Source organism: Phragmites australis, chromosome 4, assembly GCF_958298935.1.
Source record: "Phragmites australis chromosome 4, lpPhrAust1.1, whole genome shotgun sequence".
NCBI classification, from domain to species: domain Eukaryota; kingdom Viridiplantae; phylum Streptophyta; class Magnoliopsida; order Poales; family Poaceae; genus Phragmites; species Phragmites australis.
The window spans coordinates 40977502-41047955 of record NC_084924.1 but is presented as its reverse complement, the minus strand read 5'-3'; the positions used below and the strand labels follow the sequence as shown (position 1 = coordinate 41047955).

At 42.5% G+C, this 70454-nt stretch overlaps 7 protein-coding genes across 12 annotated transcripts; 2 read left to right on the top strand and 5 right to left on the bottom strand.

The window, feature by feature from the left end:
• Nucleotides 1–10985: 10985 nt before the first annotated feature.
• On the top strand, nt 10986–17973 carry LOC133916542 (cell cycle checkpoint protein RAD17-like). 5 transcript variants are annotated; one of them, XM_062360239.1, is made up of 12 exons: nt 10986–11376; nt 12100–12160; nt 12869–12951; nt 13177–13224; nt 13905–13961; nt 14445–14544; nt 14764–15074; nt 15187–15556; nt 16249–16374; nt 16584–16746; nt 16824–16884; nt 17292–17973. In XM_062360239.1, exons 1-12 carry the CDS (start codon nt 11152–11154, stop codon nt 17520–17522), a joined length of 1836 nt encoding a protein of 611 aa, XP_062216223.1. In that variant the 5' UTR covers nt 10986–11151; the 3' UTR covers nt 17523–17973. The 5 variants fall into 5 exon arrangements, with proteins under 5 accessions (XP_062216223.1, XP_062216222.1, XP_062216221.1 ...); XM_062360238.1 differs by having other exon boundaries at nt 16581–16746; XM_062360237.1 differs by having other exon boundaries at nt 10987–11376; nt 16557–16746.
• LOC133916543 (small GTPase LIP1-like) lies at nt 17829–21967 on the top strand. Of its 2 annotated transcripts, none has more exons than XM_062360244.1 (7): nt 17829–17905; nt 19845–19936; nt 20022–20160; nt 20582–20886; nt 21062–21115; nt 21197–21324; nt 21483–21967. In XM_062360244.1, the coding sequence occupies exons 1-7, from the start codon at nt 17857–17859 to the stop codon at nt 21673–21675; spliced, it is 960 nt and encodes a 319-aa protein (XP_062216228.1). In that variant the 5' UTR covers nt 17829–17856; the 3' UTR covers nt 21676–21967. The 2 variants fall into 2 exon arrangements, with proteins under 2 accessions (XP_062216228.1, XP_062216227.1); XM_062360243.1 differs by lacking the exon at nt 17829–17905 and adding an exon at nt 18237–18671.
• Nucleotides 21968–28475: 6508 nt separating this feature from the next.
• On the bottom strand, nt 28476–30050 carry LOC133916541 (classical arabinogalactan protein 9-like). The gene has a single exon (XM_062360236.1). The coding sequence runs from the start codon at nt 29630–29632 to the stop codon at nt 28889–28891; it is 744 nt and encodes a 247-aa protein (XP_062216220.1). The 5' UTR covers nt 29633–30050; the 3' UTR covers nt 28476–28888.
• Nucleotides 30051–46891: 16841 nt separating this feature from the next.
• On the bottom strand, nt 46892–47926 carry LOC133914804 (uncharacterized). Its single transcript, XM_062357814.1, has one exon. The coding sequence runs from the start codon at nt 47924–47926 to the stop codon at nt 46892–46894; it is 1035 nt and encodes a 344-aa protein (XP_062213798.1).
• A 1906-nt stretch (nt 47927–49832) lies between these two features.
• On the bottom strand, nt 49833–53182 carry LOC133916540 (subtilisin-like protease SBT1.6). Its single transcript, XM_062360235.1, has one exon. It carries the CDS (start codon nt 52900–52902, stop codon nt 50566–50568), a length of 2337 nt encoding a protein of 778 aa, XP_062216219.1. The 5' UTR covers nt 52903–53182; the 3' UTR covers nt 49833–50565.
• Nucleotides 53183–57089: 3907 nt separating this feature from the next.
• LOC133916539 (actin-depolymerizing factor 5) lies at nt 57090–59603 on the bottom strand. Its single transcript, XM_062360234.1, has 3 exons — nt 59441–59603; nt 59082–59341; nt 57090–57639 (listed from the first exon to the last, which is right to left on the bottom strand). Exons 1-3 carry the CDS (start codon nt 59459–59461, stop codon nt 57489–57491), a joined length of 432 nt encoding a protein of 143 aa, XP_062216218.1. The 5' UTR covers nt 59462–59603; the 3' UTR covers nt 57090–57488.
• A 4169-nt stretch (nt 59604–63772) lies between these two features.
• Nucleotides 63773–68943, bottom strand: LOC133916538 (26S proteasome non-ATPase regulatory subunit 4 homolog). Its single transcript, XM_062360232.1, has 11 exons — nt 68786–68943; nt 68579–68692; nt 68355–68460; nt 67992–68106; nt 67699–67908; nt 67306–67615; nt 66059–66182; nt 65164–65261; nt 64999–65067; nt 64289–64362; nt 63773–63952 (listed from the first exon to the last, which is right to left on the bottom strand). The coding sequence occupies exons 1-10, from the start codon at nt 68795–68797 to the stop codon at nt 64312–64314; spliced, it is 1209 nt and encodes a 402-aa protein (XP_062216216.1). The 5' UTR covers nt 68798–68943; the 3' UTR covers nt 63773–63952; nt 64289–64311.
• Between the last annotated feature and the right edge of the window lie 1511 nt (nt 68944–70454).

The window sequence follows — 70454 nt, the reverse complement described above, 5'->3', positions numbered from 1 at the left end:
TAGTTTGAGTGTCAATGGTAGAAATGCTTAGTTGTGCTGTCAAGTCGGTCGGGTTAAATATTAATCTGAATAATGATACTATGCAACATGAACAGGTTTGGGTAGTTTTTGTAGCAACTTTGATCATAGGGATCTAGGCAGGTTGGTTTGATTGGTATGACTGTTGTGTGCGCATTGGGTGATGTGCAAGTATCTATTGTAGATCTTAAGGACTTGTTTGTGAAGCCTGTAACCCAGCATAACAGCGCAACCAAGAGACTTATATGGGTACAGCCTGCCGAATTAATTAGATGTCCTCCTTATTCTGTACGCACTAATGGACGGTTGAGTGGCACAGGAGGGGGCCTCTGCAGTGGATAGGATCCATGTTAGCTGTGAAACCTTAGTGAGTGCATATGGATTTGGATGCGCTTTGTAAAGGCCTTGCACTGAGACCTCGGCTCTACACCCCGGAAGTGTGCAGCAAAACGGGAATCACGACTCGTAGGTAAAGTGTGCAAACTCTGCAGAGTATAAAACTGATCGATCTATTGTGCTCACGGTCAAGAGCAGGCTTGGACTTCTTCATAATTAATGGGGACCTTGGATGGTTGGTTTTGGGTAGTCGGGTGGTGGAACCCCGATGAGTTGGTAGCTGGATATGGGATATCTGGTGAGTTTGGTAGTTAGATGAAATCCGATGAGCTTTCCTTTTAATGTTGGTGTCGTCACATATAGTAAATAGGGTTGCTATGTCTTTTGAGTCCTAGATTAGATTGGCATAGTTACAGTCAACCTGAGTCTCGACACACTTGCTGAGTACTCCATGTACTTACGTTTGATTTCTCCCAACCTCTTGATGCTGCTCAGAAGCAGGTGAGGATTTCGAGGATATCCTGGCCGATGGAGCTGAGTTCTAGATGAGAGAAGATGTCGACCTGAAGACCATGTCATAGGCTGTGCTCCCCCGGACAACGTCTGTGGATGGATAAAAGACCTGCTATCGTTGGAAATTACCATAGTGTTTTCTTTAAGAACTACGAGTCCATTTGTAATGAATTTTATCGTTATGTAATGACACTGTTATGTTATCACTTATGAAGTCACAACATATATGGAAACTTAATCCTGGCCTATATATGGAATACATCTAGTTTGTTTTCTTCAAAACCGGATGTGACACTCCCAGTAGTGAATTGCACGAGAACAACGGCAAAGGATGGGCATGTAGTAGCACAGCCTCCCTGACCGTCATCGTCACCACTATCTGTCTTTAAGCTGTTGTCATTAGACTCTTTGTAAGTTGGGTTCTTTGAGCTACTATTCGTGCTCTCATCACTTCGTACTTGTCTTTTGCCTTTACCCTTAATCTTTTTAGTCTTCTTTGAATGCGCATATTTGCTTCTTTCTCTTTTCCGTGTATGTGTCACCTACCACTTTAGCAACCCACTATGATAGTGTACGTTCCCCAGTTTGCCGTTGCAAATCATGTGGGTTCACTATGTCTATCAGCAGGTGAGTTGGCAGAGGTATGTCATTGTCTGTGTCCTCCTCATCAAGCTCTAGGGTAGCATTTGATCTACCGGTATCCATCTAGCCCCAGAGCAGATTGCTCTCCTCATTCAATGTGAACTCCATAAACTGCTGAAATGGATCATCATCAACAGTCGACCCGATGCCTGCATCCAAATTATTCTCCATTCTCAAGTTGTAGTTTACTATATACCAACTTATGAAGCTTCTTGTAGATTAATTGGTTGTGAACTTTCGTGTGGATAATTGCAAATGTACTCCAATTCCTCTCACACCTACTAGATGAAACGCACTAAGACACTAGGTGTCTGGAAAGCATCGTTTAATGTAGATGTAGACGAACTGAATATAGACCAGAATTGTGTTGTAGGTAGATAAAGAGATATAACGTTTAGAAAAGTAGATAAAGTGATGTAACAATTATATATGTCAATGTAATACGTACCAGGTGAAGTCTTATCGTCATATGCCATCTGTGAAGTGAGTTAACCAGCGAATGATCGAGACTTTGTCTGATACATTTCAACCTCATTAAGTGCTTCTGCGGTAGTATTAATATCGGTCATCCTCTTGAATGCCTCCCAAAGATATTTGAATAAAGTTGGACCTAAGACATACGTGTAGTGCATGTGGGGATGCAATGCGGCCGTTGCAAAGTTGATGATCAAAACATTAGTATTGTAAGAATGCAAGTGGTAAGAATGTATCACCAGCATTCACATAGGTCCCATACGTTAGATCATACATTCTGCGATCAACAACTGTCGTGTACATATCAAAGGTATATATATCATTATGATACATGGAATCATATTCCTGCTTGACAATGTTGTATCTCAGGTGTGTGGGGAACCGTCCAAACAATATTTTAATTAATTATTAAATAAATCATTTACTTAATCATGATTTCAATGGTTAATCAAAATACCACTCCGGTAGTTTCGACACATGTTTTGTGCCCAAGATTAGAACACATGTCTTCCTAACATATCACATCACAATAAAGCTTAATAAATAATGAGTAGTTTAATTATATTACAAGTTCTTAAGCATCCACAATTTCTTATAATTTACAGCAAAAGATAGTTATGAGGAGACTAAAACTAATCAACTCCTAGACAAAAGAGAATTATCCAACGGAAGGTAAAACTATAAATAACAGAAAGATGATATAGTCATATGCTCTTAGGATCCATCACAAAAGCATGACTACCGAGTAGTTGCCTACTCGTGCCCATCACCACTCTCAGCGGACATGAAATAGCCAAAGACCAGCTCCTCCTGGCCGGTAGCACCTTAAAGAACAGCGTGAGTACGAAGATACTCGCAAGACTTAATTCATATTGGATACTTATAGATAATCAGAATCCAAAAATTATGAATTGAGATGTTAGCAAGAATACGACCACATGGTTAAGTAATTTATATGCGAAGGCAAAATTTGACAGAAATATGTGTGAGCATCTAGACTTAACCAACACAACTATCTAACACATAACTATCAACTAAACATATATGTAAAAGTAACCATAGTAATAATATATGTAAAGAATCATCTTAACCCATCAACCACCTCAAACCAAACTCATAACTCTACGACTATTACAAATAGACAAAAGTATGCTTATAACTGAGAGCATGGCATTTTGAAATATTTTTACACCCTGTAGGAGGGTACAACTTTATCCATAAGACTCGAGGACCATACGGCTTGAGTGACCACACAGGTCCACCCAAGGGGGCACTCGTGCCAATCTTTCACAATAAGCCCTAACCATTTGAATCAGGCATTGCTCGGTGTGGAGACCACTTAGGTTCACTCCCAAAGCAACCTCAAGTGTCTCTTACAAGCCCGCCCGCTCACACCATCGATGTGCAAGCTCAAATGATTTTTGCTACAGAGGTATTCGACTTATCTTATCATTAGATTGACATGTGGTAGGTAAGTGCCAGAGCCAACTGCAACAACGATCGGTGTTTAAGCGACACAATCAGTCTATGATGTCCGGCTTCCTCCCCTGACCTACCCCGAGAACTCTACATCGGGACAAGAGAAACAACCATAACACCGCCCACATCTCGCCTCGTCCTCATTACTCAACCAAACAACACCATCAACCCAACATTGTTATCATGTGTGGCAGTAATTAAAACTTATAGCTAGCGAACAGGGTTGAACCACCACTCCACTTCTACCAAAGAATCTATGCATGGCTAAGCATTTCGGTTAATTTTTAAACTAGACTATTGTCGGAGGGTTAACTCCTGTCGCAGGGATCCTAAGGGACCCCTTTTTAGAGATTCGGCCGGGGGGATGATCCTGAATATGTTTGCCAAAGAAATAAATGGGTATGAATACGATGGCCGGTGGGGTGGAACGATCTAGTGTGGAATGAAGTAAATGCGCTGGTGTTTAGACAGGTTCGGGCCGCACGGAAGCGTAACACCCTACTCCTGTATGGATACTATAAATGCCCTCAGAATGTCCCTCAAGGATGTTGCTGGTTACAAGAATGTTTGTCTATCTTAGAGCCTGAGGCTCCTTGTTCTTCGGTCTGCGCGTGTCTGTTGGCTCTAGGTGCTCTCGATCTTTTCTTCTCTTCTCTGCTCAAAGCCTATTCTCAGTTTCTTCAACTTGCTCAGAGATTTCAAAGCTTCAAAAACTTATCTTTGTCCGTGCTGCCGGCTGCTTTAAATACCCGCCGGCAGTAGCATGCCCCAAACGGGAGGGGGGCACGAGTTCCAAGATACCATAAATGGAAATAGCGTCATCATAGCCTCTGTGCGAAGTGACCGGGGGTGGAAAATACGCCCCACGCCCGGTCATCCGTCACCATAAATGCACTGGCAACGGGCGCCATGGAGAGGGCCCACCGGGCAGCCGCAGAGCGGCCCGGCGTGCCCGCCCTGTCTTGTTCTCCTGCCATAGCAGCGCGGCAGACGGAACACCTCGGCCCTTACGACGTTATCCCGAGACGGGCCGGATGGCACGGGATGGGACCCGTGCATTTAATGACCCCACGCCCTTCTGCCAGAATGTGGTAGGAACTGACACCGAGCGTGGCAGGAGCAGTTAGGGGTGACAGGCCACGCGCGCTCTTTAAATGCGGCCTTGGGCCTTTGACTGGCTGACACCTCATCAGTGGGCCCCTCGGGGGCCACTGTCAGGGGGCTCTCTGAGTCGTCGGGGAACCGAGTGCTTGGGGGTCACTGTTCACCTCCCCGAGCACTCTCTCCCGAGAATGCCCTCTCTTGATCCTCGGGGGACCGAGTGCTCGGGGTACTGTTCACCTCCCCGAGCACTCTCTCCTGGGCACGCTTGTACGGATCCTCGGGGGACCAAGTGCTCGGGGGCCGCTGCACGCAGCCTCGAGCACTCTCTTCCGGAACTTTCTTTAGTGGGTCCTCAGGATACTTGGGTGTCCAGGGGGTCACTGCTCGCGGCCCCGGGCACACTTCTCCCGGTACTTAGTTTTCCTGATCGTCGGGGGACTTGGGTGCTCGGGGGCCACCGTATACCTCCTCGAGCACTTTCTTCCCGGCACTTAGACTTCGCAGATCATCGGGGAACTTGGGTGCTCGGGGACCACTGACTGTGGCCCCGAGCGCCCTCTCCCGGGACTTAATCTTTTTTATCTCGCGGAGGAGACTCCGCGAGATGGCGCCACGTGGCGGATTGCTGGCCTAACCTCGGGATTCGGGGACCCCCGATTCCTGATTCGCCGATAACTATCATCAAGTTAAACCCCTGTTACAAGGGTAGGGATCATCAATATATCAAGACAGGGGATGTAGTGCATCAATATAGGTTCTACCATATCAAGCCCGACGTCAACTCAACAACATGCATAACGTGCATAAAACATATGATATCATATTAGACACATATGATCCAATTTAATAGAAGAAATATGCTTAGATACTTATCTTGCTGCTCAGACAGCTGTCTGATTCTATCCACACAGAATTCACAGAACCCGTGTGGCTCGGTGTCACCTTCAACCACACCCGCGTCACACTTTGGATCCTCATTCACTAAAAAAGAATGCGTGCAATGATGAGTATGAATGGAGTGCAATAATGTATACTACTATATGCATAACAACAAGATAACGGTGCAAGACATGTGAAATAATAGCAAATTTTACGATTTAAATTACTTCGAAAAGTTAACATGAGGCCAGAGACTCCGGGTTGAACTCAGAACCTCTGGGTTCCAGAGTCTCTGGGTGAACCTTCGGGTGGGGGTCCTCGGGTATTTTTGGTTAGGATTATCCAGAACCTCTGGGTTGAACTCAGACCCTTTGGGTTCCAAAGTCTCTGGGTGAACCTCCGGGTGGGGCTCCTCGGGTATTTTTGGTTAGGATCACTCGGAACCTCCAGGTTGAACTCAGACCCTCCGGGTTTTGGAGTCTCCGGGTGAACCTCCGGGTTTTGGCAAAATACATGTTTTGCGATGTCTTTTCGACCGATTCAACTTGCATGTTAAATCTATCCTACATAAACATTCATATACATTATACAAAGGGTTCTAGACTCAACTTGCACTCTAAACCCTAACTATTTTTTAGCATAATTCATTGAGGTTTTAACTGAGCTACCCGGACTATCCAGTTATCCAAAGATGTTGCTTTGAGAAGGAAACCTCAGCCTCTCCAAACCAAAGGGAAATTTGTTTGAGATAGTTCATGGAGTCTAGAACTCACTCACCAACCTAGCAACACGATTCCTAGCACAAAACTAATCCGAATCCTCTCTTTTTCTCCAAAGCTCAAGAACTCGAGAACTTCACAAACTTAGCTCTAAACTCGAAATCGAACCACCAAAACACACATCCTTGCCATGGGAGCCTAAGAGACTCACCCAAGATACTTTACCGAGGTTGGTGATCATCGGTGGAAGGTGGAAAATCTCAGGAAGAGGAAGAATGCCGGTACGCCTCATGCTTCAATCAAGAACACCAAAAGATGTCAAAACCGGCTCGAATCCTTCAGGAAAACAAAAATGAATTGGATGGATGAGGAGCTTAGGAGCTAATGATCGTATTAGTAACACATGCATACCTCAATTTCTTCTCTTGAGGTAGGATTTTGGGGAGAATGAGAAAGTGCTTGAGAGAGGGAGGGGCTACTTTAGCTTCGCCGGTTGGAGAGGAGAGGGAGCTCGAGTGGGAATGAGGGAGGGGGAGAGAGAGAGAGAGAGAGAGAGAGAGAGAGAGAGAGAGAGAGAGAGAGAGAGAGGGAAGGTGGGCTGCTGCCTAAGAGAGTGAGGGGTGGTTGGCCCACCGGGTGAGGCCCACGTATTAGAGAATAAATCCATTTCAACTACGAATTCATTTCTTTCTCTCCCGAATTTCCTTCTCTCATCCAATTGGCTTAAAACCAAGCACTCTGATGCTCCGAAACAAAATTACTCAAAATTAAACCTAATGCTTATGAAGCATGATTAGGCTTAATATATGTAACTACGGCTTTGGGACGTGACAAGGAGCACCTCACACAATGTCGACATCTTGTCTTAATCAGCCAATCGGAGGAAGACATACAATGGCTGAATGGAATCAACAACTATTTTAAGGTTGTACCATCATGTTAAGCTGGATAGGCAAGTGTGCGTATATCTCCCAATGTTAGAAACAATGTAGCGAGACTGCTGCACCTCACTAGATGCCATCAATTGTATGAACCTATCCCTTCAACGTAGAAAGCTTTCAAGAAATAGATAGTTTGTGCCAAATCTTATAGCATCCACTTCACCAACTCTCCACCGGTCACGGTCTTCATCATTTCATGGAGCTTTGAATGATTATAAAATCATCACGATATAGACCTTGCACTTTAAATAACAATATTATGATCTCTAAATTCACCAATTGATTTCAGCATTAAATTTATCGTATGCGCCACACAAGGCTACAACACGATAGCGAGATACTCTCTTCTGAGAACCAGGTAGACCTTCTTATAGTTAGACCCGTTATTGGTCACGATCTGTACAATATTTTGTGCCCCCACATAATTCGCCACTGATCTTATCTCCTACATGAACGAATTAGCCAAATAAATATACAATAATTGCAATACTAAGTTACCAACTCAAGAAAACAATGTACCTTGTTTAAATACTTGGCATCTTGGTTGTACTAGTCGCATCTATGGACTTGTGAAAAAGCATGCGACCATTGCAATATAAAAGGAAATTCATAATACTCATGTGCGTTGATCTAGTTCAAGAATCACATATGATGGTCACATCATACTCTAGCCATTCTAGCTTTCACTTGTCAAATATTTTCTTCAAATTTCTTTCGTTCCCGTCCAAGCACTTACCATCTATATCCCGACTAGTTGGAGATGTGACACCCTCTCTTGTTATAGAATAGATGGTCATAAGTAAAAAAGAAGGATAACAATTAAATTTATTACAAACTTTATCACCCACCCCATTTCTATGTTTTTTTCACTTCAGTAACAGAGGCTTTTACTGCAGCAACATTATAATCCCTGACACTTGTTGGCTCCCTAGTTGAAGATGCCCTCCTAAGCATTCTCTTTAAAATATTGCCTCATCTGACACTTTCACTACCACCTCCATGCTCATAGGAATCATGTGCTCTCCTTATGAACTCTGCCTCGTCCCTAGACTGAACCATGACACGCTGCACCTGTTTCTCTTCCGTCTCCTTATTATCGCTTGTCAAATCTATGTGGACAATTGCCTCTTGCCTCCAAAGCCTCTCCGCAGACATTTCCTTCCTCTTATCTCTTATCCTATCAAGCTCACGCACGAAGTAATCACATACATCTGGAGGCACCATATTGCAACCTATAACATTCGATCCGCGCCTTGCCAAATGTTCTTTCAATCTTGTGGCACCACCACATTTTCTTTTCCTTCTTACAGTATATGCACCTAAACCTCGGGTGCAAGTAGTCCCCGTGCTGCCACACCATATCTATCGTGCTGCCACACCATATCTATATCCGCCATCGATTAATGCAAAACAACCTATATCATCCTATTAGCACTCCACAAATTTCAAGAGTGAGTAAATATTGAACAAAACTAAGTACTTAGGTGCTAACCAACGTTATCAGACACTAACCAACCATGACAACCTAAAAATGAACCCTAGCTGACACTAACCACTTAGAACCAACTCTAACCAAGCATAACACATACCAACCGATCGGTAAAACATATTAACCGAGTGCACATGACCTAAAACTGACTGCATCAGGACGAAAATTGAGTGCATCATACAATAAATCAGTCGGATTCGACTGCATTGACAACTAACCGCACTGACGACCTCCTACGAGCGCATACTGACCGCATTAAGCACAAAATAGCTAGGCTTTAGGCGCTTACTGGTTGAATTGCATCGAAATGTGGTCGAGCATCAGGCGCTCGCTTTTCCCTCTGCAAATCGCGAATACCGCTGCAATGCGCTCGGTTACCGACCTCTCTGCATTGCTTTTTGCACTTTCTCCACCGGATTTCCTTGGCTACGGGGCAGATCTGGCTAGGCTCGAGGAGATGGCGTTGTTTTTGCTCTGGGCGAAGTGAGGGTAACTCAGGGAAGACCTTATCCTGCTCTTGCCCTTATCCCATCGAGCTGGGATAAAATGGGCCGTTTGCACTGTGCATTCAGTCCGTTTCGGCCTTTTCTAATTTTCAGCCTTTTTCGAACTATCAATGTTTTGGCACATATTTTCTAATGCAAATGACATTTTTTGATTTTTTTTCATAGATAGTCTTAGAATTGTCTCTAGTTTTTATGGAATTTTTATTTTATTTTGTCAAAATCTAAATTGAAATTTTTAAATTTGAAATCAAAACCGTTCGATTTCTGAATGCGGACCACAACGAATTGGTCGAATAGCACAAATACCGAGTGATTTTCAATGAAATTTGGAACCCTGGGTGACATATGTTGATTCCTCTACATTGGTCTCTGTCATATACATGTGTTGTGAAGGAAGTTTTGATGGACCCGACTCAACTTGCAGAGCTCTGTCATCGATTTTACTTGCGAAATGGCTCTCATGGCCAAAACTAATACTCATTGGGTCATCATGCTGGCTGGCAGCGAGCACATTGTCGAGGATGATCTCTAACAATGAATTCGGAGTGTATCGGACGACGGGTGCGTTGATCGGCATTTCTTATGGTTGGATCAAATGGACGCAAGAACGCAACGATTTATCCAGTTTCATATTTCTCGTGGGATAATAGCCCTATGTACTGTGTATTTTATCATGGATTGGATGAACTTGTTACAGAATGTCCTCCTCCTCAGTCTCCTCTTACACCTTTATATAGCAGGGGAAAAGGAGAAAGTTACAAACGGACAGGGCCAAACTTTGTAGCTGGTCTATTCCCGATGACAGCATACCTACTCCTAGCTCATCATGACGGGGGGTATGCATGCCCGGCCTGCTCTGATCGTCCTGCAGGTCCTATCCCGTCCACTGAACGCTGTCATGCTCGCCGACAAGGTCATCCTGTAGTATTAAATGCTACGGGATGGGTCACTCCAACTCCACATCCACTCACGACCTTGATCGTCGAAAAGAGTTACCCGGGGAAAGAAAGAACACTTGAGTGGACATCATTAAATGTGATATGACTGGTTAGTTAAGTATTTGCCATGCGACCAGTAGATCAGGGGTTGGTCGATAGAGCCCCGTCCTAATCACGAGGTGAGGTTGTGGTCTTGAGGATATCCGTCTGTTGGTTGGCATTCGGCAGCGTGGCACTCGCCTGATGTGACGCCCCCTTACCTATTACACTAACACACATTGATATCGTAATCTAATATGGTATCTTTGTCGGATGATGCATCAAACTCTATAAAGTAAGGTTTATTCTCCGAAATCTCCTTCTTTATATTGACGGTTATCAAATATTGACGATTATTTGATAACGAGAGTTGCCCCAAGTTGATGCCACAATCATAGTAAAGTTTTTTTTTACCTATTAGACATGCAATCGCATGGGTGATTATCTTGACCATAGAACCATGGAGCTTGATGATCGAAATCCGTCGTCAAAGATCAAGAAACTTCTATCAATTTATTATATTAGGCTCTACATAGATATTGGGTATGAAGTTATCATAAAACACATCATTGAAGTAATTCATTGCTAAAGATTTCATGCGCTTTGTTGATAAAAAAACATATTTTGTCGTATCCCATGCATGAAAATGGGAGCGGAATTCAATAATGCATAAGTTAGCGCATTTAGCTAGAAGAAATATACACCCGTGCTTTCTGGTTGAGACAAGTGCCCACTTGTATTGCCTAACAAATTGAACTCCATTGTAATGTCTCCTACTTAATCAATAAAACTAACGTTTTCTAAAAGGCGTCTCACAATCTCCGTTGTACATTGCCCTCGTAGAAAATTTATGAAGTTCAACCCTGAACTAGACTCACTGCACTCATTCTGGATCCGAGGCCGCAGAGGATCCGGACCCCTCGTCGCTTCCTTCTCTTGGAAGCCGCCTCTCCAGTTTCCCTCCCCGGCTAGACCCTGCCAAAACCCACCCCGCGCGGGGGAGCAAAACGAACCCCAACCATCTCGCTCGTCGTGCGGATTCCCAAGCTCTAGCCCTCTCGCCCGCCGCCACCAATGGGGAAGCGTCCGCCGGTTGTCGTCCTCTCCTCTTCCTCTGGCGAAGACGACGGCGGGGGGCGCCGCGCGGGTAGCCGCGGTCCTTCGGCGCGGAGGCTAAGGACGCCGGCGCCGGCGCAGACTCAGGCAGCGAGCGGCTTGAGGAAAAAGCTGCGCCGCGAGAGCAGCGCGGGGAGAGGACGCCGCCGCGCCTCGGAACCTGCGCCGTCCGACTCCTTAAAGGTGATAAACCCGAATTTGAGTTCGATTTGGTGATTTGTTATTAGGAATGCTTTCTATTTTTACTCCTGAAACTGGATACCGAGCACTTAAATGGTTCTAAATTCGATAATTCGCACGGATGCAATACTTGCTTGTGATTAAGCCTCAGAATTCCTGGTTCTGGTTTCACATGGTGCATACTTGATTGGTCAATCTAGTCTGTCACCAAATATGGTTTAGGGCATGAAAGTTGTATATCATGTCATTAGTATTTTAGCTCAAAGGCTGACTTCAGTTTAATAACAAATGCATTGAATACCGTTTACATGTATGCTGGCCCCAAATCAATCCTCATTCCTCATTCACATTTTCATTTCAATGGCAATGGAACAATGGTTCTATTTTTAATATGTTATGGTTTCTGAAGCAATGTTTTCAACCGGAATAAGTGTAAGTGAGGAATGACCATTTCTGCATGGCGATTAAATGCTCCTTTCTGTGAGAAATTGGGACATGTATTATCTTTTATAACTAGTGATATAAGTCACAAGCTGATTCCGGCTTGGCTACAACTGGAAGTGAATTGTCAACTTGGTGCAAATAGGGTTAAAACATTCATCTAAATGAATTTCCTGTCTTACATTGTTCTTAGTGTTATGTTTTTGTCTACATCTAGTCTTTTCTAACTTGAGCTGAAGCTTGTGTGTAATTGATTACTGATGTTTTCCTCCCTTGTCTGAAAAGGCTGAATTTGATATGCTCTCTGAAGGTTTTTCAGAATGTCTTAATGACTTGGGCATGTCAGGTATATTTACTTCACTTGTTTTCTTGTATAGTTGTATTTGTTTAGAGTGTATTTTGATTTATATAACAGGACGAGGTTATGAACATAGATTTTTCTTTTGAAAAAATTCCAAACACTGCATACTCTAAGCATGCAATAAACATGATATGGATTTCTACTTGAGTGGGTTGCTGTTCAATATATTACTTTAGCAGTTCCGTGTTTAGTTGTTTTTTTGTTTCTACTGGTCTGGGAGTCTACATTGCATAATGTTCAAGTTACTCCATTGATCATATCACTGTGCTGTATTGCATGATTAAATTCCGAATACTGTTGTGAAACTAAGGATTGTAGTCTATGAGATATGGAACACAGAAGAGGCACCCAATGTACTGTAGTTAGTACTATACTACTATGGCTATACATGGGCATAAATGCGGCTCATGATTACTATAGATTTAAATAGTTTGCTTAGGACATCTTGGAGATGAGATGGTGTCTAGTAATCTAGTTGCTTTTTTGGGATGTATGGAACTACTGTTAAGTTTGGATCAGTTCTAGAGAATGTCAGTATGAAAGGTTTCTTGGATGGAAAGATGATCGCTATATTGACACAACTTTTGCAGTTTGATATTAATAAATTTGCAAAGTTGTGTAACATCAGTAAGCCACCTCTGTTAAATGATGACTGTTTCAATTTCCTCTGCTGATCGGTCTACTTCTAGGCAGGATCTATACGGGAAACAAAAGAGCTTTGGGTTGACAAGTACAAGCCCCGCTCATCGGCAGAGCTTGCCGTTCACAAAAAGAAGGTTGGTTCATTTGTTATGACCTTACAACTTCATACTGTACACCTTTTGATCCTTGGAATTAACTCATTCTTTGATGGGGTCTGCTCAGTCTGTCGTATTGCCTGTAGGAAATATTTTATTAAAAAATTGTCAATATATCAAGGTATTGATGTATTATTTCAGCCTCACATAAGCAGTGAATAATAATGCATTTCACGTAATATCTCACATAATCTATTCTTGTAGGTTGAAGATGTAAAGAAATGGTTGGAAGAAAAGCTGAATGCACCAAAGGTGATTGTTCTTTTAATTCAAACCAATTCAACACCGAGTTATAGTTAACTTATTGTAATAGGTTTGGATAATATGCAGATTCACTGAGATCATGTAGATAAGTTGTATTCTAAACCTTACTGAAATAGTGGAACCGGTTTGTGTTGTCAGCATATTCATTATCACAAACTAGATGGAGCTGTACTATTTTGTTGTCTTTCCCTTTTGATTACATGATAATTCAGAATGCAATGGATGGGGACTGGGGAGTCGATTCTTGTTAAGAACTCTCTACTAGAGTATAGGGGAATTCATGCTATTGTTCATGCCGCTCTAGACAATACAATTTGACCTGCATTGTGGATTGTAATAACGTTGCAGTCAGGTATCACCTCATATGCTAGAGTATCTCATGAAAGCGCATTAGTGATCAGGAACCTTTTCCTTAATATGTGAATGTTTGAATTGTTAGGAACCAAGCAAAGCTCTCAAGCTCTCTCATTGACAGAAGTTGCATGCATTGATAGAACTAATGTGAATTTTGAATCACACAAGTATTGACCAAATTTTATTACTGTTGTAGGCAGTTCAAATTTACCAAACATTGACTTGTGGGTGTTAGCTAGTTTTTCCTCTTCTAATTTGTAAATACTTCAATTTCATAATTGAGAAATACTAATAGTGCAAAGGCAATTTTGCAGCACACGGTTGGAGGATGGACCCTCGCCCTAACTGGGCAAACTGGTGTTGGAAAATCAGTATGTCCTTCCCTCATGGTTTCTTTGCTGAATATTTCATAGTTCGTACCCAAATGATGAAATTGAGTTTGTGCTATAAGGGGGTCAACATGATTAAGTTCAGTAATCAGTTGGCTGAGTATACCTGCTTGATCCCTAGTTGGCTAGATGTGATTTGGCGCATCATGAACCACAGTGTGGCTAGAATGTGTTGACAACTCTATATTAGCATCCACCTTGTTTTTGGTAAGAATTGAGAAACTTGAGGGCGGATGTTTTTTTTTTAATAATGACATTGCTCTATTTCTAATACTATCCTGCCTACTAGTATCTCACAGTTGAATCATTTGCTTTCTTCAACTATCTTTACTCCCAGTGCCTTCTTTTTGGGGGGTTGGGGTTATTCTATGTGGTAATTCTTGTTCCTTCTGTTTCTCTGTTGGCGAACTTAGTTGCTCTGTTGCTCTGGAGCTATCTGTAGCTAGTAACGATTTTTTTTTTCAGGCAACTGTGAAAGCAATTGCTTCAGACCTTGGAGCGGACTTATGTGAGTGGACAACTCCAGTACCAACACTGTGGGCTGAGCATGTGCATGCTAATTCAGGTAGCAGTTAATATGTGTTTGCTGTTTGAATATTCTTTCCTACTCTCTTATTTGTTGCAATTTAAATAACTGATGAAAGTATGTATGAACTCCAGATTCACGAACTTCTATCATACTCATCAATTGGTCCATAGTACTCTAGTACATTGTCAAAGCTTTCCAGTTGCAAGATCTCTTCAGTTAAATAATTTGTATTTTTTCTTCAATGTTTATCTGAAGGATTACGCTATATATCCAAGTTGGAAGAATTTGAAAACTTTGTAGAGAAGATAAGAAAATATTCACTGCTTTGTCCAACCAGCAACAGATCCCAAAGAAAGCTTATTATCATTCTGATTGATGACATCCCTGTAACAAGCGGGAATGTTGCTTTTGCAAGACTAGGAAAATGCCTGACTGGTCTGATTCAAACTACTCAAGTTCCAACTGTCATTTCACTTACCCACTATCACAAAAGTGAGAGTAATGATACTGCAATGTGGAATTCCGATGACCTTGAGTCCTTACTTCAAGGTGCTGGTGCTCATAAGGTACCTTACTTAATGTGGCATCAGGTGTTTGACAGATTTTATGATGCTGGCTAAAAATGTTTTTGAGACTTTGGTGCTTGTTTCTCATAGTGCACTACCAATGTTCTTGCAGATTGCTTTCAACCCGGTTACCACAAATTCAATCAAGAAAATTCTTATTAGAATATGCAAAGAAGAGCGCTGTGATGCATCTGAAGAATTAGTGCATCAAATAGCTATATCCAGTGGAGGTGATATCAGACATGCAATAATGTCTCTTCAATACTTTTGTCTTGATCCGAGAAGGCAAAATTCTGCATTGGCAACAAGTGGTACTCGTGCTGGTTCAAAGAGCCATGATTCTCTGGTTCCAGGGCAAGAGAGCCATGGCCTTAGCAGTGCACGACCCTCTCCATGTGGAAGAGATGAGACTCTTACACTATTTCATGCATTGGGGAAATTTCTGCACAATAAGAGGGAAACATATGGTGATGTTGATATTGGTATGTAAGAACTAAGAACTATCTCACCCTATCTACAATTCACTCCACAAAGTTCTTAATTTCCCAAGCATTTTTTTGTTGTCTTCATGTTGTGATAACACTATGCACACTCTTCCCTTCGAATTTTAAATAGTTAGTGTAATGTTTCCTGTGGATATATTTCTGGAACCTTTTTTTGCAGTTGACGTTTTGTGCATTGAGTTCCACTTGAATGCAGGAATGTCATGAGAAATAGTTCAATTTCCACAAGACTCGCGAGAAATCCCCGCGATCCAAACGGAACCTTATGTACTTCTATCCCTCTTTGGGATTCAAGTTGGGTTTGTTTGACTGCGATATCCAAATTCAGTAAATTCAACAATTTGCTTTCCATGTTCTGGTGTTTTTTGCACTAACAGGGCTGGAATTAGTGGTTATCTTTCATTAGATTCATTTGCTCTAATTCATTGTCTAATACTTAGATATCCATGATCTTGACTTTTCACATTTTCAATTAGTGCACTGTGATTACACAGCACTACAATTATATGCTGTAACTTTTATTCGGACTGACTAGTGACTGCTAATTTATTATTGGATTAATGATTGCAATATTGTGTTTCAAAGCATCCTTAAGAGGGTTGTTGTTCATCATTTACGTTTAATTGAGCTTTGTCTTTTCGTCCCTGAAACTTGTTATATTTTATCTGTAGACCTGGATCCATTTCCTCTTAAAGAAAAGCTAAGAAGAAATTCACTCAAAATGGATGTTCCAGAAAAGATTCTTTCACAAGCACATGGAAAAGTACGGACTGTTGCTGATTTTCTGTATGAAAATGGTAAATAATAAGTTTCTATCCATCATAAGGGGTACATAATACCATATACTTTATACTTCTTGAAGCTGGTGCTCCCTCAAGGGAATTGTGTACTCAGTAATTGATTGTTCACTCTCATTAGATGTTTAACATATAGTTGACATTAGTGGTTTAACGTATAGTTGACATATGATGTTTTACAGTTCTTGATTTCGTTGACAATGAAGCAGTTGATGATGCTTGGGCTGTGGTGTCATATTTGAGTGAGGCGGATTGTCTTCTTGCTGGTAGTCCAATTGCATCATACAGCTCAGAAAACATGGCACAACTCATTGCCGCTTCTGTTGCAGCACGAGGAGTTCTTTTTGGAAATGCTCATGTCGCACCCTCAAGGTATTTTGACTGTCAACATAATTTTATATAACAGAGCTAAGGATGTTTATCCATTTACTATGATTTGGCCTAAGCAGGTGGCATACAATCCGGAGCCCGAAGTTTTGGCAAATTGAGCAGACACTTCGATCTACTAAGGTAAATTTGATAATTGACACCATACAACATTTTATGCAATTACCTAAATGATGTATGGAAAATCAGTATGCTGTATTCTCACCCATTTCCTTGTACCATACTAGAACTTTTTCATGGTTCTCAGAACTTTTGTCTTCTGAATTAAAGGGAAATAAGCATTGTGGACATAAAATGTTACCTTTTTGTATCCTAGTGAAGTCAACTGAACGTCCGTACATAAATTCTTCTCGTCAGTATTCAGATGCACAAGCTTTAACATGTTTATTTAGTACAATGCTAATATGTGTTGATGGAAGTTCATAGTAATCTCTTTAGGTGTTGTGGGATCAGCGTGGTGCTTATATTCATCCTCTTTACTAGCTGCTATATGACGATCTGCTTTTCTCAATTTGTTGGGAAAAATGCAGGACCAGATTCTAAGAGAGAGATATGATTGTTCAAGGACGTGTAGTTCTTGCAACTTCTCTGACATAGTCACGGAATTTAGACCATTCGAGAGATGGATTGGTCCTCGTAATGATAGGCCTAGAAGCAGCTCCTTGCCCCACGGCGTAGAAAGTAGCTCTTACATGACTGATAGACTTGATGCAGATGGAAATAACTCTGAAGAAGATGACGATGTGATAGAAGACTGTTAAAAGCAACACTACGCATCCTGACACTAGATCCTGGGTAGCATTATCCTATGAGATGCCAACATATCGTTGGTGGACTGCACGGTACATACTATCATAGCTAACTCCAGAAGTGGCGCAGTTCTAATGCACTAAGTTTTGCAAGACTGCCATTTTGGCGTACCAACCCCAAATCAGAGGTCGAAAAGGCAGCTCCGAATCATTATCAGTGGCCGCACATCGTCAAGCAGCATGTTGAACCGATCAAGGGATTTTGTTTTCTGGTTGATCACAAGTGCGGCTGTTGAAGGCTGCAATGCAGTAGCATCGTTCTTGCCAAGTGTGAGGGCGGGTGCCAATGAATGTGCATTTGGACGAGCTGATTCATCATGTTCAGATCTACGATGGTAATGATCTACATAATCATTTATGATCCAACATGTAAAGCATCTGAATGCATTTCTACTTTACACCAGAGATCTTGCTAATGTGTTTTTGGCCCTAATTTTCCTTATCTATCGTGCAAACCTATCGAGTGCTGTCATGCTTGCTTCCATGTTCTCCAGCATGCACGGGGTTATGCTGATGAACCTAACCGCGGTGCGCGTTTGGCCGCATCGCAACTCATCGGGCTAATCTTTTTTTAATAGCAAAAAAAAAAACAAACTCGTTGAGCGATCCGACGAGCACAAAATCTCAGTTGACTAATTGACGGAATCACGTGCCGTTCCTTAGGATCTAAGCGCTCATAGGAGCATTTTATTGCTAGTCAATACAACTTGTAAAGAGCGTTCACCTTGCCTTCAAACAACAGAAAGGGCTAAAAACGGAGAAAGAGAGAGAGAGAGATCACATTTCCACCGACGCCATCCTGTCGCGGCCATCACCGGCCTCCAAGGTCGGTGCTCGCACTCTCGTCGCCTGAGACGCTTCCCTTCCAACCTCCTCCGGCCCGGTGCATCGAGCCGCGCCGTTGCGAAGCGAGCGGGTCTCGTCCGATTTCAGCGATCTAGCCTCCGGGAAATTTCGTCGTTGTCGTCGGGTTTGGGGCGGTGGAGGCAGCGACGATGTTTTGGAAGGACAGCGGCGGCCGGAGCAGCAGCGGCAGCGGCCGGGAGCAGAACGGCGTGGGCCCCTTCGGCCATGTGCGCGTCCTCATCGTCGGTGATTCAGGTCTGTTTTTTGCGGCTTGCTCTGAAACCTGATACTTTGCGAATGCTACGAGAATTAGGAACACAAATAGGCACTTATATTAGAGGTGATTTCGACCGATTGTGGTTTGTCCATTTGAAGTCTTCGAATGAAACGAGTTGTCATAAATTCAGAATGGTATAAACCTTGATCTGAAAACTTCAGAATGGTAGAACTCTACTTGAAGGTGTGGCTTTGGCGTTGGGGATTGGGCTTGGGATATAGGGGTAGGAGTATCAATAGAAGAGCATGAGACCAGCACAATGGAAATCATGCGAATGTGGATACATTTGTTCACCTTGTGGGGATTGGGAGTTTCCTAGATACTAGAACGGGAACCATCATCATAGAGTCACCGAAATAACCGGCTAACTTAACTAAATTCAGATATTCTATTGAGATAGATGTATTTAGGCTCGTAGTTGAGCATCCATACATTGAACCGGTAATCGCTGACCTGCCCAAATCCGGTTTTGATCATGGTTCCAGTATCTGAAACCCTGGTTGGAAATTTATTTCGGGCTTTCAGTGATCCAATCATTCATCAGGCAATCGCCTTAGCCTCTCAAAAAAAGTAAACACCTTTGCTGGTGATCTATTGTCATAAGTATTCTGAGACCGAACTCTTATTGGAGATATGCTCCCTTCGCCTGGAAGCTTGATCCTTGTGAACCTTTGGCAAAAATAACCATAACATTGACTCCTTTAGTTTCTCATAAGCATCTGTGCAACTATTAAATATCTGGATCTCAAAAAAGAAAATTAAATAGCTGGATCTCAAAAAAGAAAATTAAATAGCTGTAGTATCTCTGTTTGAGGATTGTGTTGCTTATCCCCCTCTTCATCATATCATGGACTAAAAAAAGAAGGAAATATTTCCTACGAAAAATTTGAAATAGCAGAGAGCAAATTGAGCCTTTTGAATTATTCTCCTGAATAAGTTCAATTCCATTCCCTATCCTTAGGAATATAGAACACATATTCCATGCAACCTATTATGAATTTTCTAATCTTATATCGTACATGCTGTACTTTGTTAGTACTGAGGATACAAGATGATGGTACGCCCACTACAATTGCATGTTTTTTAATTGTACACTGCTGGCTATAGTTCTTCAGTTGTATGCATTGTCCTCATTTTTTTTTTCTTCTCAGGTGTTGGGAAATCTTCATTGGTGCATCTCATTTTAAAAGGTTCTGCCATTGCTCAACCAGCCCAAACAGTAGGATGCACAGTGGGCATTAAAGTAGGTACCCATTTTCTGTGCTTTCCTCACTTGTAGATTTTGCTTTTTTTGTCTACTTACATTGTTTTACTGCTTACCATTTCAGCATATTACATATGGAAGTGCGGGCGGTTCGTCTAATAACATCAGCGATGCTGAAAGGAACTTCTTCGTTGAGCTTTGGGATGTCTCAGGACATGAACGTTACAAAGAATGTCGTTCGATTTTCTATACGCAAATTAATGGTACATGTTGTGTCTCTCTTTTTATTACCAACATATTACTCTCCATGTCATGCATCTTTGTAACCGTCACAGCTTGATTTTGGCAGTCCTTTTCTACTTGGGCATATGATAGATTTTAGTTCTCATTTGACTCTAGAAACTGTTCACAGTAGGCCTAATTATTATATTTTTCTACTGCTAATGCTTCAATCCACATAGGCTACTTGTAGAAACTCTTGATCTGCATCCAGTGGCATCTCTATATTATTTGCTGTCAGTGCTTTTCCTTGTTTCCACTTTTGTTCTAAATTTTCACCAACTTTAGTCATACCGGCTGTCTGGACCTCTTACTTTGAGAAACCTCTGCCCTTTTTAGTTATCGTGCTTCTTATCGATCAACATTGTAAACATGGAATTCACCATTTCCAAAATTATCCATCAGGTGTCATATTTGTTTATGACCTCTCTCAGAGGAAGACCAAGACAAATTTGAATAAATGGGCAGTTGAAGTTGCTGAAACTGGCACTTTTTCAGCTCCACTTGGATCTGGTGGACCAGGAGGACTTCCAGTGCCTTACCTGGTAATTGCTAATAAAGTGGATGTCGTTCCAAGAGATGGTACAAGAGTAAGCAGCGGGAATCTTGTTGATCTTGCTCGTCAATGGGCTGAGAAGCAGGGCCTTCTTCGATGTAGTGAAGAACTTCCACTCACAGAGAGCTTTCCTGGGAACTCTGGTCTCGTGTCGGTTAGATCTCTTACTAACATTCTCCTACTCTCATCTCATGTTACTTGCACTTCATTTTCTCTTACGGAACGAGATGCAGTACATGGTCTGGGTAGCAGCATTCTATTCGTTTTGTTTGTCTTTGCATTGTTACTTTTAGTTCTTTCTTGCATAATGACTTGGCCTTTAATTTCAGGCTGCCAAACAAGCAAGGTATGACAAGGAAGCCATGATCAAGTTTTTCCGCATGGTTCGTTTAGAAGAGTTCATTCGATTTATTTTCTTTACTCTATGTATTTCACATTTAACGCTGTTGAAATGCATCTTTCAGTTGATCAGAAGAAGATATTTTTCAAATGAGCCTCCTGCCCCAAGTCCCTGGTCTCATACTCCGAGAAAAGATACCATCCTTCCTGTAGAGACTCTTGGAGTTGACGTTGATAGCTTCCAAAGGAAAAGGTGAGCGTACCTGACGTGAAACTGACCAGCCTCAAAAAACAAAACACAAATGAACCAAAGAAAAGGGTGGGAGAGAAGGGGATAATTTGTTCATCTGAGCATAATTTTGCGGCATAGATTGCAAAGATGTAGCATCACTCATGCACAAAATTTTGCAGCTATGGTGATGAGGGCTTTATGTACAATGGAGTAACCCCACTGTCAGCACAGAGGAACCTCACACCGCCACCAACACTCAGTCCGCAGCAGCCGGTGTTTTCCTCAGATAACTACAGATATCACAGATTCTCCTCACCGTCGCTTCCAGACGTAAGCAGCAATAGAACAAGCCGAGAAGATATTGACGTGTGATACAGTGGAGCTCATGTGCCATTACCTGCATAATGTGGGAATCATATCATACGGTGCCCAGGAATTGAGTTCCTATCGGCATCTTGAGTTGTTTAAATGCATTTTCTTGCAGCATTTGGATGCTGCCAAGGTGAGATTCTTTTTTATTAGGCTAATCTTATCCGATCACTAACAAGTGATCCTTTTCTTTTTCTCACTTTCATCTGTATTTGATTTGGAACACATGTAACTGAGATGAGGACAGTACATAATGTGCCAATATACAAATAGAAGCATTTTTGGTAACTGGGTACGGTCCAGTTTAAGCGAGCTTAACTATGTTAGCGAAGCAATTCACAACTACTGAATCCGAAGCCTGATTGCCTGAACCCGTGGTGTCTTGCGAGGTCTGAGCATTGATGAGATCAACCCACTGATCATTGCTCGTCGGTGGCGGCGACCCCACCACGCAACTTTGGACTGGACAGGCGTGCAGCGTAACCATAAAACAAGCTGGCTCAGTTAAGGAAACAGTAAAAACTGCTGGCTTGGCTTAACTCGATAAGAGCTCGAGCTAACTCGTCAGGCTCGTGAGCCAACCATAATTTTTAATTCGTATTTTCGGCCATCTTATGGTATATCTAAATGTTTGGTTGTTTGCTACTCTTTGTTTCCATTCTTGACGGTGGTTAGTATCTCCTGAGCTGTAGTTTAAACTCATAGATCAATTATGCTAAACTTTACTACTTCATACACAAGGATATACATTTGCAAATATAAAAGCATACATACATACGGTAGATCATATCCTATAGAACAAATTGGATAAGTTAAGTGACTACAATGTCGACAAAGAAGGGGACGTAGGCACGAGCACAACATCCATCATCCATCGAGAGAGCGGGTGTGGGCATGCCACATGTAGCGATGACAATTGATGCTAAAACCCTATCCTACGGGTTGCGGTGGCAAGTGTGATTTAGGTGACTCGAGACTCAAGAGAGGGGATTGAGAGTTCGAGACGAGAGAAGATAAGCAATTAAGCTATTAGGTGGGCTCCAGGCCTTCCAAAAGTCTCAATTGAATTCTAGCAAAAAAATACTAGCATGTTAAGCCTCACAAGCAGCTTGCAACCACTATATGAAAACACAGACAAAGACAAAGGAGATATGAAAGTAATAACAGGTCGTAATATGACTCGATACTTATGATAATAAGGCATATTGAGACGGAAGAAGTTCCCCTGGGTATATTTCTTTTCCAAAGTAATGATGATGTGGCAAGCGGTGCCAACATGTCATAGCTGTGACAGTCACTTATTACTAGTCATAAGTGATATGTCATCTTAGGTCAGTCATAAGTGACAGATCAAATTGTGACCAGTTATTAATAACTAACTCATCAGTGATGGGTCATCCTAAAGAGTCTTTAGTGATGAGTCAAGTTATGACCCGTTACTAATGACTAATTTGATGAAATAGAGCAGGTGAAATTTTTTTAATTAATCAATCATTAGATATATTAGTCAATCAGTTTTCTATCACAACTTACTTTTTTTTCTTATATAGTAAATATGTATATAACATGAAGCTTTTTTATTTTTATTTTATTTTTATCTTATTTTTTCTCACCTCAGTAGCACTAGAATAAGAATCATTATATATTTCTGCTTAAGTTTGATGTCAGGGGTGACGGCTATGGACACAAACGTGTGTTCCGAAAATGGTACAGAAACTTCAGAGGACGAGAACTCAATCTTTCAAGCCATTTTTATCCTCGAAAAGCTCACCGAACGTAACAGAGTCGGGGAGAAACAAATGTAACTTTTTCTATAGATGTTCGCAGAGTCAAAAAAGTCGAAATTGGAGTCCGTTTACAAAAATTATGCCTATTTTACTAAATGTCACTTCGTATCACATATCAAATTATAATTCGGCAAAACAAAAATTCATAACATGTCATAACTGTGACTTATAACTTTACCTATGACTTATGACCTTTAGAAAAAAAATATTAAAAGGGTAAAATATTCAGCTTCCTTTAGAACGCACGTAAGGGTGTGGTAGAAAAGGGCAACACATGTGAGCAGATGTCACGAATTTGATTCCTATGAGGAACACAGAGTTTAAAAATAATGTGAAAAATAGCATGTGACATGCGGCGAGTGGTGATGGCGTCTGCGTTGGGATGACTCGGATAAAAAAATATTTTTTGAATTTTTTTCATGTCCGAAAAATAAGAAAAGTGTTCAGCAGTCGTAAGTGGCAGATCACAATTATGACTGTCATTTATGATATTTATTTGTGACAGATCAAATTATAACTCGTCATTTATGACATTTATTTGTGACCGATCAACTTGTTATCCGTCATCAATGATTTTATTCGTGACGAACTCTTATGTATCATTTATAACTTATTATCAGTGACGTATTTAAAGTGACATATATTAATCCATCATTTTTAATGATTATCACCTGTCATTTTTTACTTTTTTCGTATAGTGAATCTAGCTTGAGCCAACTCGTTACCTAAACAAACTAAATCGTGAGCTTGGCTTGTTAAAAATTATACCAAACTGAGCCACAGCTCGCCAGTTATAGTTTCTCGTGCAGCCCTAGGCCCAGGAAACATCTGCGCCACCTCGTTTACCCCGGCACGTCCCGTGACGCGAACGCGGCGGATCCAGTGATGCACAGCAGACATCTGCGCCTAATACATGCCACGACCCTACGTATGCGTGCCAGCGGCCGGGCGCATCAGAGGTGTTGCCGGCTGCCATGGTGTGCGTGCGCGTCGGCGTTGCGAACGTTCGCCCGGCCCCGCGCGCTTCAGGTTCACCCGTCGATCGTAGCGCCCGGAGGAGCGTCTGCTGCCGGTGCAAGCTGCAAACTTCGATGGGCACCGCAGCCCCGTCTCGAGGGACGAGGAGGGCGGTCGCCCGGCCGCGTGGCGCACCAGCAGCCCTGCTGGTTCGATCGGCGTACGTCTGCCGCAAGGCCAGGCGCGGGCACCCCACCAAGAAAGAACGAACTCAACAAGACCGTGGCCTTCTCCATGCTTGCGCGCGGAGAGTCTTGCAATACGATTATACGAGGCTCTCAGGGATTGGTAGCCGTGTTTGGCTCCTACGGCCTTGCTGCAGACCCTCAAACGTACGCGGTACACGTACGCACGGTGAACTGTGTAGTATCTTGCATACGACCTTCGTACTCACCAGTACTACACCCAAATGCCAAACCACTTTCACGGTTCGGCAAAAGGTTATGCTACTAAATCCCTGCGCTATGCAGCATCGGTTTGTTATGAGGTTAATGCGTGTATCTAACTCTTGAGATTGGGGGCTTTTGGTTAACTTGTAGACTTGTTTCTACCTTGTTTCAATGAGAAGGGGCAAAGCTCCTGCCATGCTTTCTGAAAAAAAAATGTGTGCATCTAATGCTGTACCATAAGAGATGATGTGCCGAGACTCGATCTTTTGTGTACGTGTTTATTACGGTAGTTGATTGATGGTGCACCTCAGAACATGGTGGCCTACATTAGGACACGGGTGTACACATCTGTACACCTATTTTTTTTTAAAAAAAAAATGACTACACATCATATGTAATAGATGTAGAGATGTAGTAGTTGTTAAAATTTTAGAATTACGTGTTGTATTACAACTCAATAGATAATCCATACTCTCTTGGCCTTTTCTTGTTAGTCACTGCTGCACTCCACCATCTTAAATACCAATTAGCTCCTGATGGCCTTAATTTTTTTTTTAGCTATGTACATCTATTGCTAAAATGTTAGGCTTGCCACTACCTCAGAACTTCTCAATTTTACTCAAATCCCGCAAAAATTAAATATCTTTTGAAATTCATGTGTTCTTGACAATTTCACCTTAAAGATGTGAAGTGGATATATATTCCCTTGACATACGATGCATAACAATTTTCTTAACAACGCCATTAACCTGGTATGTAGCTAACAATCTAGATTCATTGAATCTGGCAGCCTCGTGTGTCTTCGCCCCCTCCTCCCTCCTCCAATGCCTCCTCAACCGCACCATCTTGCCCCTATCGCCCTGTGTCACCGCCCTCGCAGCCACTGGCACTGTGGTTGTCTGCCTCCTCCCCCCCCCCTACCACCATCGGTGGCTGATGGTGACCCCACCATCGCCTCCTTGGGCCAGTCGCATCCTCCCCACCAGCCAATAACCACTTTGTTGTGACTCCCCAGCCCTTGCCCCGCCTACCACCCACCGAAAACTTTTGGCTAACAGAAATCAAGTAAGTTGGGGTCACCATAGAGACATTTCAATCACTAAGAGCTTAGATTAGCCAAAATACTTTGTAAATCTTCATGAGCACTTAGATTTCTTTATGTGTTTGCCTAGATGGCATTGGTGTCACTTGACACCACTCCTAACATGCTGGATCCGCCCCTACCCGTCGCCGTGATACCGCAGGGCTAGCCTCCCTCCTATTGCCTTGTACGGCTAACCATAAACAAAGCTGAGCTGAGCCTCTTCCCCCTAATCCCCCGAATTCTAACCCTTTCCCCCGAATCCTAACCTTAAACAAAAGCAGTTACACGTCGTATTCCCCAACGGTGGCTATTGTCCCTGTGGTGTTGTTGCTGGAACAAGCTAGCTAGCGACTAGACACTGAAAAGATTTTCCCTTTTCTTAAAATGTTTTGCTATTTAATTCGTAATTTATTTTGCATTTTGATAAGTAAAATAGTCGATTTTCTTGGCAATTGGATCATCTTTGAAAATGTTTGTGTGTCTGAACTTTTTTTTAACAGAGTCTGATTCTAAGCTTATTCCATTGATTTTTATTAGAAATGTGACCAAACTTTAACAATCAGAAGCTAAATTATATATAGATAATATCTTGTTGCGATATTTATTTCAGACTATTTGGTATTTGATATAAAAACAGGGAGGGCTATAGAATTTGGTAGGAAAAAAATGCTTCTTGAGTAGAGACTTGAGTCAACAGGATTTAAAAAAATGATGTTCAACCAATCTTTTTCCCACGTGAAGAGCTAATATGGCTCTCTAGATTATGATTTTTCCCATGCTCCTAGAGTTCATACAATGGTTCGCAATAGTATAGTATAGTATAGTATAGTATAGTCTCTCTCTATATATACACACACATATACCTATACCGGCCGGCCGAGCACTCTACAATTCCAAGGGACTAATATAATGTTCATCACACATGCGTTCCACTCCCAACTCCCAAGTACTCAAATCACATAATTAGCGCATAATAAATTTGACGAGGAAAATGGCCAGAATTATCAATATTAAGGAGATAGCAAAAAAACAAGAATCCAAAACTCCACCCCAATAATATACCAGAATTGCTGGTTTCACTCACATGTAATACACGGTATATCAGATCACAAGGAAACAATATTTCAACACTTCAATACTTTGTCAAGCAAACGCATTATATATATATATATATATATATATATATATATATATATATATATATATATATATATATATATATATACTAGTATGTACTTTCAGAGTACATACTTCATATTATGATATATCATATAAATAAGGGAAAACTGCAAAAAAAACCCCCAAAAGTCACTTGGATTTTGACTTTCCCCCCCAAAAGTTGTTTTGTTGCAAAAAGCCCCCCAAAAGTTTGACTTTGTTGCAAAAAACCCCCTAAAAATTCAAAAAAATAAAAAAATCATTAAAAAAATTCTAAAAAAAACTAGAGACAATTCTAAGACCTTCTGTGAAATTTGTTTTCAAAAATAATATCCTTTGCATCATATTTCATGGAGAGGAAGTTTGGAAAAAAAAGAAAAATGTGCAGCTCATTTATTAACTCATGTTATTTTAACTTTTTTATGTCTACCATTATTTTTCCTACACAAATAATTGTTTAAGTAAACTAATAAAAGTGGTTTCACTAATTTTGGGGGTGTTATGGATTAGTTATGAATTAATCTATCTGCAACCCATTTACTGAATCCTGCACGTTACGATAACTATTTCAAGATTTCATGTATTTTTACAAGATAGAGGATCATGTAAGAAGACTAAAAAATTTTGTTTCATGATTTTTGGATTAGTAAATAATTAACTATGCATTTAACTCGAATTAATAAATGAGTTGCACGTTTTTCTTTTTTTTCAAACTTACTCTCCATGAAATATGATGCAAAGGATATTATTTTTGAAAACAAATTTCACAAAAGGTCTTATAATTGTCTCTAGTTTTTTTTAGAATTTTTTGTGATTTGTTTTAAATTTTTTTGAATTTTTGGGGGTGTTTTTGCAACAAAATCAAACCTTTGAGGGGTTTTTTGCAACAAAACAACTTTTGGGGGGGAAAGTCAAAATCCAAGTGACTTTTGGGGGGGTTTTTGCATTTATCCCTATAAATAAACTGGATATACTCTTTTATCACTGTGAGTATACTTATATACTCATTCTAAGATGCTCCAACGTGAACTACATGAAAAAATTAAAAAGAAGCCCATCATTTTTAATAGATTTTGATAATACCTTTATATTTGTGCATAAAAATGTAATATACTAAAAAAAATGTGCAAACCACCTAAAAATATATACATACCACTTGGATGATCTTATATACTCACATGCTCTATATACATACTATTTATCACATGAGATATTGCCTATATTATGAGATACATATGTAGAAATATATACTCCCAGAAGTACTACTCTCTCTCTCTCTCTCTCTCTCTCTCTCTCTCTCTCTCTCTCTCTATATATATATATATATATATATATATATATATATATATATATATATATATATATATATATATATATATATATTGAAGTCGCACATAACACAATGTGCAGTAATTTCTTGATACAAGGTAATTCAAAAACCCATCACCCAATCTAGAAGAGGAAGCAATACTACGTACATAGTTACGTCGGTAGACATCACGTAAAACCCTAGATATCTACAACATGATCGACGACGTCTCTCACACACCTTGGCTGACATCGCCTTCCTCATCTCGCTTTTGAACAGTCAGGTCCAACGCCAACATCACAGTCACACTACGGACAACTCGACCGACCATAGCTCGAGCATCGCATCGTCTTTTTTCCCCAACATTTTTTTACTTTTGGAACGTATTTTCGCAGCCAAACAAATGATATTGGAGGGAAAATATTATAGAAACATACCAAGAACACCGAACACGGCAGGGAGCGGCCTTCTCCTACAGGCGGAGGAGGCCGCGGATACCGTCGGCAGTGGCGGCATCCGCGTCGCAGGACGGCGCTGCCGGCGCCACCACCCTGGTGGCAGCCGTGGCGGGCGTCAACTCTTTCACGACGAGGGAGAACCTGGGCAGCGGCAGGCTGCTGGGCGGCGGCGCGAGCGCGTGCAGCAGGTCCTGGACGAAGGTCCTGGTCACCACCTGCTCGAGGTCGTCCAGCGCATGCGCATCGGTCGCCGCCGGCGCCGGCGACAGAGGTGTCGCCCGCTCCAGCGGCTTCTTCTTCTGCACCCTGGGAGGCTCCGTCGACGGCGGCGGCCTTGACGGCCTCCTCCTCCTATCCCTCTGGCGCGGTGCAGGGGCTGTCCCTGATGGAACGGTGGTGGTTGCCGCTGCGCCCCTGCCGGCGCGTGGCTGTGGTGGAGCAGCTGGGAGGCAGGGGAAAGTGGCGTACTTGGTGGCGGTGGGAGGGAGCGGCAGGAGAGGCGGTTGGTTGGACGGCACGAGAGGAAGAGATGGCGACGAGTATATTGGATGCCTCGCGTACGGAAGTGCTGGAGCCGAGCTCCACGCGCTGCCTTTGTGCAGGTGATGATGGCTGTATGGCTGGCACGTAGGGAAGGAGCCGCTGTATGCGCCGCGCGGCGTCGCCGGTGGAGCGCCGAGACCCCGCTGGCAGCGGCCGACGGTCCTTGTCCTGAACTCAAAGCTTCCGGAGGATTGATCCAGGAAAACGTTTTCCATTTTGATGTAAGAGAAGGTTCTCTTAGGTCTGTAGTGTGCGCGCACTTTTTTATTTGCTCCAAGAAAGACAAGCTTTCGATCGATGAGAATGCTGAAGGGCAGAGGAAATCAAAGAGAGAAAGGGCCAGAACGTTAAAAGTAGAAAGAACTTGTATTATTTTTGCATGGAATTTACAAGAAGCTAGCAAGATCCTTGGGGAACAAAAAAAAAGGATGCTAGAATCGTTTGATGGATGTAGATCAAGATCAAGGGAAAAACAAGAACGGAAAAAAATCGAAGAGAAAGAAGCTATGCATATTTGTGAAGATCTTATCTTCCTCCTCTTGAAACAAAGAGGCGCACGCTATATCTATATATCTATGGCCATGCACTAAGCCCACCCTCAACTCCGGGCTACAGCTTGGAAGGAATCCTCTAATGCAGTGCCCCCTCTTTATGGAGAAGGTTGAGATGGGTTGGGTGCATGGGGTAGTGTTGGACAAAAAAAAAAGGAGATTTGACAATTGACCTCGAACTGCCGTCTTCGTTTTCTTCTCTACAGCTAATAGCAGGTTTGCACATGTCAATTATCTTCTAGGGTTAGTTGAGAGAATTGCATTTTATTATTGGTATAATTTTGCACATGTCACTTACTAAAATTTAAATTATCGACATGTTATTAGACCCTACACGTCAGTGACTAAGGTGATCTCACAAGTCATAGACACACTGACATATTAGAAATTTATGAATTTTACTAGTGGCATATAAGAAATTGCCCCTTTATTCTTTGCCACATGTGAGCATTATTATGAGAACACTGCCACTCAGGAGCAAAATATATGGACTTAATTTCTTGTAATATAGTAGCCTTTTTTCCCAACACTTCTAGTTTTTGCATATAGAGGTTTTTAGCTATTTAGTTCACCTCTAAGCAATTGTACATTCTAATAGATGCTTCTTGGCAATCTGAGATCAATCACAACATGGATGGACAGAAAGGTGACAAAATGATAAATGCCAATTTTCTCTTGCTCCATTTGTGAACAAAGCATTCAGCATCCTATACCTCCTCTCCTACCAAATAAACAATACTACAAGAGTCCTGAACAAAGTTTTTCACTGTTCATGTTCATACTATAAGATGAGCAATACTGGCAGGTTAGCAACAATTCCTAGGATTGTTTGATGAGACAGGGCATTACACAATAAAATAAGAATGCAAGTGAGGTGGTTTTGCAAAACAGATGCCGATAGCAACAGTTAGGATACGTTTGTTTCAGCTTGCAGATTGTGATCTAAAACAAACATGATAGATTACAAAAGTTAGATTATATAATTCAGCTTCTAAATTATAACAATTCAGCAATTCAGTTTTCACTATTTTTTACAAATCGTACCACCTAACTTTTCATAATTCACAACCTAAACTGTTTTCACACTAAACAGCCTGACTAGACAACGATGGCAGCCTCCGATCGAAAAAAAGACTAAAATAAGATAAAAAAAACAAAAGGCACGATATCTTTTCTGTTTCAGACAACAGCTAATGACAGTGGGTCCAGGAGCCTACACAAAAGCGTGGCTCCCACAGAACAGTGAGGCTCTGGCAATGCAAGGCCACAAAGATCTCCTCCCTGAGTTGGTTTAGGTTTTCGCTGTAGCGCGAATCTGGAGGACAGAGACCGACTGCGGGTAGGCCGGCAACCGCCAAACCAACGCCGGCCGCCGGATGCGGATTTTGGCAGGTGCGGCTAGACTGCATCCGGCCGTCCGTTTGGTTTACCGCTTTGATCCCCCGCACAAGGACACGCGGAAAGCGACGGCGCCTTGCTTTCCTCCTCCTTTTGCCGGGTCCGCCGGCGCCTTCTGTAGGCCTTTTTTCAAAGACTCACGTCAATAGCTAGCCACTTTCTCTGAACAAAGGCGCCACCGCCAAAGCTAACAAGGCTCGTGAATTGTTAGGGCACATCCAGTACGGTGAGTGATCAGCTGAGCTGATCAGTGCCTCATTTTCCTGCAATTTCTCAAGGTTAAGCGCAAACTCAGACAATTTATTAGACGCGCGCGAGCCTTTATCCTAATTGTTGGCTGCGTGTTAATCTTTTTCGAAAAGTAATGTGACTATCATTGTCATGAATATTAGAGCTATACAAGAAATACCGAACTATTTGGTACTTAGCATTATCCAGCTGTGTATAGTTGCATGAGTTCCACGGCAATTGAAAATGTATATTATTTATTTGAGTAAGCTAACGTCACCTAGAAAGGAAAATGCTTTGCGACTCGAGTAAAACATGCATTTAAATTATCCGGTGCATTTATAAGCTTTCATCCAAGTGATTTCAGCCATTAAATCTTGAGTTTGCTCAAGTTGTACTTGAATGTTCATAGTTGTAGCATGTTTGTTCAAGAGGACATATACAACACATATGCAGGTCAAACAAACTCAATGGGCGGCAGTCCTCGAAATCTCTTATGCCCAGTTGCCCATTCTTTTTCTGCTATAATGGCGAGATCAATCAAGCTAATTATCTTCCGAATACAGAAGCATGCCATCATTAGCGCCAAGCCTTTCCAAACATAGTTAATTTTCTGGAATCATCTCGAACCATAGCAACATGTATCAACCACTCCTATAAATACCATTTCTTCCATGATGTGTATAGCAAAAATGGCCCCATTAGATTATCATGCTACCTTTATTTTTAATTATGAATAATTATGGTGCAAATTCAATTTGCTAAATAATGGACATAAAGAGTTTAAAGCTAAATTTAAGTGCATTGAATCTCAAACTAAGGTCTCGTTCAAGCAATATATCTCTCTATTTAATTATAATTATATGGTAGATGCTTTCACTTCTTGTGATGATTCAATTACTTTATCTAGCTCACTACTTTGCAATGAGAAATGCATTTAGAATGTTTTTTAATAATCTTCTAACAACCTCATTCCACAAGAGAATGATGAGCTTAAGCAATAAGTGAACAAGCTCAAAAAGGACTTAGCAAGGAAAAAGGGCAAAAATTATGTCCAACCTCCTCAAGAAAAATATGCAATCATGATGAAGAAGCTTGCGGAAAGGTCCACTATGACATGCTTCAAATGCTATCAAGAAGGCCACAAATCTTTCCAATGCAAACAAATAAAGAAGGAGATCAAAGAGAAGAAGAAGATGATAAACCTCTCTAACAAGACCTTCAACCTCTACACCAAACTTAACTACAAGATCAAGACTAAGAACAATCACTACAAACTCAAAAATAAGGACAATAGTAAGGTGGTTTCACACTTAGTTGGAAGAAAGCATTGGAGGTGGAACCAATCTATTTGGGTGCTAAGAAAGTTATCACCAATATTAAGGGATCCAATTGGTTTGGGTTTCAAAGAAGACTTAAAGTTTGAAGCGGCTATGAGATTTGGAGACTTAGCTCACAAGATAAAGTGAAGGTTCAAGCAAAGAAAACAAGTATACAAGATGGATGTATTGATGAAGATCATGATCACCACATACCTAAATCCCCTTCGAAAGGTAAAAGAGGTAATGCAGCTAGATGCAAAATCTTTTAATTGTTGTAGCTCATTTGCCTTGTCTAAGATTGCATATGTTTATTTCAATCTATTGTAATACATAGTGTAGGTTTTCATATGGTAGGTTACATGTGTTTATCTCTAACCTATGAGCAACCTATATAGTTTATTAGTTGTAGGTTATTACATGATACTAGTTTTTACCATTAGTATTTTTCATGTGCTATGATCTAATCTATAGGATAAATCTCTATTGTTATTGATAACAAGTGCATATATATCTCACAAGTATTCAACACTTGTATGCACACATTTAAGAGGAGTATACTTTATATATTGTGATTTTGAGACTAATATGTGTTTCTAGTGACATGTTTTGTAGTCTCATAGAGCAATCAACACGTTTCCGAAGATATACAATGCTTAATTGCTTTAATTAGTATCATTGTCAAATATTTTTTTTTCATTTATGTTACTTTCATACATAATATAGCTTAAACTTCCTATCCTGATATATTATCTAGTTGTGTATATATTTCTTTCTCATCATATGTATACACACATATAGAGATAATTTAGACTATGTTATGTGAGTTTCATAAATTATGATACATGTGCTTTTATAGATTACAATTGATATCATTCTTTTATAGTAATATTCATATAATTGGTATCTTTTTATTGGATCATGATTTGTGAAACTCTCTCCCATGTGCTCTAATATTTTTCCTTGAGTTCAATATATGTTTATAGTTATTTTTGAAGATTGTTGATAAATGGGGAGAAGTTTGACGACTAAAGCAAGATGGAAGCAAGAAGAATAATACGAGGAGATTGTAACAATAAGCAAGATATCTAGGAATGCCGAAGTTGACAAAGGGAGAGAATAAAATATGCTAGGCACCTAGATTGATAAAAGAGAGATAGTGACGATGGAGAAAAAAAAGAGCCACAACAAAGGAGACTAAGTGGTAAGAACATGCATCCAAGCAATATAGTAAAACTTTGTTCTCGCTAATGATCTTTATATTATGTATCATTTATTATTTACCACTTGCTTTAGTTGTATTATTATCAATCATAAAAAAAAATGAGAAGATTGTAGCGAAAACGGCCCCATTAGACTATGATTGTGATTTTGATGATTAATGATAAGTCAATTAGACTAACATATTTATCTAAAATATGTGTTAGTAGATCTCATGGATGTAATACATGAAGAAAGCTATCGCAGCCGGGATAAAGTTGGACTGAACTAGAGAAGTCACAGGAAGATTTGTCTCACCGGATGGTCCGGTGCTCCGAGTGTTAAACTCATCGGAGTATATTTGTCAAATAGGAGAGAGACCTAAAGGCCTTACTGGAAGATCCGGTGTTTGAGCAGAGTGCTCACCGGAATAATTCGTTTAGAGAAGGTGTTGTGTTGAAGAATATGCCTCACCGTATAGTCTGGTGATCAGTGGGAGTTGCTCCGGAGCATTTTTAGAGAAAAGAAGAGAAGGATCAATCCACCGGATGGTTCGGTGTTGAGAAGGCTATGTAACATTGGAGTATTATTTTCAGAGAGTATTGTATTGGCTCGGTTGGCTGAAGATAACTCATCGGATAATCTGGTGATGGAGTGATATGCACTGGATAAATATATGGAACAATTTACGTAGAGAAGAAGGAAATGCTCGGATGGCTCAGGATAACTCACCGGATAGTATGGTGATGGGGATGAAGTATACACTGAAGTGTCCGGTGTTCACAGAGGTTTGAGTGGGGGTTCAACGGCTAGTTTGTGAGAGTATACTCACCGGATGATACGATGTTAGTACTATTATTCTCACCGGATCATCCGGTGTTAACAGCTTTTCAAAGTCGTTGGGTTAGCGGTTAGTGCGCGGGTTTGAGGCTATAAATATCTCTCCACTCAGTCATTTGAAGATATGGTGTGCTGCTGGAGTCTAAAGAAGTTCGTGTACACCTGAGAAGACATTCAAGCCACCAAAGTGCTTAAAGTGATCATTTAAAGCGATTAAGCACACCATTAGAGAGTGATTAGTGCTTATAGGTGTAGAGAGTGTTGCTAGTTGATTGCTGTCTAGCGAGTGGATCAAGGAGTGATCCAATCTTGTATCAAGTGGTACGCCGGCACCTTAGAGTCTTAGTGTCTCGTTGACAAGCTTGTTGACCATTTGACTTGGTGTGGAGCGATGGCAAGATGATTGTGCAGGGACGCGGAGACTCTTGGCTTGTTGACTCAAGCTCCGAAGTGATCACGTCGATAAAGAACCAGAAGAGTAGCTAGTGATGAGACATTGCCTTGGTGACTTGGTGGATTATCCGGATGGGGATCTTGTCTTTGTGATTTGGTGGCTCAAGAGCCGTGATCGGATGCCGACCGGAAGCATATCTTTTGTAAAGCTCTAACGTGACTAGAGGTAACATTCATGCCATTAATACCACGAAAAAAATCCCATATATCGAGTTTGCTTTCTTTACCTTATTTATGTTTCCACATTTATATTAATACAATTTACCTTCTTAGATATGTTGCAAGTGTTTTGATCGGTAGAGTAAACACACTAGATAAATTTAGAACATATTTAGATAAAAATTGATATATATTTATCTTATATTGGTTTTGGAATCAAAATAGTTCTAAATTCTCTAATTTATTTTTGTCTCAGGACCCGATCTCTTCAATGTGCACACTAGAGTGGTAGATGAACCCTTGAGCAAGATTGATAACAACCTTAATTATTCTGAGCTGGAGTAGCTAGTGATCGACGACAGGATGGACCCTTAAACAATAACATTTATGATCAGTAAATACGATAGCTAATTCTGACAACTGCTCTTAACAAATTAGGCAGAAGACAAAATGCGCATATGCTGACGACCAGTTATCACATACTCGCAGAAAACGCGACCGCAAATGTGAAAAAGTCACCGTGTTTAATAGATCGAAGGTGTTTTGGCACCAGAATGCCATTTGTGATCAGTAAATATCGGCCGGCCATAATCTGCAGGGAGAGGCTTGCCCACGGGTCACAGTTCGCAGTCTGACGCCGAGAGCCAGAAATTTTGCCGAGCGCTGCACCGCCGCGCGGCGGGGTTCCCTTTCAGGGAAGGAATGGTCGGCGCGCTACTTGTTCGGATCGCACAGACGCGTCAGCAGCGCACCGCTGCTTCCGGAGAAAGTTGTGCATCTGTCAATGAAATTCTGCGTTCCTCTTTTCTCTCTCGCCAATTCGCCATGCTGACGCGAGCATGGCCTCAGATCTTGTAGCCGTAAAACTTGTAGTTTTTTTTTTAATGCAGTCAACAATGCAGCTGTGACCGACCACTGATTTTTTTTTTAGAGCTGGGATCTTTGGTTTGCGCGCGTCAGCTATGTTGCATTTGTCAACAATTCCATGTTGGCGTTTACTACACCGGTACCACCTCTGCACCTCGTAGAATAGAATAGGATAACCGGGTCAGTGTCGGATCGGCGTTCTGTTGAGCGCCGACCATTGCATCGCGTCCACATCTTTCTCAAGTTGCGATACAAGGTAAGCAGCGCCCATTCACAGGAAAAAAGGACTCTGGACTGTCTGGAGACCATGGCGGCAGCTTTTTATGCCGCCCCGCTGCCCACCGTTCCGGCCTCTGCTGGTTCTCCGCTCCTGCCGTCCTGCGAAAGAGTGCCCCTTCTCTCGGTCGGCAGTTTTTATTCCATGGTTTGGCGGTCTCCTCATGGGCTCGTCACTCCCATGGAAAATGCTGTTGGTTAGACTCGGCGAATACTTTTTGTGGAAACTTCGCTGCTCAGAGCACTGAAAACGAAAACACGCAAGGCAAATCCCTTCTCTTACGTGCCTTGCCTTCGCAACATGGCGGCGGCCGGCGGAGACGCGAAGGCCAGCGGGTACGGCCTACGGGACGTAGCAAAACTCGCGCCGACTTGGCGGCTTGTTCGACCTGGATCATTCGGGAACCCATCGGCACGCCGGGCTTGTGCCCTTCGCGGCCTCGTCGGCTTTTCTCGTGTTTTTTTTATATTTTTTAACATAAATAATTAAACAAATAAATGTCTGAAGAAAACATTTATAAGAATAGATACCTACAGTTCCCTTATCAAACGATTATTACCATTTTATGAGAAGATGGTAAACTCCCATCCGTACGTAAATAGGCCTTACCCCAAATGAACAGTGTTCATATATCTTCTAACAACTGTTAGGGCAAAAATCTGGAAACAAATCACTACTATTCTTCTTATATGATAGAATAATTTTTAAAATTATTTTCATCCCTAGGTTATATGGTGAAAAAATGAGTTTATTTATAATACTCTATTTATATGTATTTTTATCATTTCATATAATATTCTTCTTTTAATACAATTTGAATTAAAAAATCGAACATATACAAAATGATAAAAAAAATCAACCTATTTTTATATGTTTGAATTTTGTTTGAATTAAAATTGAATACATGAAATGATAAAAATACATGCAAATAGAGCATTACAAAGGAATTCACTTTTTCACCATATAACTAGTGCTGAAAATAATTTTATAAATAGTCCATCACATAAGTAGAATATTAGTAAAAAAATTTCCAGATTTTTAGAAATTTATTCGAGGCACTAACAATTGTTAGAAGTTATAAAATTAGCTTTATTTTGGAGAATTTTAGTTTACACAAGTTTTTTAGTGAATTCAATTAAAATAGTTTGCACATGGATTATGAAACACGTAAAAAATTGTATGATTTTTAGAGAAAAAACTACTATTTTAAAGAAAGAAGATGAGAGTAGAGTTAGATATATGAACAGTACTCATGCTGAGTACTGTTCGAGGACCGTAAGGGTCATTTAGGTATGGGTGGAAACTTATTGTTCTCTATTTTTGCAAAAAAATTTATCAGCTGCCTATTATTTATGTTAGAAAATATATAAAAAAAACTCTGTTTTTCTCTCCTTCGCTGGTAAAAAAAGTGCGCCGGGCCGTCATGCGCACAGGGCTTTTGTGCGTGTGCCAAACTGGCAACGATGGGTTGAACCGGGAGATCAGAAGCAACGCGGGCCGAGGCCGTTAAGAAAAGCGTGTGGGGATTTTTTTATTTTTATATTTCGAAAATAATTTTTTTGCAAAACTAAGTCCATTTGAAAAAATTGTAAAAATATACTATTGCCGACCATTGAAGGGGCGATAGGTTTTAAAAAAATAAAGATGTCGTACTTGTCACGGGTGACATATTAAAAAATAAAATAACATTATGTTCTATTGCTCTCAAAATTTAAAACATTATTGAAATAATCATGAAAAATTTAAAAAACTCATTTGTAGAAGATACTATGATCTAACTCAAAAAAAACTTTCAAACAAAAATATACTCTATACAATGAGAAATAAAAAGATAGATTTCATTACACATAAATGAAATTTGTCTTTTTTTTCTCATTGTAAAAGTAATTATTTGAGTTGAATTTTTTTAATATAGATTATAGTATCCTCTACAACAACCTTTTTCGGATTTTTTATGACTATTTTGATAGTATTTTAAATTTTAAGAGCAATAGAATATAATATTTTTTATTTTTTAAACTATCACCTGTTGGAAGGACAACATATTTATTTTTTAAACCTTGTAATGGTCGTCCTATCTGTTGCCTTTCTAACAGACAATATGAGAAACCAAGTTAAAATATACCTTGGTTTTCTTACGATGAATGATTGATATTGTCATTTATTTGGTTTGATGATCTTCAGTTTTGTATGAGTTTTAATGTGATTTGAATTGATTTGAGATTTTATTTGAGTATAATGATTATGGACTAATTGTTTTTGGAGTTGGAGATATGTGTTTGCTTGTCTCATGATGTGTAGGTGATAGATGCAACTTAGCGATCGACGGCAGGATGATCGGGGACAAACAGAGTGCTTCGTGCCAGACGATCAAGGAGGCTTGGCGGAGTTAAGGGTGATCCTAACTGAACACGTGGAGGTCAAGTAAAGCATTGAAGACAAATGGAGACGGTGTGTTGACAAAGTCAAACGAAGGGGATGCTGGTGCAAGTGAAAAGGCGGCCTGAAGGATTGTGAGCGGGAGAGACTTACGGATAGTCAGGATCGCATAATGGAGTACACGTGTCGACATCGAAGTGCTTGCTTAAGGCTAAGCAAGGCGGTGAGTCACGCTTTGAGGAGCGTGCAGGTGGTTTCGCGGTTTGGCCTCAAAACCGTGGGAGGGCTGGAGGAGTATGTGGCACAATCACGAAGCTTGCATCGATGCAAAGGCGCCGTGGCTATCCGATGAATGGAGAAGAAAATAGACCAAAATATCTTCGATGGTAGGTAGAAGTGAACTACAAGAGAGGGGTATTTTGGGGAAAAGCTAAGAAATTTAAGCGCTAAATTTCCTAGGCTTATAAATAGAGGGGTAGAGCTAGAGAGAGTTTTGAACCAGCTACTTGAGCCCCCTTATGACACTCATTTAAGAGCCTTAGAGCTAGAGTTTTAGAGGAGAGAAGGATGAGTGCTTAGCCTATGTAATAGGTGAGAGTTTTGAGAGATAAATCTTTGTAATCCGCATAAAATAGGGCTGACCTCTTTGAGTAATTTAGTTTATATTTTTTGCATACGCTTGAATTCCCTTCATTCTAGTTTTCCTTTATTGGTTCCCTTGCAAGTTCGCAAATATTTTGGTTTTTGGTTTTGATTTTTGTTTTGATTTTTAGGCTAAAATTTCAGCACCTTTGAGATCATTCTTCTTGTTGCTAGAGGCATAAAAACTCACATACGAGTATATGCTCATAGGTCTTGAGTACCCTTGCCTCTAGATCATCAACTTGGAGAGTATCCTTGCCCGGAGATCTTTTTTTTAAGCTGCAGTTTTTCATCTTTGTAGGGTTATTTTTCTTGATGCTAGTGGCTTAAACACGCATATACTCATATATTTGAGCGGGTCTTGAGTCCCTTTAGAGAGGATAACCTTGTCCAGTGTCCATCTTTTTTAATTTCTTTGGAAGTTACGAGTTTTTATGCACAAAGACACATGAAATGGTCTTTAATGGAATATATGATTCATATTCCATCTGTGGAATCATGTTGCCATGTAACTAGTCTTATTTCTTTGTCTTTCTGATTCTTTTGCTTTCGTTTGAACGTTTTGATGTGCGTTGGGTGAGAAATAGAAAAAGATCATGTATTTCGAAAGAAATTTGTTGAGACGTCTATTCACCTCACTCTAGTCGTCGGTCTCATTCCTGCACAATAATAGCCTATTTTTACAAATTTTTTAAATAGGCATCTAGTTTTATAATTTTTTATTTTCAAAATATAAAAATAAAAGCACCGTGTGAGTGTTGCCCCTACTTTTTATTTTGCGCTTGGGGCTGCTATTGTAAGGGGCCCGCGTGGAGGGATATTGAAAAGACTATGCCCAAGGCTGGATATGTTGGAAGGCCTATAAGCATTTAGCCCAGGTTTGATAGTATTCGGCTTTCTTTTCGGATGGTCACTGACCTTTCATACTCCTGCGAAAAAACAACACTCATCTTTCGACTTCCATCCACCTGCTTCGTCTCGGAAAATCTATGGTCCACGATTCCTTGTGTCAAAAATAAAAGGACACGAGTGCTGGCTCGTAAGGGGGAAAGGAAAAGGGAATTGTCATCACATGCTGTAAGCTCTGGAAGAAGAGGTTATCATTTCAAATTCGTGCTGAAGGGTATTGATGACATAGCATGTTCCATATCTTAATCTAATATTTTAATATTAATATGTCTGGAACTGAAATTGCGGAAAATAATCTCTTCGGTTGCGACTTTTGTGGTGGCACAGCAAATGGCCACTGTAACGTCACATGCAATGGCATGACAGGCCTTGCCATGTTGGCATGCTGCCGAAGGCCAATCCAGCTGGATCCTACGTGGCCTCGGCTTTGTCGTGCCAACAAAAATGACGTAGCAGCCTATCACGCCGGGTGAGCTGGCGTGAAGGCTGTGACCCTGACCCAATCCCCTTTCTTTCTGTTCTCTTTCTCCTTTCCACCCAATCGAGCATGAGCCCGAGCTTTGTTCTTTGTCACCGTCGCCGCCCCTTTCCACCCTCAAATCCATCGTTTTGAGGTCCGTTTTGGAGCAAATTTTGCATGGGCGCATCTCCCATCATCTTCTCTTTTTCTTTTTTCATTTCGTAGATTTTACATGATTTAATTATGTGAGTTAGGGTTTAGGAAGACATCCCCAATTTTTTGCATTATGATTGGATTTGGTTGTATCAGAGGTTACATTGAAGCACAATATAGTCTTCGTCTGCATTTTTTACGTGTAGAAATAGTTGCATGTGGCATATATGTTGTATGTCATGGAATTGATAGTGTATATGTTGCAAATAGACTCGCTGCATGAATTAGATATTTGGAATGTCATGAACCGTCTACCATAGACCTGAGCATAAAAAGCTTGGTCCGAAAAAAAGTCTGAACCTGGTCTGAGCTCGGCCCAATTTTGGCCTACCTAGACCAGACCGCCAACTGTTGTGGATAGGCCTGGACAACAGTTTATGGGCCCAAAAAAATTAGGCCCGACAATTAATTTTAATTATATTTACATGTAAAATTCACCAGGCGTCCTCAGTCCGGTGCGATTATGGCTCGACTTTGTTGTCTAATGGGATTATCGAACCAGGCCTAGGCAACCATATTTGTCCTGAAATAAATTGGGCTTTTTTCTTTGGCTCAGCCTACCCGGACCATGCTCAGGTCTAGTCTAGCATATTAATAAGAATTGGTTACGTTTTATCGTATAGTATTATTGTATAGTTGGGCCTTATGCAATGGAGGTTTTAAATTGTTGGTTATGTTTTGTAGATAGATTGTTTAGTCTGTATGTTTTTGTGTGGCTGTGTTAAAGAGAATGAGAGTTCGAAAAAACAAAGGAAGAGTTGGAATTGTTCGTGAATCCTTCATGTTTCAATGATCTAGTTGCTTAGATTTGGTCCTAGTTCCTTTGTGGAGTGAAGGATGTTGAAGTAATAATGCATAGTTAACGAGGAATATATAATTATTTATTATACATTTACTATAAATACGATATATCCATAACAGATATCTACTGTACACATGTTCTTAACCCGTTTTGGTAGGTTTCATAACCGCCATGGATAAATAAGGCATGTGCTGATATACCGTTAATTAATCATGTTCGATACGGATATCATCTCCGGATTAGGAAAGGATCTCTTAGATAATCAGGAAAGTTATAATCCGGGATGGCTACGTTCAGAGGAGTCTGAGTAGGATAGTATTGCCTCGCCACGACAATAAAAGGAGGGGGAGGGGTACGTCCAAAGCATGCCTAATCAGGTCTCAATCGACGCGCACTTGATTCCAAATAAGAGCCAATTCAAGCACAAGCCTAATCAGGTAGGAACGAGAGACACCCAACGAAGATCCACGGCAAGATTATAATCATTCGACTAGGGTTTTAGACATAGAACATGAGAGATTTCACCTAGGTCCTTAGGATTGGATATATATACATCCCCTAATTATAATCATCTTTTCCTGAGATTAAACAAGGTAAGACAGGATGTAGGGTTATAATCCTAATAGAGGCCAGATCTTGTATAAAAACCCATGTCTTTATTTTTTGATACGCATGTCACGACCAACAAGTATCCAAGTAAGTATTCGCTATCAGTTTATAAATCATCTACAATGGTCGATTTGACACTGGCATGGGAAGGGCGCATTATGTGCTCAAGTTGGCATGAGAGTTAGATTGGAAGATGTACAAGGAGGTTGTTCAAGGTTCAAATGTAAGTTGCACGGATGCGGTAGTCGATATTTCTCGTAGGCCAAGCACATTATCATTTGTGCGTGATGGGGGTGTCATGGCCCAATGTTGACAAGTGTATATGAGGAAGACAAGCCTATTGAGCATTTAACACAAGAGGAACCCTTGTTGCAGCCAATGGCCGCCAATGTGCATTACCTAGCCATCGCCTGGGAGACAACTCATTTATCGGTCCATGATGAGGCGAGACATGAATCAAATTTTGATATGGCCATGGAGACAAATCACTTTGATGATGGCACTTTTGAGGATGAGAAGGCCAATCAAGATGTTGATAAAATATATTTGTCTTCCGAGGATGATGAGGGTGAAGAAGAGGAGGTGGAATAAAGCGGTGCGGGTGGTCCTCAAGTACATGATGATGGAGATGTTCCTGGAGTAGAGGAAGTGCATGTAGATTCAGTAGCGGGTGATGGAGGATGGGAATTATTCTACATGACGGAGAAATTGATGGCACTTATTGTTGTTCATGTGGTGGTTCTGCAAGTGCCCTCATTTAAGGATATTAGCTTGATTGGTAAGACTGTATGTAGAGATGGCAATAGGGCCCGTTCCCCATTTCTCGTTCCCCGTCGGGGAATTCTTCTATTAGGGGACGAGGATGGGGGAATTCACGGCTCCATCGGGACTTTAATGAGAAAATATGTTCCCGTTGGGTGTAGTGGGGGCACGCGTGTTCCGCTGCTCCACGTCCCCGATCCCCAGGCATGACCCAATAATTGTATGTTAGTTTGTTAAGCCTCTTCAATTGTAGGTTAAAATGCCCATCAGGATGGGCCTCTTCAGTTGTAGGATAAGACCATCCCGTGAACAAGGCTAGATCCAATTGATCGAGACTTCTTGTCATCATCCTCATGAGTTACATTTTTCCCAATCGCCCTCTTCCTCACATGTCACGCCTGTCCCTCCACCTCTGGCTCATTGAAAGTCACCATAACCCCCTCGTTTTACAAGTTATCGACCATCACTTCTCATGTTGCTCATCTTGCAGGAGCACCTCTGCTCACCATGTCCTTCTGGACAAAGATACATTGCCCCCTCGCTCTACTTGAGGTCCAACCTTCGCTCGTCGTCGTCCGTGTTCTTGCAATGATGGTAGCTTACTGCAGCAGATCTACTTGAGCTTGAGTATATGGTACACGTGTGTCTATTTTGGGAAGAATACGTTGAAAATATTTGGCAAGTTCATGACTTGTTGTCACAATTTATTAAACAAGGTATCAAAGCTAGATCTCCTTTTGTTGTTTTTCTGTTGGCATTGTTGATTCCTTGTTGTTTTGTGTTCCTCCATTCAATTTTATATCGGTTGTTGGGTTTTTCCTACCGAGGTTTTTAAAGGAGGTACCAAAAGACATATCTATTATTCTCTAAACTTGCTTATGGGTTTTTTTCCTTTTAAAAAGTTTTCTCATATGAGTTTACATTGAGACAATAATCGATATATGATGTATCATTTTCTTCTTATTTTTTCATTGCATTTTAAAGGAGTTTTAACAGCATATCACTATTACTCTTTGCATATTTTTTTACATAGGATTTTTAGATGAGCTTTCAAGATAATATATATGCACATGGACTGGCATCAATCAAGAGGAAGTATTAGAGATCAAATGATCTACGTCAGTAACTACTTGGCAGTAACCCTACCCATTGAATGAACAGGCGTCCGTTCAGGAGAGATGTCCTCCCAACATATACCTTATCACTTATATATACTCATAAAAGATTAATAAAAAGTTTAAATTATTAATTATCTACTATTACATTATAATCATATCGAATCTCAATACATACGACGCAGCACCACAAAAGACCCGATCAAATGGGTTATTTCTTATTTCATATTTAAAAGGTTAAAAAAAATTCAAAGGTTGCCTTTGGCTCTAGATAAAGAAAAGAGTACTCCAATCTAATCAACCCACTTGGTATGAGTGGAGGTAATCCTGCGGAGTGCGGACGCACGTAGACACGCATAACAAAGAACAACTAGACTGATTAACGTGTCTACGTGCGTCCATAGGATTTTAATGTTTTGTCAGAGCAAAGAAGATAATGTCATATATACTTTTTAAATAATGTAAGAGATAGATTTAATCCTAATAATACGGATTTAGTTTAATTTCTAGATAATGTGAGGTTTGTTATGCAAACATGATGCTTATATTTTTTATTTTTTGAAATTCTAGGGGCATGTTCTCAAAGTTATCTCATTTTCATATTTTGGTGCCTGATTAGACAATTTTTGAGAAATAGGGGACTTTGTTGCAAAATTAACATAGAAAGCCTCATTTTTACCTTATTTCGGTGCCTGCAAATGTATTTTTTAGAAATATAGGGTTTTTTGCAGAACGGACGAAGGCCTAGGTGACCGGCTCTGGCCTAATCGCCCTTTTGGCCTATTCGGTCCACTCAGGATTTGACCGCGCAATATAAGGGCTCAGGGAGGGGAGGGTTAGGGGTTTCCCATTCCCCCTCCTATTGCAGCCGCCTTCACTCCCTTATTCCACTCTTTCTTTCTCTGGTCGAAGGATCCGGCGACGCAGCGCGACATTGAGCTCGTCGTGTGCACTGCAGGCGACAACGACATGGGAGGAGAAGCTATGACCTCCGCGCGTGAATCCTGGTGGTGTTCAAGCGCCGGTAACCCGCACTGCAGTCGGCAAAGAGCTAGCCCAGATATGCGGTGACCTCGACCACAGTAGGGTCATCCATGCATACGCGGTGGAGCACGATACAGAGAGTTGTAGATCCGCCGGGGTCACCAGATCTAGGGAAGAGACTCCCCGGGTGTGCGTTGGCAAGGCCCGCAGGGCGGGATGGAGGTACGGGTGGATGGCATGGGTGGACGACGTGTTTGTGGGAGGTCGTGGTCAGGGACAGAGCCAGGGACTTTATACGAGGGGGGCCAAGGCCAATAGAACAAAAGCACGCAGTCACATAGTCACATAATCACCTAACAAAAGAGCATCTAAATATTTTAAGGTTAGATCTTTTCATGAGGCACAAAATACAAGTTAAAAGTTTCAAAAGACACTAAAATACTTGGTGTTCACTTCAGGCGTACACGCCGATGTTTTTTTGCATTGAAATCATCTATAATTGTATCAATTGTGAACTCTAGAGCCATATCCTTCTCAATGTAGATTATCAAGCAATCTCTTAGGAATTCGTCCTCCATTTTATTCCGAAGTCTCGTCTTAACAAGTTTCATGGAAGAAAAAGCTCGTTCCGTTGTTGTGGTTGAAACAGGCAAAGTAAGAACAAGTTGAATTAACCTGCCAATTACAAGCAGTTTGATTAAACTCTCTCTCTCTCTCTCTCTCTCTCTCTCTCTCTCTATATATATATATATATATATATATATATATATATATATATATATATATTATTGAAGAAAACTATAGTGTACAATATGAGTAAGAAATAACCTGTCAATCAGATGATAATCATTATATTTCCCACTCTCTACAAGTTTCCGACAAAGAGCAACAATATTGGATAAATTCTGAAAATCCGGATTCCGTAGCACATCAAGCTCATAGTGTTGCAATTGATACCTCAAGTTAATTATCTCTTGTTCTGAAGAAGGATAAAATTTCGTTGCTAGAAGACATACATCATCGATTTTGAATGATCTATATGAGTTCCTTGGATCAAGAGAGTTACACAAAATCAGGAGCTCTATTGTTTGTTCATTGAACCTGCTATTCAACTATTGTAGTTGTTGATCAACAACAACTATAAAGACATCATATTGGTAGTGATGTCTAACTAAAATTTCATCCTCTCTATGAGATCGAATGTAATCAACATAGAAACTACTCATATCAGGAACTGGAATATCATGCTCCTCGCAAAATGACACCACACCATTTAAGAGTTTACTCCAACCATCGTCCCTTAACTTCTAAATTAGTTCTTTTGTGGTAGCAACGTCATGCATGACGTTAACTATATCTTGTGATTTTTGCTGCAACTTCTTGCAAAGAAAGTCGGTTATTCCCATGAGTTCTTGCATAAGATGCAAAATAAATACAAAATCAAATGACATCATTAGCTTAACAGCACCAGCTGCTTTTGCTCGTCCTAAAGGAGAAGTACCTGTCCCTTTACTTGAAGCTATATCTTTGAGAACTAAAAATGCAGCTTTGTATAGTTTCAGAAGGCTACAAATCGAACTAAAATGAGAGCTCCACCTAGTTTCACATGGCCTCTGCAAAGCCCCAATTTGGTTAGCTCCACTTCCTGTTTCAAGTTCATTAAGTTCAACCAATTTTTGAATTTCAATAACTTGATTAGCTCGCAGCTCATCATTTCTCTTACAAGAAGATGCAACGGCATTGACAACAATAGCAAGATGTTCAAAGAAATTATGAACTTTAGTAACTTCCTTAGATGCAGCAACAAGGGCTAACTGCAACTGATGTGCAAAACAATAAACATAGTATGCATAAGGGCATTCTTCAGTAAACTTCCGTTGAAGTCCATTCCATTCTCCGCGCATATTACTAGCACCATCATATCCTTGTCCACGAATATTTTGTACATCCAAACGCTGATCAAATAAAACAGAACAAATCTCTTGCTTGAGAGTTGTAGCAGTTGTATCAAGAACATGTACAGGATCCAAAAAACGCTCTCGCATAAAACCATCAGCATCGACAAAGCGAACTACAAGAGCCATCTGCTCTCTTTTAGATTCATCTTGTGCTTCATCAACAATCAAGCAGAATTTTGCATCACCAATTTCTCTCCGTATTGAAATCTGCATATTAGTAGCAATGATATGCAGGATTTCTTTTTGAACTTCAGGTGATGTGTACTTAGCATTACCTGGTGCATTACCAAGTACCATTGCATTGACCTTTTTATCATATGAACCCAGAAGTTTCATCATCTCAAGAAAATTCCCTTGATTTTTTTGAATCAAGGCCCTCATCATTTCCCCGAAAAGGGCAAGCCTGCAATGCCAACCATTTTACAGCATCAATTGATGTCTTGAGACGTAGCCTATTTTCGATAATCACCTCATCTGATACTTTCACCATCACTTGTTCAATATGGCACCACCCACTCTTCAAATTATCATAACATTGGACTGAAAAATTATGAGCAGAGTTGGAATCTTTTCCCATGTGCAATAAAAAGGCACATTCTCTTCCACCATTAACTTTTCTCCAACTGCAAAACCCCTTCACTGTAAATGTGTTTGACTCAGGTTTCCCTCTTGGTTTCTTTGAGAAAAGAAAGCAAGGGAAGTAAAATGCAGCATCTTTTGAAGGTGAATACTCCAACCATGAAAAGGCTGTAAACCAGTGATATTGAAATCGGCGTTGGTGATTCTTTGGACTAGAAGGAGGATACACATCTTTTTTGGGCTGGTATGGACCAAGCTTCATGTAAGCCTTTACGATTTCATTTTGCTTATCAACTGGACAAGCCCAAATTTGACGACGTAATGTTGGATCACCTTTTACCAAATCTTGAACATCAGAAATAACATTCCGATGTTCACATGGTTCATTTTGGTGTTCAAATGGTTGTGTACTAGAATCCAATTGAGGATCTGATATAGAAATTGGCTGAACCAATTGCAGTACATCTTGAGAATTAGATGCAAGAATCGGCTCAACCTCTTGTGCTACATGACCATCTTGATCTTTCTTCTTGTAAAAGGAATAAAGTGTTTTCCTCTTAGGCATGATTATCCTAGAAAGAATTATATAATAAAAACGTGTATCAGGTTTCTTAGAAAAATAGGGATGATGAAATGCTGACTCAATTAGCATAAAAAAAACTGTACCTTTTAGAATGTAGGCGCTAAGATCAAAGGATGAAGGGGATTAGATCTTGAATAATCTTTGCATCGGGGAGTTGGGGGTCGTAGAATCTTGGCTGGCCTTAGGGAGTGAAGGGGAGAACTAGATTCCAAGAAGAAAATGGCAACAAACAAGAGAAAAGAAGAGCAAGACTGCTGGAGGTGAGAGAGGAGTCAAGCACACACGAGTAGCTTGTGGCTTTTGCTGTGAAAGATGGCTACCAAAGTCAAAAAGTATGCAGTCTTTGGAACATGTGCAATTAATCACTTGTATTAATATTCTGTGCGCACATTTATGTATTCTATCCAACAGAAATTGATCATTCAAGACTATAAAAGAGTCATACATATGGTAGCATGAAAAAAATCTCACGTGAGATTTTCTCATGCATAGGGGATGCCAAGGCCCCTGCTAGTCTCCAACTGCCTCCGTCCCTCGTCGTGGTGGCGTAGATATGTATCGTCGGCAGGCTACGCGACGACAACGAAGAGCGGCTCCTCTAACGACGTGGAAGAGGAAGAGGTGGGCTCGTGCCAAAGATTCTTTAGCAGTTTTTTTACTGTATCCTATAATTTTGATGTCATTTTTTTACCGTCCGTTTCATATCGAACAATGGTTGTAAAAAAAATGACTAAAACGGTAAGACCCATATGTCAAGAACAGTAGCAACAATGAGAAAAGACTTCGGGAAGGCCGTCGATTCCAGTCTGCTTAGAATATTTACTTGATTAGGCCAACTCTAGCACTGAAAGTATCTAGTGCTATAATACTCCGCAAAGTCCTGTAACACTGGAAATTGATCACGGCAGTTACCTCATCCAGTGCTACAGAGACTGACAGCGGGTCCGGAGAGAGAAAAAGAGGAGTAGAAGGTAAAAAATAGGGTAACTGTTGGAGATGAAAAAAATAAAAAATACTGTAATAGTATTTTTAAAAATAAAAATTTATGAGTTGTTAAAGATGACCTTACTTATCATAAATACACTGTAATAGAATTTCATCCATTAGATTCACACTCAGGTAGGAGCATCCATGGCCTGATGCACAATAATGATGGCGGCTTTGCTTATTCGAGTACCTGCACAGCTCGAGAAGCATCAGTCCTGCTCTCCTCGTTGTTGACGCAGCTGCGTAAAGAGCTCGTGGAAAACGACCCAAAGGTGCCGAATACCGAGTAGTACAGTACAAGAACAACCGATGAACTTTATCAGGTCACGAGTTCTTGTACCCATCCAAGAAAATAACCGCCGAATATACTACTAGTATACAGAATCTCGCAGCAAACCTGGCAGAATCAGAAATAAGGACAAAAAAATGCTCTATAAGGAGACAAAACCGCCATTAGATTTTGTAGAGAATGCAACTAAGATAAATTGCTTCAGATAATCCGCACAGAAATACCCAAGCTAATGGTAGCAGTATTTCGTAGTTTTGTCTTGTTTCTCCATTTCTTTCCGTTGCTTCTGTCCTCCAGTGGCTGGCCAGTACTGTTACCTCCAGAAACGAAGAAGCAGGTAAAAACAGCGGACGAAATTACCCCTTATCACAGTGTCACTATACCCCCATAGTGTTACAGCATTTGCGGTTAATCAATTTCTACCGAGTGCTGGACCCCCACCGAATTAAAGTGCCGTTCCCTGCCACCATTAATGGCGCAGTGCCGACCGCTCAACTTTATCGTTACTGGCCCACTGCTCTTTGACTCCTGCCGCCTGCCAGCTCCTGTACCCACAGCACAGGATGTGGTGTCTCCACTTGCCAGTCACATCGGCTGCAGCCACGTCACCACGATGGGGCTCCGGACGTCGTGGCCGCCGCCGTCGGACAAGACGAGGTATCCGTACACCGGCGCTGCGGAGGGCGGAGCGGACGGCGCCACCACCGTCACTGCGAAGCTCTGCTTCTTGGCGGTGGGGGAGAAGACGAGCTTCTCCGGCTTCACGGACACGGACACGCCGCCGCTCGCCATCTGCACGCGCGCACTGTACGTCGCGGACGCGTCGGCGCCGACGTTGGTCGCCGTGCGGATCACTGTCTTTGACTGGTTGCCTCCGTAGAGCACCACGGAGATGGACGGGTAGTTGAGGTCGGAGCCCGAGGGCTTCCGGTTCGTCGCGGGGCACGACACGGGCTTGTGCGTGACCACCTCGATCGCGTTGGCCTCGTAGCCGATGCTGCACATGAACGCGACGTAGTCGTCCTCCCCAGCGTCGTAGACCAGACCCGGGTCCAGGGCCTTGCCGAGGCCGATGTGCCCCGCGCCGTAGTCGAAGGGCGTCGCGGCGCGCCCGGCCTCGGCCTCGTCGCCCACGGGTCCGGCCCGGTTGTCGACCACGATGGCCGTTGTCATCAGCGCGGAGCGTATCGCCGCCGGCGACCACCCGGGGTGCGCGGACCGGAGCAGCGCAGCGGCGCCGCTCGCGTGCGGGCACGCCATGGACGTCCCCGACAGGATGTTGAACTCCGTGCGGCGGGCATCACCTTCCAATCCGGTCGGGCCCGTGGCGCCCGTCCACGCCGCGAGGATGTTCACGCCAGGGGCGATGAAGTCCGGCTTGAGGATTTCAGGGACGAGTCCGTTGGGCCCCCGCGCCGAGAAGGATGCCACCACGGGCGCCGGCTTGACGCCGACGACCGTGCCACCGAAGCTAATTGTTGCGGTCGGGTTGGAGGCGTTGGCAGCATAAGCTTTGAGCGCGTCGCCCTCTTTTTCGCCGACTGAGCAAGCAGCGAGGACATGGGCGTCTCCAACAAGGCCTTCACCGTTGGCCTCTCCATTAGCAAGAACCATTGCGGCGCCACCAGCTTCTTTGACGACCATCCCCTTGGCCACGCGTGGGCTGCTGCCGCGGTCGCAGATGACGATTTTGCCTTTCACCAGTGACGGGTCGATGGAGTTCTCCATGCAAAGCGAAGCGGACAACCCGCCTGACCTTCCGGGGTAGTACAAAGGCAACGATGAATTGGCCAGAGGCTTGCCGGAGTACAGTGATACCCCTGACAAGCGCCTGCCGTCGCCAAGCACGATTTCGGCAGGGAAATTACGGTCGATGGTACCGGCACCCACGGTGGCGAGCCACGGGGCGAGGTTGGTAACTGACATGGCGGTTGGCCCCTCGTTTCCGGCGGAGGTGGCCACGAACACTCCCCTGGAGACAGCGCCATACGACCCGATCGCGATTGGGTCTAGGTAGAACGGCGACGTCACACCACTGCCGCCGCCGATAGACACTGAGATGACGTCGACGCCGTCCGCGACGGCGCGGTCGAAGCCCGCGAGGATGTCTGAGTCGAGGCAGCCGGCACCCTTCCAGCACACCTTGTACGCGGCCACCCTGGCCTTGGGCGCGACACCCTTGGCGACACCGGAAGCGTAGCCCTCCATGCTTGCCTCGTAGGCGACGCTGCCCGCGGCTGTCGTGGCCGTGTGCGTCCCGTGCCCGTCCGCGTCCCGGGGTGACATGAACTCCACGGACCCGTTGGACGCCACGGCCGCGGTGCCGTAGTGCGCGTCGTGGCCCTGGGAGAAGAACCGCGCGCCGACAAGCTTCTTGTTGCACGACGAGGAGGGGAAGCCAGGCCCCGCGTCGCAGCCGCCGCGCCACCTCGAGGGGACGGGCGGGAGGTTTCTATCCGACAGACTGCGGCGCTCGGGCCACACGCCGGTGTCAAGGACACCGACGATAACATCGGAGCCGTAGTCCGCGAGGGACCACAGCCCGAGGCGCGCGCGGAGGCCCATGAACTGTGGCGACCTGGTGGTGTGCAGCTGCCGGACCCGGTCCTCGAACGCCGCGAGCACGGCCGGGTGGCGCCGCATCTCCTCGGCGCGGGATGCCGGAACGGACGCGGAGAAGCCGTGGAATACGGTGTCGTAGACGTGGAGCGGCTCGAGCGGGCCGGCCGCGGAGGCGAAGGCGGCGGAGGCGTACCAGTGCGCGTGGGTGGGGAACACCGACGGCTTGGCGCGGTGGTCGACGCGGAAGATGTACGTCTTCCTCGCCTCTTGGCCGCCGCCGCCATCGGCTCGCAGTAGCGCCGGGGCCGACAGCGCCAGCGCGAGGAGGAGGAACAGGAATGGGCAGTGCGAAGCGGCCATTGGTGAGCTCAGTGTGCCAGAGCGATGGCGCCCGTGGAGCGGTGGAACCGTGGAAGCGGTAGTGCGCGGAGTTACAGCGGGGTAGTGGGGGGTTGGGGGTTTTGCGCTGCGCTGGGCGTCGACGTGGCGCTCGGACAGGTACAGCAGTAGTAAGGTCACGTCACGTTTTGCCCCGCCCCCAATGACCGTGGTATGGTTCAACGCCGCACGGGATTTGTCAGAGGGTGGTGGGAAACTGGTACTGGATTTGTCAGAGTCGTGGTAGCCGTGTGCGTCCGTGCGGATGCATGGGGTAGTTACTAGTTAGCAACGGCGCTGAGTGACAGCAAGGAAATTCGATCCGATTTTGTAGAAAGATTTTTTTTATATAACGTGTTTTTTTACTTTCTTTTAGATGCATATATTTACTTTTAATCAAGAAAAAGACGATATAGATTAGAATTTTATAAAGATTTTTGGATAAAAAGATCTTACAAAATTTCCATGTACGAAGTTACGAGCACCGCCAAAATTTCCACCTTTAGATGATCATTTCCATCCGGTCCAACATGTCCTGCACGATGTATTCAATGCCTGGAGCCCTGAACTGGGGGATTTCGGGCACTTCTGCGGCTAGCCTGCTAACATGACTTTCTCCGGGAAGATCGGCACATTTCCATTTGTTGTAGTGGAACCAGCAATTAGGAGTAGTGTTAATCGAGCTGCGGGCATAATGGTTACAAAACCAATTACTTCGGTGACGAAGGAAATTATAAAATCATATATGATCGAGAAGATAATACCAGCTATCAAAGCTAAATGGCCAAGAGAAGATTGTGGTAACACCATTTATATTCAGCAGGCCAATACCAGAACGCATATTCAACCTAATGATCCTGACTTTCTTCGGGTAAAACAACAAGATGGTTTTGATATACGTTTGATTTGCCAACCTCCTAACTCACCAGATTTGAATGTTTTAGATCTAGGTTTTTTCAGTGCAATCCAAGCCTTACAGCATCTTGAAGCACCAAGAAATGTTGACGAGCTTCTTGAAGCTGTTAACGAAGCATATGAGGATTTTGAAGCTGTTAACAAAGCATATAAGTCGAACCGCATATTTCTGAGTATACAAGCTTGCATGACAAATTATGCGAGTGAGGGGAGCCCAGAATTACAAGATTCCACACTGCCAGAAAGAAATGCTTGAGAGGAATGATGAGCTTCCTTCTCGGCTGAAATGTGACGCCGAATTAGTTCAAGAAGTTTATGAGTACTTGTCTGATATGGGTTCAATGTGAACAGTGTGGTATTCCCGGATGTGTGATGTATCTTTATTTTGCTTAATCAATGCTAAATCATTTCCTTGTTAATGCAATTTGTACCTTCTTTTGGAACTGTGATGACAAAGTGATTTTGGTAGAGGAAGGAGACCACGAAGGCGGCAAGCTTGCTGAATGAGGACGTCAGCTCGCTGAGCTGCGACATCGGCGATCAACAACCAAAGGAGAGAACTCAGCTGGTTGGCATCGAGTAGCCTAGCTCGTCGGCTGCATGCGTCCATACATGGAGTAGTTCAACAGGCCATTCGCTGAATGCATGAAGTCCCTCGAAGCACATCGTGCATTTAAGCTTCCTTATAAACAATAACTCAACCAGTTTTACTCAAAGGTATAACTGAAAAATAGAACATAAAACATCTTAGGGCAGATACTCTCGAGACTACGAACAAAAATTGCGAAACGAGGGAGTAGGAGTTTATAGAAATTTTGAAGGATTTTAATTCTAAATAAATTATAGTATAAAAGTTTTTTAAATAAAAGAATGAGCTTGTCAAATTGCTACGAAAATCTTATGGAATGATGTTTTATAGTAATTTTAGAGAAATTGTAACATAAGGTCCAACCTCATATAAAATTTCTTTTATGTCTATCTCATATGATTCATGTCTTTTTCTACACTCTATCGAAACGTTTATTCACAGTTTTTTGCATTTTTCTATTCTATACGATTCAAATTATTAGGCATTACTATCCTAAGTTTTTCCTATTCTTTAGGTTTTCAGAATTCTGGGTTCCAAAAGGCTCTAGATCTTGGAGTTGTAGGCCCCCACTGCCACTGGATGGTACTGACGCCGTGACGCGCATGTGTGGCTTTGTGAGGAATGGAGAGGGGGGCCTTCGGGCCTGGACTTAGCTGGTCGCAAAGGCTAAGCGTGGATTAGGCACTTGTGCTGCATTAATTTGGGCATCGATCCTAAACCGAATCTGGGAGTGGAGGGGGAAGCGTGCTTTTTTGGTAAAGTGAACTTTGGGGCTCTAGCCATGATCGTTTTTCAATGGCATGGCGTTACCAAATGATGAGGTTCTGACTGCAAAAAGTGGTGGCCGCATTGACTCGTTTTGTTTGTTCTTTGCTGAGCAAAGGTCATTAGGTGCCCAATCTGTGGCGTAAAATCAGTGGCTTTCTATAGAAAATACTGGATCCGTACAACACAGCTAGCTAGCTTATAATTTCAAAAGAAAATACCTACCTTATCTTAAATTGTTGTACAGAGGGGCATGGCATTCTTTTTCTTTTAAACACGAACTTTGATGAAACAAATTTGCTCAGGGATTCAGGGTTCAGCTCCACAGGATTGTCACTGGCTCGCACTTATGTTGGCTCCAACACAAGACCAGACCAGTAATGGAAGAACTCCACACAGCGGCTTGCATGCTCAACGGTGCTGTGCGGCATCGACGAGCTCAGCTGCACCCGCCCCGAGCCTTCGGGACTTTTAAGGGAGTTATCCGATGATAAATTTAGACACCTAAATCTATCAAATTTTAAACCTTTAATCCAGATCAGATAGTTTAGATTCATCTCAGATTCATATATCATATATAATTTTATTCTAATCCTCACCCCACCCTATCTCTCCCAGCCTGACTCCCGCTGCACTCTCGACTCGGCCCCGCACGCCGCGTCACAGGCGCCGACGAGACCCGCCCACCTAAGCCACCCCTTTCTCCATCTCTATTGCCCCTTTTCTAGCGCCCTCCGTCACTCTTCCATCGGATCTGAGCTCTTTTTCTCAAACTCCCTCGCCTCCGCCACCCCCCCCCCCCGACTCCAACCTCCCCGCCCCTATCACCATCACCTACCCAACCGCCATCCACCACCACCACAGCGAGCGGCGCCCCTGCTGCATCGCCGTCTCACCCGTCACCCACCACCACCGCCGAGCCGACAACCTCCCCGACCATCTTCTAGAGCCGGAGACCCACAATTCCCCCCCTTAAAACCCTGAACGCTAACCCTAATTTTGTCGGAGTTTATGGAGCTCGCCAGAGTTCGTTGGTGGTGGAAAAGAGGAGTCCAGCATGAATCTCAACACCGATTTAAAGGTTAGAAATTTGACATATTATCCTCTAAAATCTATCATTAGATATTTAGCATTTCTTTTTTTAATTTAAAATTTTGTATTATTATGCTGGAATTTTGGAATTTTGCAAAAATAGACGTTTCTTGCCCATTTAGTAAACGAGAAGTAAAAATTAAAAAAAAATCGTGTTCCAATGCTCTCAACTATAAATTTGTTGAGCGCTAGATGATAGTATTCTCTACAATATAAATTATTTTTAAATTTTTTATAACCATTTCAATAATATTTTGAAGGTTGATAGCACTAGAATGCAATATTTTTATGATTTTTAAACCTCTAGATGGACGGTTTGTAGCTAGAGACCGCCGCTGGACTAGAGCAATCGCGCGGTTTTGTGCCGGCCCGGTACGGACTGTCTTGGTATGGTATCGAGGCCCATACTTTGCAGGTCCGGCCCATTCACGTGAGAAACTATTTTTGTTCGACAGAAGGGAGTTCCGTCGTCCGTGCTGCGCCTGAACAGTGAACAGCGACAAGCTCCTGTCACCTCCAGGCTCCAGCTCGTTGGCAGTTGGCATGGCACCACCAGACACCAGTGTACCCAGTAGCCAGTCTTGATGTTCTGTTGAACGATAGTATTTTTGAACCAAGTTTTGTTGAACGATCGATGTAGCAGGAACGAGATTATCCGTGCCTTTACTCTAAGTACTCTTGTCTGTAAACTTTGAATGGCCTCATCGTTACTTCGTTAGAGATATATCTGAAGAGTCGCTCTTGTCCTTGCGACTTTTGCTTCGAATTGGACGCACAAAGTGGGAGCAGTTAATTTCCACCGCGCGAATAAAATCTGAAGCACCTTATCGAAAATATTGTATCAGAGGAAGAAAAAGGAAGCGAATGGAGCATTGTTCAGTGGAATTCCACGTCACAGAGATGGACGTTTCATCAATCCGCCGCCACTCCCTCTGCTTCTACTCCATTACAACACCACACCACACCACACCTCCAGCTCTCCAAACACCAAACACCAAAACAGTACGCCAGGCTCTAGATCACACACGAACCCTCGTCAGAAATCGCAGCAACGCTACGAGAGCACACCAAGTCGCCGACGCAAATTAGCATCCGGCCGGGCCGATCATAGGTAGAGCAGTGAGCAGAGCACTAACAGGACAAGCACACATTAGCGAGCCGAACAAAGAGGTTTGGCACGCACGTAGTCGTAGGCCGTAGAGCAGCCTCATTGCGCGCGGCCTCTGATGACGTCGAAGCCCATCTCGGAGGGGTCCGTGGCCTGCACCTCGTAGTGGACCCCGTCCAGCACCCGTCGCAGCCCTTGCTTCGACGTCGCGTACAGGATCTTGGCTCTGATCCTCGACGCGGTCGGTGACCTGTGCAATTGAAAAGCGCAGCACAAGCAACGAATCCATCAGCCGAACGCAGCCAGCCCACTGGAAAAACGCAGCGCACCAGCAGCCACCAGCAGCCACCAGAATCGAAGCGCTTTAACAAATCGAAACCGGTCTCCTTGCAAAAAAAGAAAGAAAAGAAAAACGAAACCGGAGCAAGTGGACTTGCTAACGATAGTTAAATCATTGCGTCGTGCTGCTAAGCGATTATATCGTGCTATTTGGTTCCTTGTTTCCGGACAGATCAAGAAAGATGTAATATTAGCAATTGAACTGTGGTAAGACTGAGATGTTGATGGAACAGACAATTTCAGATCTGATAAAAGAACCGGCCTAATATTGTAGCAGCTTAGGACAGACAGATCTAGACAACAGGTGGATTCGGGCTAAAGATCAGATCTGGTAAAAGAATCGGCCTAAGCACTAAAAAATATTATGAATGCAGAGGGTACTCAAGACAACAGTGACAGGGCGAAAGGAAAGGAGGAAGGGCGGCCTAGCTCGATAGGGCTTGTCGAGAAAGTTTGGTCCCTGTCATGATCTCGACTAAAGTTTTGGCTGACAAGGCAGCGGGGATGAGTGCATGCAGCAAGCAACTTTTTTTTTGTAGAAAATAGAAAAAGCTTGGTGCGCCTTCCTTCTTTGTGATAAGGATGCGGGACTGATTGAACAGTCATTTGCTCTGCAGATTTCTAGTCAATTGTTTGGTGTTCATTTGCACGTACAGTTCTAGATGACATGCCCTTTTTTTCCCCCTTGGAACAAGCAAGAGGGCACGTTCTAGATTGGCAATCTGGCCTTCTTTTCCAAGGGCATTTAGAAAGAAGAATGTCAATTTATCAAACAACTATGAGATTATTTTGGCTCTTGAGTTTGTAAGATGCCGCTTCACTTGTATTCTCAATCGCAATACAAGGAGCAATTGCCATGTTTCATACGACTATGATCAAATGAGGTACATCCTGCGCCGTGTAAATTACCAAACCCATATTTTTTTTAACAGTGCAAAAGACTAAAAGGGATTTTATTTCTTAGTTGCCGTAGTTTATGGGTCACTTGCATGTCGTCCGAGCTGCATGAATGCTTGCGGAGAAAAACTTGACAGATACAGTTTTGGACAGTTGATACTGCTACCGTGTAGGTTGGATATACGAGTACTACCGTAGCGAGATTACTCTGCATATGAATGCTTAAATTCGCGACGAGTAAATGGGCATGGACCCCTGACATTCCAGCTTCGGTATCAAGAATTTATTGATTCCCGCAGTGCAAATTACCAGGTTTAGTAGTATTTACCCTTCCTAGGAAGATCATTACTGCTAATCAAGATCGCCATGGATGGAAGAGAGAGTTGAGCTCTTACGATTTGAGAATTGGTTGAGAGATCGAAAGAAATATAAAAAAATACGAGGGGGCAGAATTACCAGGCGATGAAGAATATCTTGCTCTTCTGGCAGTTGTCGACGGTGACGAAGTCGAAGTCGAAGACGGCGTAGCGGCAGTCGTCGCCGGGCAGCGCGGCGACGAGCTCCTCGTACCCCTCCCCGGGGCCGCCGACCTTGTCCACCAGCACGGCGCGCGACCGCTCGTCGATCTTGTACACCACGAACCGGTGCACCTTCTTCCACTTCATCTCCATGAACCAGCGCTGGCACTCCTCCTTCACGTTCATCCCCTCCGTCGCCTGCAACCACGCACGCACAGAACACCTGTCAGCCATGGCTGCTACGGCACGAGGAAGCGGCTGTGCTGACTGGCATGTGATCGAGGCCCCGGGCTTTACCATCTTGTAAGCCATTGCCATGGCCGAAGATCTTTGCGGGTGGACGCGGCGGCGAGGAGACGGCGATGGGTATTCTCTTCTCTAGAGCTTGTTTCTCTGAGGAGCCGCTCCCCTGCTGCGGGTTCTTGACATTAGGTGAGGGCGGGTCGACTTTATAAAAAGATTGGAAGGAGCCCAAAATTCCTTTCTTCTCCATTTTTAAGATGGAAAAGTGATAATGCAATGGGCACAGATTATTTCCCCCCTACATGCCTTTCTTGTGCCGTGTTGCTTACAGACGAAACCGGAATAAAAGATATTATGACATCTTTCAAACTTTTAAATTTTACGATTACACAGGCTTGATAGTAGCTAAAACTTACAATTGCTCGTTTGTTTCATTTAAAACGCCGTTAAACCTCAACTAACACCTTTTAAGATGGAAAACTTCAACTCTAGTATATAAGGTCTTATTAATATTTTAGCAAAATTTTAAACATCGGTCACCAAAAATATTGGATTTTTTATAGATTTCTTAACTTTTAGATCCTGCACTGTGATTCGTGCTGTGGATCAACGGGGTAGTAACAACAACCAATTTAATTGAAAGAAGACAATAAATAATTAGATGCATAAGCACCACCATCCTGGTTGTCAATAGCCATATTAGATGCATAAGATAAGTGTTGGAAACCCATCGACTTAGAGGCAAGAAGGGTTAGGTAGTAGAACTAAGGATTTGGATGGGATGTTTGAGAATGTATACTATTTGGGAGAGAAGACTTGAAGGTTAGATAAGGAGAGGATAGAAATATATATATATTTCTCGATAATTTAGAATTAGATAACCCAAATTTTAAATTCACTTGGTAAGGCACGTTACATCACCATCGCCAGCGTGACCATGCAAAGAGGCGGCGAGCGTGAGGCATCTGCGCTAACGCACGCCCCGCCGAGGCTCGTCATGACCCGTGCCCGTTCCGTTCCAATCGATATCCTTTGCTTGCAAGGTAAGAGAGGAAGAGGAACCAATCGCCATTTGCCAATCGGAGATGAGCACCAGCAGCTAGCTAGCCACTCGCGGAAAGAAGAGAAAGCGCGCATGCACGGCGGTGGGGCGCGGACACGAGGGGGCCTCGGCGCCTTTGCCTCTTTTCAACCTTTTTCCCCTCGCTGTTTCACGTTCTCACGGACGTGTCGGTGGGGCGGGTGCGCTGCGCAGGCTTTCGCGGCAGGCGGCAGTGGAGGGCAGATGGGGAAAATAATCGAGAATTGGTTTCATGTGTAGCGTGGGCGGCAGCGGCAGTCTAGAGTTTAAGATTTAATTTATAATATGATAAGTTGTAAAAGTTATTATAAATTTATAATAAAAGTAAAAAAAAGTATGTGTGATGAAAAAAAATTATCACGTATCACCATGCTATGAATTAGATCTAGACCTTAAATACACGAGAACAGGTATCGTAAGATTATTTACCGGATAGACTGAAATTTTTTGCGTGCACGTTTGGAGTACTATTTCAATTTTCAATCTCTGGTTTGATGGGAAGGGGTGGAAAGGTAACCAAAGTTGTCATTTTTATGGGGAGATGAAATCATAAACCATCTTTTTTTTATGTCCCTTAGCTAAATATATCTGGTTTGTGCTACAATGTGCTTTTGGGCTTAACAGTGTACCATGCTCGGTCCAACAGTTGTTTGAGGATTGATCGTATAGGTTCTCAAAAAGAACAGAATGCTGGTGGTGGTTGGTTGTGCCGCAGTGGCGCCATCTGTATGGAAATGTTAGAAATGCAGCTTGTTTTGAGCAAAAGTTGTTCAAAGATTATCCAACCAGTGTTATGTTTTCAGTCTGCTATTGGATTGATTTCTGGGCTTCTTTGCAGGGGTCTGAAAAGCAAGTGCAGCTAAGGGACACGGAGTGGCGCGGATAAGGAATATCATGGGTGAAATGGTGTCCGTGCAGGCAGTCAGGACTTTGGAATGGAGATAGAAGAGCGCTTACCTCCTGATGGTGAAGATAAAGATATCAAGACAAAAGGGAGATCATTTTAAGGGCCCCGTGAGGGGAGAGCAAAGTCACGCATATGACTATATTTGAGTAATTTTGTTTTAGCTTGTAGTTGTTAATAGATTGTCAGAGTTACTTATGTCTGCAAGCGTTTTCTTATTATCGTTGGTCATTGTTTTTTTTTCATACGAATTTTGTTTGAGACTTCTATCACCTATGTGATTTTGGTACTCGAAGTCGGGTTTCTCCTATATCTAAAAACTACCCTCCGGTCTGATGAGCAATGATTATTGTTGAAATATAAATGAATTATCTATTTTTTCATCAACTTAGATTTTTAAATGAATTTATCGGTGCATAGCTTAATATGGTATCAGACCTAAAGATCTAAAATTCTACTCGTGACTGACACAATTAAACGGGACAGTTGTACAGTGAAGTAGATCTATGTTTGCAATGAGCAAAGTCACAGTACTTCCTGGGGGAGAGAGACATCAAGGACTTTATAGGGTGTTGCAATACGCTGTTGATCTGAAAAACGCAGGTTTGTGGACGAACATTTGCGTGGCAATACAGCTTCGTTGAAATTTAGATTCGGTGGAGATTGCACAGACAATATGCCTTTTCCTCTGAAGATAAGAACAAGAAGAGTCGTAAACCAGTACAGCGAAACATGATGAACCCAGCTAAACTAGTCCAAATTGCCGTAGGACTAGCCCTGTCCTCCAAGTATTCATTTTGACACACGCGAGTGTTCATATAAGAGTGAGGCCGTTTGGTAACTAACCTTTTGGTCAATCATGAGTTCTCCATCGTAGGCTAGTAGACAGCTCTCCAACTGCCGTGTTGGTGTTCCAAACCTCGAATGATTCAAAAACGCTCGGCGCACAGGCACAGAGTTTGATGGGTGAAACAGGGCGTAATCATAACGTAAGAATAAACGGGAACTCGGCGTAAGAAAATGAAACGGGAAGCCTTTCACGAACAGAGTTTTGGAACATTTTTTGCCGGTCTAATTCAAGTTCGATTTGATCAAGTACTCTTGTTTGTTTTCCCCTTTTCTCTCTGCCTATTCTTCCCTACTGTGTTCTCTTAATTCCTCTTTGCAATTTGCTCGCTTTGGTTTTGGATGATCGAGTCACGATGCACACTTCTTCCACGCAAACAGAACGCCGCGTCCCCTTCAACAAATCAAGAGCTGCAGGGGAGGTAGGCCCCTTATCCACAGAACGACGACACGACATCTGACGCAAAAAGCAAGGTACGTCAACAAGGACGCAATCACGCAAGTGCCCCTGAAGAATTATTCGATAGCAGTGCGTGAGAGATCACCCGAAGCGCGACATTTGCCGTCGCCGGCGAGGAAACCCCGCCAAACACGACAGCTTACCTGACCTGTTGTCCTTCCCCCGGCCAAGAAAAGCTCGGCTTCATGGGGCAACACGCTCGTCTACAGCCCTGCACGCACGAGCCGACGGCTTCATGGGGAGAAGACTATCTTGACAAGAGATACGCGACAAGCCTTCCTGTCGATGGTGTACCCGTTTGCTGCCCAAAGGCAGGACACCGACCCCTCCTTGATTGGCCGTGGAAAGACTCGCGAACGTTTGGGCGCTAATCACAAGGGAATCCAAGGACAGGAGACGGTCCCGGGAAGTGCGTATGGTTAGCATCCTGATGACGTGTTGGAAGCAGGTGTATGGCTTAGCAAGTTTATGATGACCTGACGAGATTGGAGTACTGGGCAAGGGCCGTGTCCCAACAGCGGACATGAGCTCGAAGCACTATCGTTCACCGCCGGAAGAAGAGCGGCGGCAAGAGCAGGGGTAAACTCCATCGTCATCGGTCCAATCGAGCTCACAGCACAGCCATGTCGAGAGACTGTTGATACGAAACAGGATCGAAAATTGATGTCTGGAATCGAACGCCTGAACTCTACACAGGCACGCAGCATATTTATGAACGGGGTCCAGACAGGTAAGACTATCGTCACTATATCCATCCAGCCACCACAATAGACTCTAGTCTAATTAACTGGGGCAAAAAAACATACAAACCGAAACACTGGATAGTCTATTAAGCCAACCTGCTTCACCCAACCTAAAATAGACTTTACATTACAGTTACAGCCTAGGAATCTAGCATCATCTAGTCAATGCCACGGGCATCACGGGGCGTGCAAGCAAACGATTGACGCAGAAACAACAGATATTCAGACGTGTCCCTGGTCATACGCAGCAAAAATTCTAACAGCTTATAACCAACCAGATCTTGAACCTGGCTTACAACGAGGGCAAATTACCAGTTTATCACTTTCGAAATGAACATGAAGTGAACGGACCTTGCAATACGAAATCGTTTGAGCATATATGATGAGAAGTTTGTAGCAATCATAATACAAATTCTCTTGGCATTAAGTTATGGACTTATGGTCAAAGCACAGTTACACAGGGATAAGTAGTGTCCACGATCAACAGAGTAAAAGCACTCAATGCAGCCAAATCTTCAATTGCGTTGTGCGCCTACAAAGTCAGAAAAGAGACGTTAATTTCCCTCTTACACAAAGGAAGTAGAGCAAAAGGAATAATAATCAGTAGTCACTATAATAAAATTTACACTCCATATTGCAGACATTCAAGAAAAATGTAGCACTGAACAGCGTAACGAACAATTGAATATTGCATTGTCTTTTCATTTTTTACATCCAACAATATCCAGCCATACAATGCTGCCAACCCCGCTGAAACATCAGCCTAACACTAACATGAAATATAGATGATAAGAGCTGAACAAGCTATGCAGAATATGCATTTCAACAATGGATAAATAGAAAGATGTATGGCATTATGAACTCTTACAGGGAAGCAAGAAAATGGCTACATTAGTTCTTCTCATCTTCTTTTTTGTCCGACTTGTCTTCCTTCTTCTCTTGCTGTCCAAAAAAAGGTACTTCAGATTTGACTGATTGTACAGTCAATGACAATAATATGGATGCACAAACATTACTAAGAGAGCAAATTAGTTGTAATTCCTAAAATTACATGAATAGCAGTTCAGGTGAAACTTGGGTTTATTGCTTTGCATAACAATTCCTAAAATTACATGCATCGCAGTTCAGGTGAGGTTTGGGTTTTATTGCTTCGCAAAAGGGGCATATTTCACCAAGCCGGTGTAGAAACCTCAAATGTCTACAGCAATTTGATACCTGGGATGTTGCCTGAAATAATAATGAGCTACTATTTCCATTTCATTAAACCAGTTGTGATTGTGGAACATAGGAGAAGCGCCATTACTTAGCTGCTTAAATCTTGCATTGAAATTTCTGTTAACACATTTTTTATGAAGATTTTCTGAGATATTATAGTTTATTTAGTGAAGGTGAAGCTGAACGATGACCCCATCAAAGATTCAATTATATAAAGAAGGGAACAGGGATGCTCTACAAAAAGTGTAGCATTAGAACTTGAGATAATAAGGATGCTTTTTAAAGATAATAGCGCTGTCACATCATGGCATAACTATACTGGCAGACCTTCCAATGAAAGGAACCCAAAAAATATATATATACCTCTCCCTGGCTATGCAATGACGCCAGCAAATCTTTGACAGATGGATCATTGGGATCAACACCAGGAAGCTGTAATTTAACCCCCCAAAAAAGACCAATTATAAGTAACTGAAATTGTGAATCTAAAATCGTATATTTATGTCATTAGTTTGAAATAAGACTTACTGAATTAAGGATAGATGTAACAAACGATCTATCTTCAAACACCTTACTCATATCAGAGTCACTGGACATGTTTGCATCCTGGACAGACATTTGAAGAGCTGCATACATAAACAATCAGGATACACATCAGAACAAGAATACTTCAACAGAAATAATAGTGAAATGAAGAATATCAATGCTTTTAGTCAAGGCACCAATAGGAAAAGGCACAAATAATAGTGAAATGAAGAATATCAGTGAGCTATGTTTCGAGTCATGTGAATATGATGTTGAATACCAAAGTATAAATAGACAGCTAGAATATATAAGCAGTTACAGTTTCCTTAATGAGCTATTTATGGTTTAAGTGGGCTTGTATTAGGAACGATTAATAAGCAGATAGGGTGCAGATTAGAACTTTAAAAGGTTAAGTATGAAATGAACTTGCAATCTGTAATGGAGAGGATGAGCATTTTACTTATTAGCATCAAATAGTGACATATAATAGTAATTAACAAAGGAAAATATAGGTCGGTGCCATCGAAAAGAGGCAGACAATGAAAAATAACATCCGATCTGAGGATGACATGTGGGGCCTGGGGGCACATCATCGATGTGCTAAATGATTAGTTTTCCAATTTGATGATTTTTGCCATAGTACTGACCAATATTACCCATGAAGAAAATGCTTATGCTTAAGACTAAGTTATTGCTAAGAGAAGCAACAACTCAAGATGTTGGTGATTAATGTGTTTCCTATTGGAGCAAGAACTATAAATAGCCAAGTTTTCGTGTGAACAGTAACAAGTAGTAATTTTCACTGCCAAAATCAGTCGATTGAAACAAATGGCATATATAATAGGCTAATAGCATTGTTGAGACTGAAAAGAAGTTAAGGAAGAAAAAAGACACACACCTAATGCCAAGTCTGGGTCAACTGCACCAGCTTCTGCCATAGCAGCATCAGCCACAGCTGCAGATCCTGAAGCACCGCCCTCCATTGACATCGCAAGTGCCTGCTGTAGTAGATCGTCATCATCCTGTAATTACAACTAAATTAGCCATGTGATGTCCATTTGGATTACATCAACTATTCAGATAAATAAATATCCAAAGAATAATTAGAAATGGAAGATACAGAGTCAGAGGCATTTTAATTGAAACAGGTCCTTGCTACTTACAAACTATTACTATCAATAATGTAAACAAGTTATACTGCCTATGATCAAAGTAGTTAAACAAGTTACATAAACGAAGCAAAAGTTGTGACAGGAAAGTTTACTAATTCCAAAGTTAAGCAAGGGCAAGGCAGATACTATAATCGTGGCAGAATCATGATACAGAGTCAGAGGCATTTTAATTGAAACAGGTCCTTGCTACTTACAAACTTTTACTACAATAATGCAAACAAGTTATACTGCCTATGGTCAAAGTAGTTAAACAAGTTACATAAACGAAGCAAAAGTTGTGACAGGAAAGTTTACTGATTCCAAAGTTAAGCAAGGGCAAGGCAGATACTATAATCGTGGCAGAATCATGAACCACAGGAACAGATTCTGGATCACCAAAGCAATGGTTGCTGAAAACTGATTTTAGTGACCACAGGATCAAAAAAGTAGTTCTGTATCGAGCTGAGGCTTATTTCATTTGGTCCGAGCAAGTGACAAGTTGAAATTAAAATAAGCACAAGTTATCCCAAAAACTTGACAAATATCTGTACAATTATACAGGTATACAGAAGCCAAGAAAAGATGCACCTCCAAGCCAATATTTGCCATATTTTTCTTTTTCGAGCAAAAATTGATTGCCACCTAGTTATAAATCAAGAAAAAAAGGGGAAGGAGCATGCATCAAGATATTTATCATTCATGAAACACTATCATATTGCTACAGCGCTGCCTACAAAGCTTGGGGTTTCAAACTGCAGTACCCTTGGGTGTGCCTTGATAAACAATCACTGGCAGATCATCATTTAAGTTTTAAAGGGTGATCCAGAACGGATGAAAGTAAATGCACTAGCAATTTCATAAATCACGGAAACAAAGTTCATGAGGGTACATAGAACAATCATAACTTCAAGCATGAAGCCTTTTCGAACTGCTAAAACATTTGGAGAGCAGGGGAGGTTATTATTAATTTCTAACTGTTGGATAATGATAATACCTTTGGCTGTTCTTTCTTGTCATCAGCAGAAGCATTTGAGGCAGGTTCTGCTTCAGCCATAACAGAATCACTGTTTGAGCTTGTGGCATGGTCCTTATTTTCGGTATTGGGAGAATCTTCTGCAGCCTTTTTTGCAATAGCCTCTTGCCTTGCTCGCTCTTCTTCCATAGATAACCGCAGGGCAAGTGCCAATTCTGGATCTACATTTGGGTCCACACCAAAATCAAATCCAGTTGCTCCAGTAGCAGCAGCTGCTGCTGCAGAAGCAGCAAAACCGCTTCCGCCTTCTTCACCCGTAAATATAGGAGTGCTGGGAAAAGATAGAAAATAAGGTTATCAACAGATTTGCAGCATCAGAAAACCTAGAGACCTAATAACATGACATGCAGTTACCTTAGAAGAACATCAGAAAGGGCATTTTCACCAGGAGGGACATGAACAATGTGACTGCTATCACTGTTGTTGACAGCAGCGATCAGTGCTTCCAGTTTCTCAGGCTTTTCATCATCAGATTCACCAAAGTCAACAATGTCAAGAGCAACATTGTTCTTCTTCAGCTTTTTCCCGATTGTCTCCAAAACTTTCTTGTCATATTTCACAGGACTGATAGATAATGCCAGCGTCATTAACCACAATTCAAACAAAAAATATATAGTTGGAATAAAAGTTATGCCACCCCCACGTACCTTCCAATAAAAGCTATAATCCTCTGCTGCTGCCTCTTGTTCTGGCGATGCTTTAGAGCCAGCTGAGCAACCTGGATTGCAGCAGCCAAGTTTGCTTCAGCACCAACTTCCAGCCCTGCGCAGTATATTGTTGGGCATCAATTTGTCAGAAAGCTACAAGTACCACGATTTACCAATATTATGAGACAACAACACAGCCATGTTATCACCAAGCGCTGCCTGAAAGGCTGCAACATTGCTAGCTAGTATCTTAAGCAGATACACTGAATCCCTAAAGTAATTGGCACAATTCTCCTTTGGTACCACGATAAAGACATCCACTGCAGTAGTGAAAGCTAGCTTTTGGGGTCTATGTGAGCTTACCGTGCATACAGGCGAGGATCTTCCCGAGGTCGCTGGTGGGCGTGACGAGAACGCGCACGCCCTTGCCGGCCATAGTCATGACGCCGACCGTGTTCTCCGGGTTCGACTGCACCCACCCAACACACCCAGAAACGATCAGATCCGGAACCGAGAAACCCTAACCCGCACAAAACTAATCCGATCGATCGGGATCGAAGGAGGGGAGCGAGGCGCGCCAGCGGTACCTGGGTCTTGGCGCCGCAGATGAGGTTGACGGCGTCAGCCTGCGCCTGGAACCGCGACGGCGCGTAGTCGCCGTTCCGCATCCACTCCGAGTTGTCTATGCAGATCATCGTCGCCTGCGGGGGGAAACCAAACCAACGGCGAGAAAATTAGTTGGAGATCAGAGTTCTCCGAGAGAGAGAGAGACGGCGACGGGGCACACAGCGTACCTCGAGCACCATGGCTTCGCCGCTTGGGGTGTCGCCGCAGCTGTCAGGGGAGGGTTTGGCCTGGTTTGCGGAGCGAGATAGAAGAGAGGGGAGAAGGGTGCCGTGCGTCCTTATTGGGAGTCGGAGGCTCGGGGTGCAGACGGATCTGACTCCGGACCCAATACTGCCCGAGCTCGACTCGGATGCGCTACACCTTTGTGGCTTTGAGGACTGCACGCGTCTGTGGCGGTTCGGTGGTTCGGAATGAATTTCTAAATTGAGTATAGTATGAGTATTCTCCTTTTCGAAAATGGTTCTGCGGGTTTGTGAGTTTGAATTGGACTGTCTATTAAATTTATTCGAATTCAAGCATATTTTGCGTATAACAAGGTTACAGAATAAATCATTTTAATAATGTATGTATTAAGACTAAAACGAAAATCATATCATTTACTACTTGCGGCTCCGATAGACTTCCTTTCGGCTCCACTACTTTGCCCTCCTCCTGCCACTTCGCCAACAACAGGAAAGAGTGGAGAGTCCTGTCTTGACATCTAAGTAATCCTTATGATTTTTTTAGCCTCAATAAAGTCTTTAATGTGTCAAAGTAACGTGATTGGGGCATATTTTGATTTGCTTATTTGCAATCGAGCTGACATCTTTAGTTTTGTTTTTCCTGTTTGTGAATATGATGGAACTTTTACACCTTTCAAGTTTTTTGGCTTCGAGTCATCATCCTCATTGGCAGCGGTGGCAGATGGTATTTCCGAGTTATTATCTTTGGTGTACCAATGATGGCAGTGTTAGATTGGTTCTTCCCTGTTAGAGGAAGATAGGGCTCAAGGCAATGATCTGATTACTCATGCGAGGCAAAGATATATAGGCCGCATCCTGCCATAATCACTCGGCCGGCTTATGGAAACAAATACCGAGAGGGCAGGAGGAATAAGCGGCAGGAATAATTAGCACCATGCAGCGCCATGCAAGGCCGCCATGCAGGGCTAAAATCAGTACCATGCAGCGCCATGCAGAGCTAAAATACAGTAGCTAACACCCCCCCCTCCGCAGTCTTAGCTTCATTGGAATGGACATTAAGACTGGAGCGAAACTCGCAGAAAACAGGAGTAGGAAGGCCCTTGGTGAAGATGTCGGCGTACTGGGATGTCGTGGGGACATGAAGAACGCGAACTGACCCAAGAGCGACCTTTTCTCTGACGAAGTGCAGGTCAATCTCAATGTGCTTGGTGCGCTGGTGCTGAACCGGGTTGGTAGAGAGGTAGACATCACTGACATTATCACAGTAGACCAGAGTGGCACGTGCTGGGGGTGCATGCAACTCATGGAGGAGCTGTCGAAGCCAACATGTCTCAGCCACAGCATTGGCAACAGCTCGGTACTCGGCCTCCGCACTGGAGCGAGACACAGTGACCTGGCGCTTCGACGACCAGGAAATCAGATTGTCACCCAAGAAGATGGCATAGCCAGAAGTAGATTTCCGAGTGTCAGGACATCCGGCCCAATCTGCATCTGAGTAAGCAACCAACTCATGAGTGGAGGATCGCTGGATCACCAAGCCGAGGTCGAGGGAGCCATGAACATAACGGAGGATCCGCTTGAGGGCAGCAAGGTGGGGCTCTCGGGGATCATGCATGTGAAGGCACACCTGCTGAACTGTGTAGGCGATGTCCGG

Bases quoted from the DNA above. Each gene is read 5' to 3' on its own strand.
- LOC133916542 (XM_062360237.1), top strand. From the start codon at position 11,152: ATGGGGAAGCGTCCGCCGGTTGTCGTCCTCTCCTCTTCCTCTGGCGAA. The intron at 15,557-16,248 runs GTATGTAAGAAC...TTTTATCTGTAG, and splicing joins ATATGGTGATGTTGATATTG to ACCTGGATCCATTTCCTCTT. The intron at 16,885-17,291 runs GTAAATTTGATA...GGAAAAATGCAG, and splicing joins AGACACTTCGATCTACTAAG to GACCAGATTCTAAGAGAGAG.
- LOC133916543 (XM_062360243.1), top strand. From the start codon at position 18,566: ATGTTTTGGAAGGACAGCGGCGGCCGGAGCAGCAGCGGCAGCGGCCGG. The intron at 18,672-19,844 runs GTCTGTTTTTTG...TTTTCTTCTCAG, and splicing joins CCTCATCGTCGGTGATTCAG to GTGTTGGGAAATCTTCATTG. The intron at 21,325-21,482 runs GTGAGCGTACCT...AAAATTTTGCAG, and splicing joins GATAGCTTCCAAAGGAAAAG to CTATGGTGATGAGGGCTTTA.
- LOC133916541 (XM_062360236.1), bottom strand. From the start codon at position 29,632: ATGGAAAACGTTTTCCTGGATCAATCCTCCGGAAGCTTTGAGTTCAGG.
- LOC133914804 (XM_062357814.1), bottom strand. From the start codon at position 47,926: ATGATGAGGGCCTTGATTCAAAAAAATCAAGGGAATTTTCTTGAGATG.
- LOC133916540 (XM_062360235.1), bottom strand. From the start codon at position 52,902: ATGGCCGCTTCGCACTGCCCATTCCTGTTCCTCCTCCTCGCGCTGGCG.
- LOC133916539 (XM_062360234.1), bottom strand. From the start codon at position 59,461: ATGGCAATGGCTTACAAGATG. The intron at 59,342-59,440 runs GTAAAGCCCGGG...GCGTGGTTGCAG, and splicing joins TGGCAATGGCTTACAAGATG to GCGACGGAGGGGATGAACGT. The intron at 57,640-59,081 runs GTAATTCTGCCC...TCAATTGCACAG, and splicing joins AAGATATTCTTCATCGCCTG to GTCACCGACCGCGTCGAGGA.
- LOC133916538 (XM_062360232.1), bottom strand. The intron at 68,107-68,354 runs GTAAGCTCACAT...TATACTGCGCAG, and splicing joins GATCCTCGCCTGTATGCACG to GGCTGGAAGTTGGTGCTGAA. The intron at 67,909-67,991 runs GTACGTGGGGGT...ATTATCTATCAG, and splicing joins ATTATAGCTTTTATTGGAAG to TCCTGTGAAATATGACAAGA.